General features: G+C 47.9%; 8 protein-coding genes, 2 long non-coding RNA genes and 1 other non-coding gene across 16 annotated transcripts; 5 read left to right on the top strand and 6 right to left on the bottom strand.

The window, feature by feature from the left end:
• Positions 1-11,683: 11,683 nt before the first annotated feature.
• Positions 11,684-12,176, top strand: LOC120704585. Its single transcript, XR_005687608.1, has 3 exons — positions 11,684-11,755; positions 11,920-11,968; positions 12,046-12,176. It is a non-coding gene; the product is annotated as an uncharacterized LOC120704585 (long non-coding RNA).
• A 2,790-nt stretch (positions 12,177-14,966) lies between these two features.
• On the top strand, positions 14,967-19,207 carry LOC120704584. The gene is made up of 3 exons (XM_039989034.1): positions 14,967-15,214; positions 15,485-15,543; positions 15,896-19,207. Exon 3 carries the CDS (start codon positions 15,996-15,998, stop codon positions 18,747-18,749), a length of 2,754 nt encoding a protein of 917 aa, XP_039844968.1. The 5' UTR covers positions 14,967-15,214; positions 15,485-15,543; positions 15,896-15,995; the 3' UTR covers positions 18,750-19,207.
• Positions 19,208-19,502: 295 nt separating this feature from the next.
• On the bottom strand, positions 19,503-20,959 carry LOC120704583. Of its 2 annotated transcripts, none has more exons than XR_005687607.1 (4): positions 20,770-20,959; positions 20,566-20,649; positions 20,307-20,484; positions 19,503-20,123 (listed from the first exon to the last, which is right to left on the bottom strand). XR_005687607.1 is itself a non-coding variant. In XM_039989033.1 (4 exons), the coding sequence occupies exons 1-4, from the start codon at positions 20,872-20,874 to the stop codon at positions 20,066-20,068; spliced, it is 447 nt and encodes a 148-aa protein (XP_039844967.1). In that variant the 5' UTR covers positions 20,875-20,959; the 3' UTR covers positions 19,503-20,065. The 2 variants fall into 2 exon arrangements, 1 of the variants encoding a protein (XP_039844967.1); XM_039989033.1 differs by having other exon boundaries at positions 20,544-20,649.
• A 10,714-nt stretch (positions 20,960-31,673) lies between these two features.
• LOC120704581 (transmembrane protein 53-like) lies at positions 31,674-34,935 on the bottom strand. 3 transcript variants are annotated; one of them, XM_039989031.1, is made up of 6 exons: positions 34,727-34,935; positions 34,173-34,283; positions 33,161-33,922; positions 32,961-33,066; positions 32,546-32,745; positions 31,674-32,179 (listed from the first exon to the last, which is right to left on the bottom strand). In XM_039989031.1, exons 3-6 carry the CDS (start codon positions 33,832-33,834, stop codon positions 31,900-31,902), a joined length of 1,260 nt encoding a protein of 419 aa, XP_039844965.1. In that variant the 5' UTR covers positions 33,835-33,922; positions 34,173-34,283; positions 34,727-34,935; the 3' UTR covers positions 31,674-31,899. The 3 variants fall into 3 exon arrangements, with proteins under 3 accessions (XP_039844965.1, XP_039844966.1, XP_039844964.1); XM_039989032.1 differs by having other exon boundaries at positions 31,678-32,179; positions 33,161-34,041; XM_039989030.1 differs by having other exon boundaries at positions 31,678-32,179; positions 33,161-33,925.
• An 821-nt stretch (positions 34,936-35,756) lies between these two features.
• Positions 35,757-39,223, bottom strand: LOC120704580 (DNA-binding protein RHL1-like). The gene is made up of 11 exons (XM_039989029.1): positions 38,734-39,223; positions 38,494-38,604; positions 38,102-38,188; positions 37,787-38,016; positions 37,530-37,608; positions 37,286-37,432; positions 36,943-36,982; positions 36,793-36,855; positions 36,559-36,590; positions 36,403-36,444; positions 35,757-36,198 (listed from the first exon to the last, which is right to left on the bottom strand). Exons 1-11 carry the CDS (start codon positions 39,040-39,042, stop codon positions 36,154-36,156), a joined length of 1,185 nt encoding a protein of 394 aa, XP_039844963.1. The 5' UTR covers positions 39,043-39,223; the 3' UTR covers positions 35,757-36,153.
• A 1,796-nt stretch (positions 39,224-41,019) lies between these two features.
• LOC120704579 lies at positions 41,020-43,982 on the bottom strand. Its single transcript, XM_039989028.1, has 3 exons — positions 43,508-43,982; positions 42,798-42,934; positions 41,020-42,273 (listed from the first exon to the last, which is right to left on the bottom strand). Exons 1-3 carry the CDS (start codon positions 43,679-43,681, stop codon positions 41,562-41,564), a joined length of 1,023 nt encoding a protein of 340 aa, XP_039844962.1. The 5' UTR covers positions 43,682-43,982; the 3' UTR covers positions 41,020-41,561.
• Positions 43,983-45,398: 1,416 nt separating this feature from the next.
• Positions 45,399-45,471, bottom strand: TRNAA-AGC. The gene has a single exon. It is a non-coding gene; the product is annotated as a tRNA-Ala (tRNA).
• Positions 45,472-45,562: 91 nt separating this feature from the next.
• Positions 45,563-48,288, top strand: LOC120704578 (photosystem II stability/assembly factor HCF136, chloroplastic-like). Its single transcript, XM_039989027.1, has 8 exons — positions 45,563-45,896; positions 46,121-46,356; positions 46,505-46,635; positions 46,945-47,077; positions 47,196-47,318; positions 47,469-47,543; positions 47,739-47,854; positions 47,973-48,288. Exons 1-8 carry the CDS (start codon positions 45,605-45,607, stop codon positions 48,037-48,039), a joined length of 1,173 nt encoding a protein of 390 aa, XP_039844961.1. The 5' UTR covers positions 45,563-45,604; the 3' UTR covers positions 48,040-48,288.
• A 2,176-nt stretch (positions 48,289-50,464) lies between these two features.
• Positions 50,465-57,728, top strand: LOC120704575. Of its 2 annotated transcripts, XM_039989022.1 has the most exons (7): positions 50,465-50,835; positions 52,203-52,307; positions 52,401-52,444; positions 53,120-56,056; positions 56,318-56,419; positions 56,511-56,670; positions 57,200-57,728. In XM_039989022.1, the coding sequence occupies exons 2-7, from the start codon at positions 52,215-52,217 to the stop codon at positions 57,413-57,415; spliced, it is 3,552 nt and encodes a 1,183-aa protein (XP_039844956.1). In that variant the 5' UTR covers positions 50,465-50,835; positions 52,203-52,214; the 3' UTR covers positions 57,416-57,728. The 2 variants fall into 2 exon arrangements, with proteins under 2 accessions (XP_039844956.1, XP_039844957.1); XM_039989023.1 differs by lacking the exon at positions 50,465-50,835 and having other exon boundaries at positions 52,401-52,510; positions 57,200-57,721.
• LOC120704576 (gibberellin-regulated protein 2-like) lies at positions 57,700-58,556 on the bottom strand. Of its 2 annotated transcripts, none has more exons than XM_039989026.1 (3): positions 58,245-58,556; positions 58,108-58,141; positions 57,700-58,001 (listed from the first exon to the last, which is right to left on the bottom strand). In XM_039989026.1, exons 1-3 carry the CDS (start codon positions 58,344-58,346, stop codon positions 57,814-57,816), a joined length of 324 nt encoding a protein of 107 aa, XP_039844960.1. In that variant the 5' UTR covers positions 58,347-58,556; the 3' UTR covers positions 57,700-57,813. The 2 variants fall into 2 exon arrangements, with proteins under 2 accessions (XP_039844960.1, XP_039844958.1); XM_039989024.1 differs by having other exon boundaries at positions 58,108-58,147; positions 58,245-58,545.
• A 17-nt stretch (positions 58,557-58,573) lies between these two features.
• LOC120704577 lies at positions 58,574-59,556 on the top strand. Its single transcript, XR_005687606.1, has 4 exons — positions 58,574-58,910; positions 58,992-59,144; positions 59,226-59,356; positions 59,447-59,556. It is a non-coding gene; the product is annotated as an uncharacterized LOC120704577 (long non-coding RNA).
• Positions 59,557-66,542: the final 6,986 nt, after the last annotated feature.

Below are 66,542 nucleotides of genomic sequence, written 5' to 3'. Positions count from 1 at the left end.
TTGCCGTTATTCATTGTCATTTTGAAGTGATAACAGTGCTTGAGCATTCGGTTATTCAAGTGTTTTCTTGCTGAATGATATGCTTCAATAATTTGATACTATAAAGATTAAAGATTCCTTGTCAGGACCGAGCAATGAATTACCAGCAAAATTTGATCAGAATTCTGGTCTCTCAATGATTCTAGGTTTCAGGAACAGAATGGTATTGGCTTAACCATGTCCTTATTTTCACACTTTGTTATGTGAGGGACCGAAGCCGGCGACCAGAGGGGGGGTGAATGGGAGCCGATCAAAATTTCTTCGAAATTCGAATCGTCAGTCTATATCCCGAAAATCACACAATCCCTCAAGCGTTCTGACCTGAGTTTGGAATAGCTATTGAAAGCTAAACCAACACAAAAGGTCTCGAACGAACGAGCGAAACCACGAAGCAAATAGGAAGCGAATCCGGAAAACTGCAGAACTGATCTGCCTGGTACGATCTGACCAGTGTACTGTACCGGTCTGACCGGTCTCGGCTGTTCAAAAACTAGCAGACCGGTCTGACCGGTCTTGCCTACCGGTCTGACCGGTGGCACCCAGAAAACCCCCGAAAATTTGGATTCAAACGATGAATCTCAACCAAACGACCACGAAAATCGATGAAACTTGGGGGATAGCTTCGCCCCTACCCCGTGAACATATCCCTAAGAGATCTCGTCCTAAAGATCAACAAATCTTGAGAATTCGAGGAGAGATCAAGAAGGATTGGGGTTTTCTCAAAAAAACCCAAGAACTCCTATTCTGAAGAGCTAGCGATTCCAGAAGGTTTGTCCGAGGCTAGAAGCAGAGGAACCACTACAAAGAGCTCATGGAACCGTCGTAATCGTGTGCACCAAAAACGAAACCAAAATCCATCACAAACGGGCACAAAAACGACGAGATTGGATCGATTCAAAAGCCCAGAGGGCACAAGGAGGATGGGGCCTCCTTTCCCAATCAAATCCAATACAAAGTCTCACAAATCCATAATCAAAACCAACTCTAAAGAGAAGAACAGAGGGAGGGAGATACAGGGGCGGCGGCCTGGAGAACAGAAGAGTTCACGAACTGATTACGAAAGCCGCGTTTAACCTAACACAAGTAAAGGGGTATTTATACCCGCGGGACCGGTCAGACCGGTACGCTGGACCGGCCAGACCGATTGATTAGACCGGTCAGACCGGTGCCAGGGACCGGTCAGACCGGTTGGCCTGCAGCACCCCCTGTACACGATCTCATCCGACGGCCGAGGTTCTTTCTTCGAAACGAAGTCTTCTCCGCGATGCCGCCATCTTGATGAAGATCAGGTCCGCGGTTTTGAAGGGTCCGCGAAACCCGGGTAGGTGGCCGGTTTTGAGAAAACCGCCAAAACCTCACGCGCGGGAAGATTCCCGCTTCCACGACGTGGCCCTAGACGCCGTTCCCGCCTCGGCCTTCTGACGGCCCTAGACGCCGCCCGACGCCCGTCACCTCCTCGCCCGCAGCGAGGCCCTAGACGCCGTCGACGCCCGTCGCCTCCGTCAGACCCTTCTTGGTTTTGTGGCGCAAACCAAGAAACCCGCCTTCCGTCGCCGCTTGCGCCCTCGATCCAGGAGTGGATGCCACAGCTGCCGCCCGGTCCGAGCTCCGGTCCCGGCTGCCCTTCACCGCCGTCCACCGCACGGTCCATCGGCCACAGCACCTCCACGGCAGCTCTCCGTCGACACTTGACGCCCGTGTACCTGCAATCCAAAGACCAAGCGCACGATCACACCGCACGGTTGACAATTCACTCATCACAGGCAGGATAGAGTACTCTCGTTCCTCAATCTCCCCCTTGATGAGTGCATTGTCAACACACCACCTGAAAGCAGAGAAGTGATAAAAAGAGAAGCAAGAAAGTGAAGAACTCAAGCAAGTGACACAAAGCTCAGAAAAGCAGAAATAGTCACTTACTCAAGCAAAGATCGATCCCCTGAGACAAGGGCAATGGCTTGACGCAATCGATCAAAAGCCAAAACATGACTCCTCAAAGACAGAGGTAACGCTCGCAGTCATGCAAGAAGCAGAGGGAAAACGAGGAAACCAGGAGCCAAAACCAAAGCAGAAACTCCCCAAGAAAAGTTTTTCCCTCTCACAAGTGCAACTCTCCCAAAATGATGCACTCTCAAAGCCCTGTGCACAACAAGTTTTTCAAAAATCAAACAAGTCTCCCCCTTGTTCGATCACTTCTCCCAAAATTCTCCCCCTTGTTGGCACATACACACATCAAGTCTAAAAAGACCTAAAGCTCCCCCTGAAGCTGAAACTCCCCCTAAACAGATGCTATGCAATAAATGCAAATGCAAGAGGTGTAAGTGGAAGCATTCAGGGATACAATGATATGAGCAACATCTAGTCACAAGCACGTGTGCATCCATAAACAAGACCTGTATCTAGCTCAACAGGGTATATCAAATCAGTCTATAGCTAGGCAAGTTCAGTTTAGGAGAAATAAAAGCATCACCCATGATCTAGCACTAACAAGTAGGAAATGGAAAGCAGTGCTACTCAAACTCATACAGGTGAGCCAAACCAGCCAAAACAAGTTGCCAACATTCATTTTTCAATCAAATTTATAGCAATCAATTCTTAATGCCAGGGGTTGAAAGCTTGTCATGCTTTACTTAGCAACAAGGCTAAGCCTATGCCAAAAGACAATCAGAAACTTAAAGCACTTGTTTCAGTCATGCACAGCCTTGCCCGGGTTCTCACAAGTGCAAAGTGAGCTGTCCTGAAAGCTCGATCAGTGAGACAAGCAATCCCACCTGGATCTTTTCAATCCATTTCAAGAACAGTTCAAGCAATTTTATCAGATTTAGATCATTTCAAATATGAATTGCTAAACGAAAAGCTACACTAGCATGAATAAGATAGCAAAGGATATCAACATGCCCTAACATGCTAGCAGCCAAGACAGGGTGATCATGTTTTCAGATTTTCAAAACAAAATAGCTTAACTCAGATGATATCATATACACAGTGGAGCAAGCTATACATGATCAAGTTTATCAACTCACACTAGCAGGCACTAGAAGATCATAGCAATGTATACAAGAATGCTAGTGCAAGTGAGACAATACAAAATGCAAACATGTACAATGCATATGCACAATGCAACTACCAAACCTAGAAAACAAAGAGAAGCAAATAAAATCTACAAAGCTAACCAAAGAAAAGTCAGCAATCAAAAGGGGTAACAAACCCCAAGCTCCCCTCGTAAGCGAGCAAAGGTGTCCTGCTTAAGCGGTTTGGTGAGAATATCTGCGGTTTGCCTCTCTGAAGGAACATGGACCAAGTCTATGTGGCCTCTCTCATGGTTATCTCGCAGGAAATGGAACCGGATATCTATGTGTTTGGTTCTGGAGTGTAGGACAGGTTTCTTAGCAATGCTAATGGCTGACATGTTGTCTACAAAGATGGGAACCTTACCAAAACTCAATCCATAATCCTGTAAAGTTTGCTTCATCCAAAGGATTTGGGAGCAGCAGCTAGCAGCGGCAACGTACTCAGCTTCTGTGGAAGAAAGCGCTACGCTAGTCTGCTTGCGAGAGGACCGAGACACCAAAGATGTACAGACAAATTGACAAGTGCCGGAAGTCGACTTGCGATCCAACCGACACCCACCGAAATCGGCATCAGAAAAACCCACCAAAACCAGAAAGGAATCTGCAGAATACCAAAGACCAAATTCAGGGGTGAATTTCAGATACCTGAAGATGCGTTTCACCACCTGCCAGTGGGAGGTGCGCGGTGAAGCCTGATACCGCGCGCAGAGGCAGACGCCGAACTGGATGTCCGATCGCGTCGCCGTCAGGTACAGGAGAGAGCCGATCATGCTACTGTACTCCTTCTGGTCCACCGCCTCGCCGTCCAAGTCCTCATCAAGTGCCGTCGAAGTGCTGATCGGAGTCGGCTGAGGAGACAAGTCGCTCATGTCGAACTTCCGCAGCAAGTCCCTGGTGTACTTGGCTTGATGGACGAACGTGCCCTGAGGAGTTTACTTGATCTGCAGCCCGAGGAAGAACTGCAGCTCACCCATCATGCTCATCTCGAACTCCCTGGACATCTGCTCAGAAAACTTGGAGACAAGAGCGTGAGAAGAGCCACCAAAGATAATATCATCCACGTATATCTGAACTAATAGAAAGTCATTGCTAGATCGTATGAGGAACAAAATTTTATCAACACATCCCATTTTAAAGCCCTGAGCCAGAAAAAAAGTTTTCAATCTATCATACCAAGCTCTAGGTGCCTGTTTCAAACCGTAAAGAGCTTTTTGAAGTTTATAAACACGGTTTGAAAACTTGGGATTTTCGAAACTAGGGGATTGCTTCACATAAACTTCTTCTTTGATAAAACCATTCAAGAAGGCAGATTTAACATCCATTTGGAAAACCTTGGAAGCAGCAAATGCAAGAAAAATTCGAATAGCTTCCAAACGAGCAACAGGGGCAAAATTCTCCTCAAAATCAATACCCTCTTTTTGGCAAAACCCCTAGGCAACAAGACGAGCCTTGTTTCGAACAACCAAATCATCCTCACCCTGCTTGTTTTTGAAAACCCACTTCGTTCCGATGGGATTACAAGCAGGTGGAGGCTCGACTAAGACCCAAACTTGGTTTCTTTTAAAATTTTCAAGTTCCTCATGCATGGCATTGACCCAATTAGAATCAGAATGAGCGTGTCCAATATCTTTGGGCTCAAAGGAGGCAACAAACGCTGAATGCGCAAAGCCAGCGATACTTGTTACCTTGGACCTGGTGACTCGCTCGTTGAGATCACCTAGCATCTGTTGAGGTGGATGGCGACGCTGAATGTGTCGCGGTGCTTCCCGTGTCGAAGTCACCTCCTCCTCAACCAAAGCTGGTGTCTCCTCAGGTGCAGCTGGTGAAGCCTGAGTCACCTCCTCGATCAGCCCCCGGGAAGTAGACGTAGTCGGGTCGGGGCCGTCGTCATCGTCCGAGCTCCTGGCAGAGATATCTGGGTCCACAGCACGCGTGGTAGCCTCAGCGTCGCCCTCTACAGCTTCTTCCTCCTCATCTTCAAAGATGGAGGTGCCGAGCTCATCATCTCCTACAACTTCAAAGACAGAAGAATTGCACGGTGCAGTCTCGTCGAAAGTGACTTCACAGGTCTCTCTGACGATGTTAATATCAATAATCAGCACACAGTACGCTCTAGAGTAAGAAGCATAACCGAGAAAAATACCGTCAGACGAGCGAGACTCAAACTTATCAAGATTTCCATCTTTCAGCACAAAGCACCGGCAATCGAAAACTCTGAGATGGTCAACACGGGGCTGGCGTCCAAACCGCAACTCATACGAAGTCCTGTGTATGAAAGCACGCAAGAAAATGCGGTTGGACATGTAACAAGCGGTGTTAACCGCCTCAGCCCAGTATTTGCGAGGAGTCCTGTGCTCATCGAGCATCGTCCTCGCCATCTCAACCAGCGTCCGATTCTTTCGCTCTACAACTCCATTCTGCTGTGGAGTGTAGGGAGAAAAATACTGGTGTTCAAGCCCTTGATCACTGCAAAAGGCGTCAAAACGAGCGTTTTTGAATTCTATGCCATTGTCACTGCGAATCGCTCTCATGGCCTGGGGTAGCTCGTTTTTCAACCTCAAGATCAAGTCTCGAACAAACTCGAAAACCTCATCCTTGGTTCTCATGAAAAAGACCCAAGAATAGCGAGAAAAGTTGTCCACGATCACAAGAACGTACCGCTTCCCACCAACAGACATCACTCGAGAAGGACCGACAGTGTCCATGTGTAGCAACTCTCCAGGGTGAGAGGTCATCACCTGATTAACAGGTGGATGTGAAGTGGCAATCATCTTCCCGTGGCGACACGGATGGCAAACAAGGTCCTTTTCAAACTTCAATTTGGGCAAGTCTCGGATCAGGCCAAGTGAGCTTAGTCTTGACAACAAATCGAAGCTCAAATGTCCAAGTCTCCTATGCCACTTCCACAAATTAGAAGAAGGACCAGCCAACAAGCAACGAGAAGGGCCAAGAGGAGTTCCAGAGAAGTCAACCTAGAAAACTCGATCGTGAGGTGTAATCCGACAAACCAAATCTCCTCTAGAATCAAGAACACGCGAACAACCCTCCTCGAAGCGAACCTCAAACCCCTCATCAAAAAGTTGCGAAACAGAGAGCAAATTAAAGCCAAGATTCGATACCAAAGCAACTTCTCTCAGGTAAAGCGATCAGAAACTCGAACAACGCCAAGTCCATGTACCTTTCCTTATCCATTATCCCCGAACACAATGTACTCCTTTGAGCGCATCGGGGTGAGGCTGGAGAACCATTTGTCATTTTCGGTCATGTGGCGCGAACAACCGGAGTCCATGATCCACCTGTTCTCCAAGCCTCCTACCTGCACATCAGTAGTGAGACAAAGGGTGAGCAAATGTCTCAACACTGGGGTTAGCAAAGTGAGAAGCAAACCAGTGTCGAGCCATTTGCTCTACAGAAGGGTTAGCAAAATCAGGCAAAGCGTATCCCCCGTCCAGTCTACCGCGTGACTGACGAACACCACCGCGAGGAAAGCGTGGAGCCTCAAAACCTCCTCCAAAGCCTCGATCTCGTGGTCCATAGCCGTACTGAAAACGACTAGGAGCACGGCCGGCAAAGCGACCACCCGCTGGAGCACGGTAACCACCACCGTCACCCTGACCTCCACCTACACGGCGCGCCCTAGCATCTTGCCTACCACCACGCCGAGAAGGACCATGCACCCGAGTAGAGTACATGTCCGCGTTCCGTCTCTCCTGCTCTCGCCTCACAGCCCGCTTCCTCCTGAAGCAAAACTCCTCCAGGTGACCTTCCCTGTCACAGAACTCGCAGTGGTACCGCATCTCACGCTTGGGAGGTGGAGGCCTAGCCTGCGGACGGGGAGGAGCAGCCCTCTTCTTCTGGGCAACCTGGGCTGCAGCAGCAAGGAGCGCATCGAGGGGATTCCTCAGCTCATTGGGCTTTGGAACCCAAACCTGCTTCTGTGGAGGTGCTTTTTGTGTTTCCAGCAACCTTGCCAATCTTACCATACAACCTGTCAAAATTTGACTTTGTGTATGTGTAATCGACCCCAAACCCATCACCACGCTTGAACTGCTTAATCATCATGTCCAACTGCGGCTCACTGCTAGAAACCCAATTCAGAATCGCCCTAAGGTATGTGTTCTCATTCTCCAAGTTGGTTTTCTCTACCGCAAGATTATCTAAATCAGAGATCAAACCAGGGCAAACAGAGCAGTCAATAGGTGGGCTAGACTCTACGACCTTAGTCTTTCCGAAAGACTTGATCAAAGCGTTCTTCTCCTCTAGCTCCGACCTAAGCGTGGGATAAAGCTTACAAGCGCCAAGCAAAGCAGGCCTAGATTTAAGCTCCTCTTGTTCACAAACAACAGTAGCAAACTTGGACTGCAAAGAAGCTAGATCAGACTTGAAGATAGGACACTCATCGCATTCAAGCACATCACTAATAATGGGAGCGTCCTTGACAAGTTCAAGCTCATGCTTGGCCTTGGCTAGCTCGTAAGACACGTCAGAAAGCGAAGTCTTAGCAACATCTAAGTTCGCGACGTTCTCATCATGCTTGGCACGGAGAGCAACAAGATCATTCATGTGAGATATGCAGCTAGCGCACTCATCCTCACTAGATTTCTCCCTAGCACAAGCCAGCTCAGCCCTAAGCTTTCTACGCTCTCTAGCTGCTTCCTTAAGCGGCCTCTTCTAGTTGTCGAGAGCGGCGTACAACTCCCTAACCTCTGTATCAAGCAGGTCGATCGTGGAGTTTACCTCTGAATCGCTCTCGGATCCAGGAGAAGAGTCGGAGTGCTTCGGTGTAGCATGTCCACCCGAAGATGCACGAGCATCATCGGCTTCGCCCGCCATGGTGCAGAAGCTCTTGCGCCGACCGGCCGCCAAGCAAAGGCCGATGAAGCCGGTGGCTTCCTTGTCCCGCTTCTTCTTCTTCTTCTTGTCGTCGTCATCGGAGGTCGGTGAAGAAGAGCGGTCGGCGTCGGAGCTCTTGTCGAGGTCGCTGAGTTGCGCCAGGAAGGCCTTCTCCCACTTCTTGGCCTTGTACTGGAAGCGCTTCTTGAGCGACTCCTTGTCGAAGCATCCTTCCCGGTCACGACTGCGGTTCTTGTGGCGCCGACGCTCCTTGTTGGAGCCTCCCTCGTCGTGGTCGCGGTGGCGGTAGTAGTCGAAGGAGTTGTTCTGGCCACCGCTGGACTTCTTGGGGCAATCGGCGATGAAGTGGTTCAGATCGCCGTAGTTGTAGCACCCGGGGTTCTTCTTTCTCTGCCTATTGTGGTAGACGCGCTGGAACTTGCTGATGAGGAGGCACAAGTCGTCGTCGCCCAGCGTCTCCAGCTGCTCATCTGAAACAGAAGGCAAAGAGGCAAGAGAAAAGCCAAGAGCAGAGTTAGCGTTAGAGCTCGATCCACCACCTGGGCCAGTCACAAGAGTGATGCTCTTGGAATGAGGGGCACCATTGAGCTTGGCTCGTGTCTGGTTATCCACCTCTGTGGCCTTGAGCTTGTTGAAAAACTCATTCACGGTCAGAGTCTCATAGCCTGCAGACTCAATGATCGTGTTCACCTTGAGATCCCACACAGAGCGGTCAAGTGCGTAGAGCAACTTGAGAGCCTTCTCGTGCTCTGTGTACTCAAGGGCACCAGCAGATCTGTTCGCATTGACTTTGTTCACAATCGACTGAAAACGACTGAACATCAAGTCAATGCTCTCACCTGGCTCCTGTGTGAAGTTCTTGTACTCACGCCGGTGAGTCTCGAACAGTCTGGCCTTCACCTGAGGTGTACTCTCGTGGTAGTTCTCAAGGCACGTCCAAATTTTGTGGGCTTCCTGAAAACCTTGGACGCATGAGAACTCCGCACGAGAAATGCCAACGAACAAGGCATTGACGGCCTTGGCGTTAGCCTCGTGCTGGGTCACCTGGAGAGGTGTGGTCCGAACAGCAAGCACCTCGTAAAGCTGGTTCGTGGTAATTTCCCAGACATCGGCTCCCATGCTCTGCAGGAAGGCTCTCATGCGAACCTTCCAGTAGGCATAATCCTCACCGGAAAACACGGGGATCTTACCAAGACTCGCCATGGTCACCGAGTGGTTTTCGAACCGGTTAAGGTACTGAAAACATCAACCGAGCTCTGATACCAATTGAGGGACCGAAGCCGGCGACCAGAGGGGGGTGAATGGGAGCCGATCAAAATTTCTTTGAAATTCGAATCGTCAGTCTATATCCCGAAAATCACCCAATCCCTCAAGCGTTCTGACCTGAGTTTGGAATAGCTATTGAAAAGCTAAACCAACACAAAAGGTCTCGAACGAACGAGCGAAAACACGAAGCAAATAGGAAGCGAATCGGGAAAACTGCAGAACTGATCTGCCTGGACCGGTCTGACCGGTGTACTGTACCGGTCTGACCAGTCTCGGCTGTTCAAAAACTAGCAGACCGGTCTGACCGGTGGCACCCAGAAAACCCCCGAAAACTTGGATTCAAACGATGAATCTCAACCAAACAACCACGAAAATCGATGAAACTTGGGGGATAGCTTCGCCCCTACCCCGTGAACATATCCCTAAGAGATCTCGTCCTAAAGATCAACAAATCTTGAGAATTCGAGGAGAGATCAAGAAGGATTGGGGTTTTCTCAAAAAACCCAAGAACTCCTATTCTGAAGAGCTAGCGATTCCAGAAGGTTTGTCCGAGGCTAGAAGCAGAGGAACCACTACAAAGAGCTCATGGAACCGTCGCAATCGTGTGCACTAAAAACGAAATCAAAATCCATCACAAACGGGCACAAAAACGACGAGATTGGATCGATTCAAAAGCCCAGAGGGCACAAGGAGGATGGGGCCTCCTTTCCCAATCAAATCCAATACAAAGTCTCACAAATCCATAATCAAAACCAACTCTAAAGAGAAGAACAGAGGGAGGGAGACACAGGGGCGGCGGCCTGGAGAACAGAAGAGTTCACGAACTGATTACGAAAGCCGCGTTTAACCTAACACAAGTAAAGGGGTATTTATACCCGCGGGACCGGTCAGACTGGTACGCTGGACCGGCCAGACCGGTTGATTAGACCGGTCAGACCGGTGCCAGGGACCGGTCAGACCGGTTGGCCTGCAGCACCCCCTGTACACGATCTCATCCGACGGCCGAGGTTCTTTCTTCGAAACGAAGTCTTCTCCGCGATGCCGCCATCTTGATGAAGATCAGGTCCGCGGTTTTGAAGGGTCCGCGAAACCCGGGTAGGTGGCCGGTTTTGAGAAAACCGCCAAAACCTCACGCGCGGGAAGATTCCCGCCTCCACGACGTGACCCTAGACGCCGTTCCCGCCTCGGGCTTCTGACGGCCCTAGACGCCGCCCAACGCCCGTCACCTCCTCGCCCGCAGCGAGGCCCTAGACGCCGTCGACGCCCGTCGCCTCCGTTAGTCCCGAAACCGACGCCCATGCCTCCACGACTTGGTGTCTTCAACCGCCGTCCGCCTCCTTGGTTTTGTGGCACAAACCAAGAAACCCGCCTTCCGTCGCCGCTTGCGCCCTCGATCCAGGAGTGGACGCCACAGCTGCCGTCCGGTCCGAGCTCCGGTCCCGGCTGCCCTTCACCGCCGTCCACCGCACGGTCCATCGGCCACAGCACCTCCACGGCAGCTCTCCGTCGACACTTGACGCCCGTGTACCTGCAATCCAAAGACCAAGCGCACGATCACACCGCACGGTTGACAATTCACTCATCACAGGCAGGATAGAGTACTCTCGTTCCTCATTATGGTTGCAGATTTGCATTGATCCGAGCTTCAGAGGATCAATATTCTCTCTAGTTGATAGGTGTTTCGTATATGTGATAGCTCATATTCGTGGTGGTGGGGAAATGGGCCGGAAATGGTATGAAGATGGGAAGCTTTTGAAGAAGAAGAACACTTTTACCGATTTCATTGATTGTGCTGAGCACTTGATACAAAATAAATACTGTTCCAAGGAAAAGCTTTGCGTCAATGGCAGAAGTGCAGGTGGCTTACTGATGGGTGCTGTCCTAAATATGAGGCCTGACTTATTCAAGGCTGCTGTCGCTGGAGTCCCTTTTGTTGATGTTGTGACAACTATGCTTGATCCAACTATCCCACTGACAACAGCAAAAATTATTTGTAGAGATACTTTCTGGAAATGTTCTTTGGTGCCGTTTTGTCCTTTCCCTAACACTTAATCACATTTGGGTACCAAATCATCAAATCAATACCAATTGATATATCCATCCAAATGTTTAAGCAATGCATCCTTTTGAATGTTTGTCCCACCACACCGCGGACTGGGGCTAGATACTTAGGCAAAGATTGGTACGTTAGACTTGAGCAAGTCTCAGGGGTAGGATACGATGATTCCTTGTTTATTATAGCTATTATATAGACTCCTTAATAATCTGAACAAATTTAGCTTTTGAATTGTTCTTTAATTTCCTTATGCTTTGTGCCTGAGAATAGGAACAGAATAGTTGGCACTTGCGTGACAATTGCAATTCTGTGATGTTTTTTGTTCGAGCTGTACACTCATCCATTCTGTTACGGCTATCTACTTGTTTCCATTCTCACGAATCTGTGTTTGTTACCCTTGGTTCAGGAGTGGGGTGATCCAAGAAAAGAAGAATACTACTACTATATGAAATCATACTCTCCCGTTGACAATGTAAGTGGTGATGTTTGTGTTCCCCTTGGCATATTATTTACTAATGATGAAGGTAGGATGATGTTTATTTCTGGTGAAAATATGTATGTTAGCCGTGGAGTGGGCCTGTGAATACATGCATGTAGTGTTATTGAGTTGCGGTGTTTTGTTTGTCCATGTGACAGGTGGCAGCACAAGAGTATCCCAACATTCTTGTCACCGCTGGCTTAAACGGTAGGTGTCCCTTGGATTTGCATTTGAAAAAAATACTGGTAGGTAGCTGAGTCGTTTGGTTTGTGATAACGAACCAGATCCTCGCGTGATGTACTCTGAACCGGTGAAATACGTGGCGAAACTGAGGGAGCTGAAGACGGATGGCAATCTTCTGTTGTTCAAGTGCGAGCTGGGTGCTAGACACTTCTCCAAGTCGGGAAGGTACAGAAGTAGTTTGTTTTGTAGATGAAGCAAAGTAAGGTAGGAGTAAGATGCTGATGATGGTTTTGCTGTGGTTGCGGGTTTGAGAAATTACAAGAAGATGCGTTTACTTACGCATTTATCCTCAAGGCCCTGGGCATGACTCCAAAGCTGGCTTCGTTGTGAATGTGATGGAGTGGATTCATTCAACACATATGATTGGAGCAGGGCAGTATGGCTTTTATTTTTGGCCGGGAGCCTGAGAGGTCAGAGGAGAGGAGAATTTGTTGATTGATCATCACCATATTCAAATTGGCATAAATTCAGGAAACAGCACTACTTTCCGGTGGTGTCCAGCAAACAGCACTCAAAATTCATGTATTCATCAAACAACACCGGTTTCATAAAGTAAATTCGTAAAATAGAACTTCATATACTTTTCCCTTTCTTTTACTTCCCGTTTATCATTTCTTCACGTGAAAACGGACCAAATTACCCCTGCTGTTACAAGGGCCTCCCTTTTTTTTCATTGAACAACATAACAATAGATTGCACCATGCTAAGAAACCACACTTGTAGATGTGTTGTAGCTAGGGGTGGTAAATGGTCTTAAAATTTGACTTAGATTATCTAAGGGTCGAGCCTTAAAAGAGACGGTGCTCTAAAAGAGCCGGTGGTCTAATCTAAGGGTCAACTTGGATTGTGGAGAGACCTTAAAGCCAACTTTTAGCATTCGTCATCTGACAGCTCGTTGTCATGTGAGTGGTTGGTTGCCATCTGTTGTTTTAGGGTGCGTTTGGTTGGGGTGCGTTTGGTTGGAGAGTGAGATGGGATGGAACGGTTCCATTCTGGATTAGAAGGATGGAACGGCTCTATCTTTATGTTTGGTTGAGAGGATGGAATGGTTGTAGTTTTGTGTTTGGTTGAAGGGATGTGCATCAATAGTCTGCGTTGTCCATGACCTTTCTAGGTTGGATATTTGATTAAATCAGTTATGAAGGTTTTGGTTCAGCAAAACGGCCATCAAATTTGTTAGAAAACCATAAGCAGATCAAAATTTATTACGTTAAATTGGTTTGGTTAATACGCTAATATCTCTAAATAAATACATCAACAAAAAGATAAACCGGTGCTGTTTCTTGAGCGCCGGGGATTTCATGTGGCATGTGTTGCTGGGCCCGGGTAGGCAGAAAGTAGGGAGGAGGATGCCCTTGCCGCAGCTGCTGTGCAGTGCGCAGTGGCTGCCAAAAGTGAGTATGACTGGGTTGGGTTCTTGGGTTGGAGGCAGCTGGGACGGGAGCAAGAGCATCGTCCGTCAGGGGAGCCGGCCCAGAAACCCATAGTCCGTCTGGATTGAGTCACTAAATTTTAGTCCCGTGATATTTGATACTAATTAAAAATATTAAATATAGATTAATTATAAAATAAAGGCTAATTTAAAGGATAAATATATTAAATCTAATTAATCTATCATTATCCTATGTTTACAGTAGAATAATGTGATAAAATTTTAGACTATTTAGGTTTAATGGATTCGTCTAGGGAATTAGTCTCCATCCGTGTAATTAGTTTTATAATTAGTCTATTTAGTATACATAATTAGTTTCCAAATATTGCATGTGATAGGGACTAAAATTTAGTAAAGATAATCAAACAATTTCAGGTTGTCGTGCTCTGCTGGTGCGTGGTGGCTGCCGACTGACATCCATTGCTGGTGCGTGGTGGCTGCCGGCCGACATCCATTGTACAGTCTGCCTGTCTTGACCAGAGGTTGCGTTGGTTTACTTGGCCAAAAACAACAAAAGAGAAGCAAGGAGGGAGCATTGACCTCGCCTGCCTACCTACTCTCTCCGCTCCAAATTATGGATCATTGGACTTTTCTAACCTGAAGTTTAAGTCATTTTTGATAAACTTGTATTGATAAAATATGCCACAATAAAAAAGTGATATTTTGTACAAATTTTTTAAATAAAACAAATGATCAAACTTGTTATCGAAAAAGTCAAACAACTTATAATTTGAAACGAAGGGAATACCTCTTATTCTAGTTTGGGTCATGCTTTGACACGATGAGAGAGAGAAAAGATCACACCCTCTTCCGTCCGTCCGTCTCTTGCTGCTTTGCTTGATTGCTATTGCTACTAGCGTTGTGTTGTGTTGTGTTGAGCAAGGCATGATACTCTCTTTGAAAGTCCATCATAGAGATCATATATAATTAATATAGGGGAAACACATACACTCGCCGTATTTGTTGTTGGAAAGTCTGTTTGGTTTGCTACCAAATTTTGCCATGCCAAAATCTAGGCATGCCAATAGAATTTGGCTATCAATTGGTTCATGCCTAGAAATTAGTCATTTTGACCAAAATCATGGCAAGTCACTAGAAACTTCTTAAACCTAACAAGAGAAAAGAGAGTATTGGTTGGCACTAATTCAAATAAATATCTAAATTTTTTGCCAACACTTTGACATGCCCTAATTTTGGGAAGCCAATATATTGGCTTGGCAAAAATTGGTATCCAACCAATCAGGCTCTATATTATATAAGAGACGACCAAATAACATAATAGGAAAAGTTCAATTCACTCTTTCCTTTCTAAATTACTTGTCGTTTTAATTTTTTTAGATATATAGTTTTTTCCCCAATACATCTACATATATTATATCCAGGTGCAGCTGAATCTGAAAAATCTAAACTGATTAATAATCTGAAACGAAGTGGGTAAAGTTCTTTCTAAGTTGAATGAAAGAAAATGATATGCTCCAGCAGTAGTAGTAAAATAAAAGAAAAAGCAGTCCAGTGGAGTGGAGCCCCCAAGGCCAGGAACGGAACCCCAGCAGGCGAGGCGAAGGCGAGCACCAACACCGCAGAGAACACGCCTCCTCCCCCCTCCAGATCCAGGAGGCCTCCCACCGCCCCCTCCTCCCCTGCTGCTGCTGCTGCCGCCGCCGTGGAGGTGGAGTCGGGGGCCGTCCGTCCTCCCAATCCCCCCAATCCCCAATTCGGTCGGGATTCCCCCCTGCCTTCGCCTTCGCCTTCGCCTTCGATTCCATTCCATTCGATTGGTAAGAAGAAGCCCTAACTAACCTCTGCCCCCCGTCAATTTCAATCCATCCTCCGTCCTTGCCCATGGATTTCTTTGTTTGCGCCGCCCAAAACCAAATCAAATGACTCTTCCTTCCTCTACTATGCCATACAAATACTACTTTATTTACTGCTAGCACACGTTCCCCATCTCATTTCATTTCTTCAATACCAATATGGGATGGGAGGGATTATCCATCCGCTTGCTTAAGATCCAACATTCCTCACTTGCTGCTATCCCTCTCTTGCAGACCTTCACCCCTGGGGACTTCCAAGCTCATACTCATATGACGCCGCCACAGCACCACAGGTAATCCAACCACCCACCATTGATTGCAAGAATTAGCCTCTATTTATGAATCGCTACTGATTTCATACCAACTATGTTTGCTAAGGCAATTCGTCACTTAAATGCTGCTGTGCTGTTCCAAATGAAACAGCATGCCTTGTTAACACGAATGGATTATTTACTCCACGCGTTGCCCATGCTTACAGCTTTGAACTACTTTACTCTCTCGTTGGTTATTACATGAGTAAAGCCTCTTTTCTTATTTACATCGCCGGCCGTTTAACAACAAACTCTTGTCCACGTGATCCATGCACACCGATAATTTTTCTTCCCTTGCTACTCGTTGTTCACTGAATTATTATGCCCCTTTCAGGATTTTTTTTTCAACTTAATGAATATTGGTGAACTTTGGACCCAAAAAAGATTCCGTCCAAGGGTAAAGAAAGTAGCAGACCAGCGATAAAAGAGGCAAGATGCTCGAGGATTTCTTCACTCTAACTGAGATGAAGGATGGAATTTCAACTCCTGCAAGAATGGCCGAGCTTATATCTGAGATCCAGAAGCTAAAAGACGCTGCCCAGATTAACACAGCCGACATGATAAGGCAGTGTTCTACTGCTGCAAACACGCTAGCATCCACCAAAAATGAAGAGTGCCTTCAACATTTCGTTCACCTCAACGGTGTTGGCTTTCTCAACCATTGGCTTCAGGATGCTCAAAATTGTGGTGGGGATGTGAGCACTTCAGCTGAGGATCTAATTGTTGCAATACTAACTGCGTTGGAGTGTCTTCCGATCAATAATGAGCAGTCAGCTTCGAGTGGCGTTATATCTACTGTTAACCACCTACTTGCTCACGGAAATGCCGTGATCAACCAAAAGGCAAGAGCACTCTGTCAGAAGTGGAGCACTGTACCAAAATATGGTACAGATGACAAACATTTTGATAAAGAGGAGGCATGTCGGACTGATCAGAAGACTCCAGAAGTTAGCCATAAGACAGAAATTGATAAACAGAGTGTAACGAACGAAGGTGGAAATACTGTTGATGAATCAAAAACTGAGGTGATGACTTGTTCAGATGCACCCTTGTCTGATCCTTCCCGGACCAATGATAATACAGATGCGAAAAAGCAACCACCAGCACTGACATCTCCAAGTTCGTCAAATGGAAACACAACTCTAGGGGGTGCAAAGAACTTGGTACCGTCCCCTACATCTGGATGTCGTGGGGGCTTAGAAGATGGACAGTCCATCACCAAGGAAACTTCTGCTTCAAATGATGTAGATTTGTCCGTGAGTGGCATACTCCGGTCAAACTCGATCAATGCAAAGAGCAGTTCTGGGCAAGATGCACCATTGGATGCGACTCCAGCAGCCATGTCTGTAGATCCTAATAAACATGGCAAGCTGTTTGTTAATAGCAAAATGGATTTGGAGGATAATATTGTTTCAACTAGCTCATGTATTAGGGAATCTGAGCCATTTGCAGCTGGTAGGTTTCATTTAGAGAAGGATACAGCAGCCACTTTGAACCATCTCGCTGCTGTAACCCGTGATTTGCAAGGTTTGTCTGAGGAAAGTACAGGCAAAGAAGAGGGACCTACATCATCATCTAGTACAGATGATACGGGCATGGGCAGTGAATATATATTGAAGAGATGCATGAAGAGCTTTGGGGATTCCTCAAAGGCAACAGACACAAAATCGACTGCATTGAAAGGGGAGAAATCAACACGACTAACAGAGTATGATGATACAGATGCACTAGAAGTAGCACGTCTGGTAGCAATTGAGGTGGAACGGGAGGTCATTGACTACAGAGGACCCTTTTGTGGTTCTCCTGATATTAATTCCAGGAATGCTGATAGTCCTGACTTGGAAGCACGGCGGCAGCCTGTACCTACTGTTGATGAACTGAATGACAATAAATCTTCCACTACAAGTGCTGATTCAGGAAGTTCCTCATCTCTTAAGGAGGATGGATCAGGCATTACAGATGGCAGTGGTCCATTGAGTAGAAAACATACACGGGGTGTGGAACTGGGGAACTTAGACCTCAATGAAAACCAGTGTCCAGAGGAAGCTGACTGTAATCCCAAGTCCATCCTTAGTAATTCTGTCAATCTGTCAATGCCTATAGCTGTGGCTGCTTCAAGAGGCTCATCTGTGTTTCCAGCTCGACTCCACTTTGAAGGTGGACTTGGGTGGAAAGGCTCTGCTGCAACCAGTGCCTTTCGCCCAGCTTCACCTCGGCGGACTCCTGATGCAGAGAAGTCGCTGTCAGCTTCTTCACATAAAACAAACAATGTGCTATTTGATTTAAATGTAGCTGACAGTGATAGTGCTACTTCTGGTGAGCCACTCTCAACAGCAATCCTGCCTGCTTCATCTGACCTAGCTTCCAAGGGTGCTTCTACAGCAGTTGGTGTGAGCGGAGGACTGAAACTTGACCTCAATTGCTCATGTGGCGATGAGGAAGATGCTATCACTGCAAGCAATGTAGTGCCTATGTGGAACCGCCAACAATTCAATGGCAACTGGAGTCAACCTTCTTCCTCCTCTTCTTCAAGGCAACCTGCAGTCAGAAACTTTGACTTGAATGACAACATGTCAATCACTGATGGTTCTGGACGCGGAATAGATGGGTCTTCTGTCAAGACTCCTGCAAGGGATTCGTCCGATCATTCTGCTGTGACAATTATGGGTAAGAGGATACTTGTTGGGCAGAAAGAACATGGGCAACAATACCAGCACAACTTTCTGGGACTGAGTGCGGAATCAAGAGCTCCTGCGAGATCTATTCAGTCTTTTGCACATACTTTTGATCATAGTGGTGTCAGTTATCCATCTCAACCTGCTATGCCTTTCCCGCCAGCTTTCTTTGCCCCAGGAGGCGTTCAATACAGGGTTGATGCAAAGGGTGCACCAGTCATACCACCGCTATCAGGCTTAAGCCTTGGCATTTCTCATCCATCTTTCAGCACCAGAGCAACCCCACCCTCATCTAATGAATTGAGTTACTATCATCCTAGCATGGATTTCAACTACGGAGTGCCATCTGATGGTGCACGTAGGGAAGCCGGAAGCTACTGGCCCGTGTCCTACCAGGGTCAGACCATCTTTATGGATGAACGTGCGAGGACTAGGTCACAAGGTGGCAGTTCTGGGTTGGTGCTGAAGCGAAAAGAACCTGAGTCAGGTTGGGATATGTACTCACGTCGTTGAGCATGAAGGTCTGTTGCAGCTGTAATCGATTTTGTCTTGTTTTCTGAATGGTTTGTTCGATGTTCCGTTTATGGCGGCACCTTGGACATTGTATTCTAGGGTATTTCTTTGACACCAGAAAATGGGTCAGCTTTATTAGGTCTGAAGACATACACGGAGAACTGAATAAGAGGTCAGCTACAGGTAGATTTAAGAGACGTCACCATGGCATGGACATTGTTAGCTGCTGGAAAGCCACCCTGTGTAGATCTGGTTCTTTGTGAATGTATTAGCTTGTTTTAGATGACATAATATAGCCAAATTGCTCTCTGCGGAAAGCTGAAATTATGTAAATCATCGTATAACTCAATAGATGAAATGCATCCTTTTCTTATCCATCTCCTTTTCCCTGGGTTAGAGCAAGTTATATGGTCAATTACTGTTGTACATATCATTTTTACGAGCTGCGCATTTAACCCTTGTATCCTTCTGGCAGTTTTTGAAACTTGGATGCATCAGTTGTTTGTATGAGTTGCGCCCTTTGTTGTTGATACCTGATTTTTGGCAAGTGTCTTGGTGGGTATTTCTGTTTGGCAATAAGTTAATCAAATATGTACATGATATTGTTATATGATCTAGACTAATACGAAATAGCATTTCAACAAATATGAGAGACATCAAACCAGCAAATAGAATAATTGATCTATTGTGACCTGTTATTGATTAATTACAACTGTATAATAATGGAAATTGAGTATGAGAAGAAGCTCAGGGTAAAAATGACTCTTCACATCTATCTCATGGTATTATGGAGCATCACATTAGCATAGGGACAAATTTGACCTAAAAACAAAAATTGAGGGACCAAATTGGTCTTTTTGAAAGTTGAGAGACCAACTTGGTCCTTAGAGCAAAGTTGAAGGAACCAAAGTGGCTATTTTGCCTTTCTGTTTTGTTCGGAGGCATGAGTAAGCCGGTGGTATTTGCGTTCCCAGGATATGGCCAAGCGACTGAGATCAGTGGCTCAGTCCTCATCTTTCAGCAAAAGTACACAAGGAGCGGGATCGAGATTCTTCCCTATCAAGTCCTAACTGTGTATCATTGCCATCATTAATCAACCGAACTAACAATGAGCTCTATAAACTGACAAGCATGTCTGGCTGCCAATTCGTCTAAAACTGCTACACTGAGAATGGAGGGCTGGTTTCCATGTCAGAATAACATCCATCAGGCAGGACACAGCCATTTCAATTCCAACAACGGCGGGCTCAGTTCGAGTTCGCTTCCACTTGGTCAGATTTAAGAAGCCCTTGTGGTTTGGCAGCTCCAGATATCAATCAGTCCTCTCCTATTGCTTTTCGTCTCTTTGGATTCTGGGCGTCCTCTCCATCGCACCTGCACAATAATAGCATTATACATTTCTTTTCTTTCGCTAAAATCTTTCAAAAAAAAATCTTTTGCTAACAGCAACTGATAGTTACAGTCTAGTGGTCGAAACAGAAATTATTACTGTATCATCCAGACATCTATTGCAGTAACAAAGGAAAACAAGCAGCAGCAGCAGCAAGAAGTAAGTACCCATCCTGCATCTGCTTCCGTTTCTTGTTGATACCATTTGGCAGTGGCATCACATCTTGGTGGGGCCTGACCACCTCCTCAGGATCATGGCCATTTAGCAAGGCAAGCATCTCCAACATACTCGTATCAACCGAGGCTTGTCTTAGTCGCTCTTTCAACTCTCCCAGCAAAACGAACGCTGCAAAATCCACAAGAAATTTTAATACTTGTGTGCGTGAGGTAAGTGAGGTGACATACCAAGAGCCCGCAGCGCGCGGACATGGAAGACTTTGTCGGCGAGGTCAGGATGGCCGGCGTTGGAGGCCCGGGTCATGGCAACCTCCTTGAGGCCGATCAACAAACCCTAGAAAGATTGATACGGAAAGTTGATTATCACTAAATTGGCCCTCGGAGAAGAGTAATCAATCGATGTTGCATTCGAGAGATTGGGTGGGAAGGAAGCAAGGAAGAAAGATCGCGTTACGAGCTCGGGCTCTGAGAGGGTTTGAAGCCACCGCTTGTCTTGTGCATCTTGCCGCGTCTTGCTCTCCGACTCCGGCGTGACGGCGGCGTTGGCGGCGGGAGCCATGAGGCCTAGTGGAGAGGAAAGGGAGGGACGTCGTTCCCTTTGGGCCGGGCGGCGGGGGAGATGGATGAGATCTGGACCGTATGATGCCCTCTTTCTTTTCTTTTTCCTTTTTTTTGTAAACAATAAATAATACCAGGCGTTCCACGATTCAAAGATTTCACCTTCTCGTAGTCTGTCTTTCACCCAGAATTGAAACATTGTATCATACAAATTTAATTATATTCCTATTTTAGAATTTTTAATATGATGCCAAGAGCACCATCCTACTTCATGCGAAGCAATCATCAAATGGAGAAGAAATTTCCTTCCCATCATCGTGCAGGCCAGTTTTAGTAATAACAGTATGAAGCACGGGGTGAAGCAGAATTGGCTGGCCATATGAAACCAACAGATACGGCTAAACATACAAGTCGAGTTGTGTCGGTACCGATACTTACTCTTACTGCGGCAAGGCAGGACCCGCGTAGTTATCCGTAACTGCGTGGAAAGGACGGAGTAGCCAGGCCCCACGGGCCAGGCTCTTCCCTCACCAGGCCAACGGCCCCGAACCCGTTCCCCGCCTGGGGATGGGTCCGGAGACGCCACGTGCCTCTAAGCAAGGGAAGATCCGAGCTGACAGCCGAGACCTCGAACCCCCTTAGGGGTCCGGGACCTCCTGCGCCCGCCCGGACCCCCCTTACCGTGTAGGGGTCCGGAGCCGCCACGTGGCCCGGAGGCATGGGCTCGAGCGCGAGCCTTCCGCTGGAAGACTCGCGCACCCACTACATTTAATGCAGATGGACAAGGCGTGCTCTGCCGCCGCGGTAGGCGAGACAGCCTTTGTCAGGCCTCGCTGTGCACCGCGTATTACCAAGGTGCACAGTGCAGCCGCCTGTGCCGCACCCGCGCAGGGCCCGTCTGCCGCATTAAATGGATACGACGGCACGGCACTTTTCCATCATGCCGCCTACGCCGCAGGCTACACAGCGCCAGGACATGATGGACGAAGGGCTCCGGGAGCAGGCAAGGGAATCCAGGAGAGAGATCTCCATTGCCTGCGACATCATAATGTATGAACAGTACGTTATTTTATACTACATCGTTGGACCCACCTGTCGGGGACCCAACAGCTGTGTACGCGCCCCCCTTGAGATATAAAAGGGAGGCGCTCGCTGTGCACAGCACGATCTCCAGACACACAAGCTCTCGCAACTCTCTCACTCTCGTGGGAAGGCAATACAACACACGGTGGACGTAGGGTATTACGCTCCGGCGGCCCGAACCACTCTAAATCTTGCTGTGTTCATCGTGTTCTTGAGTGAGACCGGACTAGGACTAGCTAACCCCCGAGTACACACCCTCTGGGCTAGGGCGGGTGCCTTCCGCCACCCGGCTGTGGTTTGCAGCACCACGACATTTGGCGCGCCAGGTAGGGACAGCTAGCTGGTCGCAATTCATCTCTTCCTCGTCTCGATGGTTCGCGTGGACGACGTGGAGATGACAGAGGGTGTGGCGTCCTCCACGCCACATGCCTCTCGCGTTCCTGCTCCAGGGGCAACTGTGCCTGTGGAGCAGCCACCGTTGGCGGCGGCGCGCGCCGCTCGCCGGCAATAGTCAGGGCGCCCATCAAGGGCCCCCTCACAGGCTGCGAGCGGCGGAGCGCTGGCAGCGGCTAGGGAGTTGCTTCGCAACCCCCCGGCTGAGGCAGCCTCGCCAGACGCCCTGAAGCAGTGGCGGGACGACATTGACCGTCTCCTCCACCTGGCTCAGGCCTCCCCCAGTTCTGCAAGGAATGGGCAACGACCTCCGCCCGGCAACGCGGTGGTACCTTACCACCAGCGTCAGGGCGGTGCATCGGCGTCCGTGCGCTCTCCTACCGTGAGGGGTGCACGAACAGAAGACCTGCGGGCGGAGCTCAACCGCCGGCGCGCGGGAGAGGATGCCCGCATCTCCGTCGAGAGGGCTTGAGAGCGCCGTCTCAACATTGAGGGTCGCAACCTCAATGCTGATCTGGACGCGGTGGCACCCAGGCCTCCGGTGAACGCTTGGATACAGTCAGGCGCACCAGTGGCTGGGGTGGGATGTGCTGCACTTGCGGAGCACCTCCGCGCCGTGGCATGGCCACCCAAGTTCCGCCCCCACCTGCCGGAAAAGTACGACGGTACTACTAACCCGTCGGAATTCCAGCAGGTGTACGTTACCGCCATCACAGCGGCTGGTGGTAACGGCGCCGTCATGTCAAGCTATTTTCATGTAGCCTTGTCTGGGCCAGCCCGGACCTGGCTCATGAACCTCACACCTGGGACGATCCAATCCTGGGAAGAGCTCTGTGCGAGGTTCACAGCAAACTTCGCCAGTGCATACCAGCAGCATGGTGTGGAGGCACACCTTCACGCCGTGAGGCAAAAACCCGGGGAAACGCTCTGGGCCTTCATCTCGCGCTTCACCAAGGTACGGGGTACCATTCCTCGTATCTCAGATGCATCTATTATCACTGCTTTCCGCCAGGGGGTACGTGATGAGAAGATGCTCGAGAAGCTGGCGACGCACGAGGTGGAAAGCGTCACTACGCTTTTCTCCCTGGCAGACAAGTGTGCCAGGGCTGCTGAGGGCCGTACATGGCACTCAGCCCCCCAAGACGGAGACGCCAAGGCTGGTGGCTCCAGTGCTACCGCTCAGGGCGGTGGCAAGAAGAAGAAGAACAAGAACCGGGGTCGCGGGGAACCGCATTCTGGCGGACCAGTCGTTGCAGCAGCAGCGACAGCGGCGGCGCCGGCAGCGGCGGCAGCGGCTGGGGGCCAGAATGCACATGGCAAACGCCCTCGCCCGCAAGGTGGAAGCAGAGGTTCATGCCCAGTGCATCCCACCGCTCGCCACAGCGCCGCTGACTGCTGCGAGATCCAGAAGCTCGCGAAGCGGGTCAGTGGGCGGCGTGAGCAGTCCTCCAAGGACGGTTCACCCCCTCCTCGCCAGCGGGCCGGCAAGGAGAAGGCCTCCGACAGCGGGGCCGCGGCCGGGGAGAAGGAGCTGGGGTACCAATCCCCCGCTCGAGAGCTGAAGGGCGTCTATCACGACGACGACTCCGATTCCGACAACGGCGACCGCCGCAAGAAGCTGTACGTAATGTATGGCGGAAGCTGGGAGCTTGTCTCCCGGCGGGACGTGAAGACCCTTCGCCGGGAGGTCCTTTCGGTGAAGCCGGGGGTCCCGAAGGCGGCGCCGCACCAGAGGTGGATGAACACCACCATCTCTTTCGGCATGGCTTCTACTGGCCAACAGCACTCCAGGATGCGGCTGAGCTGGTAAGGTCCTGCAAAGCATGCCAATTCCATGCAAAGCAAATACACACCCCGGCTCAAGCTCTGCAGATGATTCCGCCCTCATGGCCATTCGCTGTGTGGGGTGTGGATATCCTGGGGCCATTCCCCCGGGTTGTCGGCGGGTACCGGTTCCTCTATGTCGCCATCGACAAGTTCACCAAGTGGCCGGAGGTTACCCCTGTGGTGAATATCACTAAGAAATCAGCAGTCGCATTCCTCAGGTCCATTGTGTGCAGATTTGGCGTCCCAAACCGCATCATCGCGGACAACGGGACCCAATTCAAAAGCAGACTCTTCCAAGAGTACTGTGAGGACATCGGCATCCAGCTATGCTTTGCGTCCGTAGCACATCCCCGCAGCAATGGACAGGTTGAGAGAGCAAATGCAGAGATCCTCAGGGGACTCAAGACCCGCACCTACAACTGCTTGAAGAAGCATGGTGCCAAATGGGTTGACGAGCTTCCGTGCGTACTATGGGGCAACCGGACCACACCCAGCCGAGCCACCGGGGAGACTCCGTTCTTCCTGGTCTACGGGGCTGAAGCATGCCTTCCCCCAGAAATTCACCTGGGCTCACCACGGGTCCAGGCCTTTGACGAATCCATGCAGGAGCAGCTGCGGTGCGACGACGTGGACTTCGTTGACGAGCGAAGGTGGCGAGCAGCAATCCGAAATGCACGCTACAACCAGGCGCTCCGGCGCTATCATCAACGGTTCGTGCACAGTAGGGAGCTCCGGGCTGGCGACCTCGTCCTCAGATGGATCCTGAGCCGAGCAGGGCTCCACAAGCTTTCCCCCAGCTGGGAGGGACCCTTCAGGGTTACAGAGGTATGCCGGCCCGGATGCGTTCGCCTCGCCACAGAAGATGGAGTGCCGCTGCCCAACCCATGGAATATAGAGCATCTGCGTAAGTTTGACACCTAGGCAGAGCAGGGAAATAAACTTTTCCTTTGTAATAAGATAGAGTTAGCGTGCGGCTCAGAGCGGTTGGGGGCCACCCTCGTAAACCCGACCTCTGGCATCCATCGCACCGTCGGCTAACGCGCAGCTCAGAACGGTAGAGGTCCGACCTCGTAAACCCGGCCTCTGGCATCCATCGCGCAAGCCATGTGCATCAAGATTGCAAAGGAAAGATTTTCTCCTAGTTCTGTCTTTGTGTCAAGTTAATTTTCGCGTTTCGATTCTCCAAGTTTCTAACCCCCGCGGGGACCTCAACTCTTGTTGCTACAACTAAGATCTGCATTGAGCTGACTGGACTGCCGTACAGATCCGGACCCTCTTGCTGCTGGAGAAGGGTCCGGACCCCTAGGGACTTACTCTGGAGAGCGGGTGCTTGTTTCCTGGGGTGGTCCGGAGCCCTGTGTAGCCGCTTAGCTGGTTCCGTACCCAAAAGCCTACACACTCCACCACCCTGTAACGAGTACTCTAGTACCTGGAGCCGGGTAATTAGGGACCCGGACCTCGTTCCAGTTCAACAATTGGTTTCCTAAGTCCAACACGGCATGTCCAGTCTTATATCTCAAAGGATCGAGTACAACAAAGTGACCTTGCCCACTGCTGCGAAAGGCCTGGGGCGATGAAGCCAGGTCTGGAAAGATCGTGCTGTTTCCTGTAGTGGTCCGGAGCCCTGTGTAGCGCCTTAGCCTGGTCCCGTAGCCTAAGCCTACGCACTCCACCACTCTGTAACAAGCACAGAGCTACCTGGACCTGCGCATCTAGAGCCCCGGACCTGGTACCAACCTGGGACTGGTCAGGGATGAGTCCCGCGGGCCTACTACTAAGCTGTAAATTTGAAATGGTACACAGGTTAAGCCCTGACTGGTGGTAGCCAGCCTCAAACCATTGAGCCTACCTACCAGGGGGTCCTAGCATCCGCTTCAAAGCCTTCATGCAGATCAAGATCCAGTCTCGATGGTAGACAGACTCAAAACAACTGAGTCTATCTCCCAGGGGGCCCGGGGCATCCGCTTTGTCCCAGACATCATGAATGGATTCTGCATGCATCAAACAACTAAGTTGCAGTATCATTGCTACTGTATAAGCGAATCTGATTCTTCTCTCTGTAGTCCTGTATACTACACAGGGAATAAGGCACTTGCTCGTCTTGCAAGCTATGCAGCCCTATGCCCAAGGAGGTCCGGAGTATCTTCTACGGCTCACGTGGCAGACAGGTCCGATCAACTGAACCTATCCGCCAGGGGGCCAGGGCGCTGGGGTGCTGTATACCGCAAATCAACAACAGACAAACAACTAAGTTGAAGTTTCTTCTATTTTAAAAAATTTCAACTAATACAACGTTTGTTACATAATACAAAAGATACAATCCCCAGCTTAAGGGTCCGCAGGCTCTCGCTTGAAGTAGGCGGCGACGAAGTCAACGACCTCCCGCACGCTGTCCCGAGCGGCGGCCTCCGTCTCCGCTACAGGGCCATCGACCACGGGCGCCAGCGAGATGGTCGGGTCGTGGCTCCAGAGGCAGGTCAGGATGTGCTCCGCCACCATCCGGATCAGCTCGCGGCCCTCGGTTTCGAGCTGTCCAGCAAGGACCGGCCCTAGGCGCTGGAGCCTATCCGAAGCAGAATTCAGCACCGGGAGGGCGTCAGCTATCGAAGCTGGCGGCTCCGCCACCTGGATCGGGCTCAGTCCAAGTGGCACCAGCGCCAGGCTCGCTTCGGTCGCCCAGTCAGCGATCCGCTGGGCCTCCACGCGCTGGTCCTCCTGGTGCTTCCGGACCGCCTCCCGGACCGCCTCTTGCACCCAGGTGTCCAGAGCCGCCTTGGCCACCTCCACCTCGCGGGACCTCTCCTAGAGCTTGGCCTCCTTCTGCTCCGCCGACTCCTTCAGCTTCTTGAGCGAGTCTAGCTGGCGGCCAAGTTCCTTCTCTATGCCGGTGACGTGGGCCTCCCGTGCATAGAGGGACTTCCGGGCCTCCTCCAGCTCCGCCTCGGCATCAGTCAGCTTGCCTGCTCTCTCCTGCAGTTGCTCGCGCAATCCCTGCAGAGTAGCAGAGAAGACATCGAGCTCCTGCCTCCGGACCTCGAGGTCCTCGCTGCGAGTCTCCAGCTCGGACTGTTGAGCCGCGAGGTGAGCCTCGAGGTCGGACCGCTGAGCCGCGAAGCCAACAACCTCCAGGGTGAAATCCTTCTCCCGCTGCACCAGGGATTTCTCTCAGTTCGACACTGCGAACTCCCGGTCAAACACCTTCCTAAGGTTGGCTCGGTAGGCCTCTTGGTCCGCCTTGAGCTTCGACCGAGTTTCTGCAGTGCGGGAGGCTTCAGCTTTCGTGTGCGCTTCCAGGCGGGTGTGCCAGTCGGAGAGGCGCTGGCACTCGCTCTCCAGAGCAGACCACTCCCGCCGGAAGGCCGCCTCGGCGGAGGAGGTTGCCTCCTTGATCGACCGCCGAACCTGAAACAGCACTTGGGGGAGGGGAGTCGCATCCTCCTCTGGGAGTTGGAGCTGCAGGAGCCGCCTACCAAAGACCACCTCCAACTCCTCCTCTGCAACAGGACCGGAGCTGGAGGTGGGGGCTTCCGCTGCAGCACTTGTCTTCGGCGCCTCCGCTGCCGCCGCGTCGGGTGCAGCGGTGCCCAGCTCTGGCGCCTCCGCTGCCGCCGCGTCGGGTGCGGCTGTGCCCAGCTCCGGTGCCCCCGCTGCCGCCGAGTCCGGTGCGGCCGTGCCCAGCTCCGGCGCCTCCGCTGCCGCCGCGCCGGGTGCGGCCGTGCCCAGCTTCGGCGCCCCCGCGGCCGCTGCATCGGGTGCGGCCGTGCCCAGCTCCGGCGCCTCCGCCGCCGCCGCATCAGGTGCGGCCGCGCCCAGCACCGGCGCCTCTGCCGCCGCAGCATCGGGGGCCGCGGCGCCCAGAGCCGGCATCTCAGCCGCCGTGGCGTAGGGTGCGGCAGCACCCAGCACCGGCGCTTCCGCTGCCGCCGTGTCGGGTGCGGCTGCGTTCAGTACCAGCGCCTCCGCCGTCGTCGCGTCGGGCGCTGCTGCACCCAGCACCGGCGCCCCCGCCGCCGCAGCGTTGTGCGCTGTTGAGTCTGGAAATGACACGCCTATCAGCATCACGTCACGCACCACTGGGCTGGCATAGGTCGCCGTACTTGAGGGTCCCGCACCCGCTGTCGCCGTTGCTGTCGACGCCGAGGCCGCCTGGGTACCAGCCGACGAGCCGGTGATGGTAGAAGAACTGCTGGGGCGAGGAGACCTGGTAACAAAGCGGAAAAGCCTTCAGGAAAAAAGCAGAGCACCTGGTATGAGGGAAGAAAGCAGGATAACACTAACCCAGAAGTACCGGGTACCCAGCGTCCTCGGAGGCCCAGCCTCTTCTCCTGCGGCTGTTGCTGTTGCTGCTGCTGCCCCTGCAGCTGCGATGCAGGTGCAACCCGGGCTTGCTCCTGCTGCTGCTGTCCCCGTGGCTGCGGCACGGGCGCGACCCGAGGTTGTACCTGTTGCTGCTGTTGCCGCTCTCGAGCCTGCTGCAGCTGCTCCTGCGGCAGCCACTGCTGCTGCTGTTGCTATTGCTGCCGGCGGGAGGAATTCCTCGGCGGCGATGGTGGTGTTGCAGTCGCCCCAGAGGACCCGCGAGGGCCGGCAGCCCGGGAGCTACCCTAGCCCGCACCCTCAGAGGTCCTCTGGCGCTTCGCGGCGGGCTCCGAGACCAGGGTCCCGTCGCCCCTGAGTAGCCTGCGCCGGCCTGCGTCTCCCGACGATGCACCGGAGCTGCTCTGTGCCCGGCTGGAACTGGCTGCGGCCGCGCTGCTAGCCGTGGCCTGCTTCCCCTTCGTGGTGGCGCCGGACCCCGCAGCGCTCAGCGTAGCTTGATCCTCGGACGCGCCAGGGATCCGGAGCCCACGGTTCGGGTCGCCTCCGGTCTGGCGTGGGGCCAGTACCCCGTCGTCCAGAGTTGGCAGGGTAGCCAGCACCGCCACCCTCGTGGGGTCCTCGCAGAGGGGGACTATGCTCTGCGGGAGGATCAGGTTCTCCGGGATGAAGGCGTCCCCCGTCACGTTCCGCACCAGAACCTCCAAGGCCTCCTGGGTCAGGTCGCTCCCCTCTCCGCAGTGGGTCCTGCTGCAGTCGTTGAGGCCAGTGAAGCTCCAGGCAGGGCGCGTCCGCTGCTTCAGGGGGGCGATTCGGCGCTTCACGAAGTCTCCGAGCATGTGCCACGGGGTGAGGCCGCTCTCCGCCAGCGACCTGATCTTGTCTAGCACGGAGTCGAACTCCGGCTGCAGGGACGGCTTGGCCCTCCAGGTTGCGCGGTCGGAGGCGGGCCCCTCGGTCGGCAGGGCGAGGCGCTCGTTGGCTTCGGTGGTGGCGATCACCCAATCCCTGCGCCACTCCTCCCACTTTCCGCCAGCAAGGCCGAGAATGTAAGGAGTCGGCAGGTCACTCTTTATCTGGAAGTAGTACCCCCCACTTCGTCCTTGCTCCTTCCGGACCTCACCAAAATGAAGAAGTAGCGGAAGAGGATGACGCAGGGCCGCACTCCCACGAACATCTCGCATAAGTGCACGAAGATGGATGTTAGGAGGAGGGAGTGGGGCGTCAGATGCTGAAGTTGGAGGCCGAAGTCTTCCAGCAGCAACAGCAGGAACGAAGAAATCGGCAGTCCCACGCCGGTGGAGATGTGCGAGGTGAATAGCACAAACTCCCCGGCGCGGAGGTTGCCAAGGGGAACCGAGCCTGCTCGCACCCCCCAGCCGGTCTCCTGAGCACTCCACCCAAGCAGGCGGCGCACTGTGTTCAACTCTCCCTCGGTCTGGTAGCGGCGGGGATGAACAAGGGATGCCATCTCTTGGTGGAGTGAGGAGCAGCCTGCGTAGGGGAGAGAAGGGCAAGGAAAGCTCGAAGGCAAAGGGGAGCAAAGGCTGGGAGGAAGAAGACGAATGCGGGAAAGTAACCGCGGAATGCGGCACGCCCCATTATAAAGCCTGACTCAACCGGCGCGCTCCGAAACCGTCGCCGGAACTCAAGCGACGCCCGCGCCTGGCGTTAACCGCCCAGTCCATGACATGGGGGCCTAGGCCCACCTGGCGGGGTGAGCGGGTAACCAACAAGGGTGCGAAAAGACGGGATCTGAACCGTCGCCCCCGTGCGCGGGGAGCGAGGCGGAAGCTGAGCTGACGTGCGCGTATTAAGCGCTGGCGTGGCCGAGCTTTTCGGGAACTGCACCGGTGGTAAATGATCCGTTTACCCCGGCCGCAACAATGCCGAGCGTCGCGCGCGTGACTAGGGGAACCACTGTGCGTGGGGCCCACAGTCAGTAAGCCGTTGCGATGTGATGAGGCAGCAAACAACCCGATGGATGGTCAAAGCCGGTCAAGACCCCTGCAGTAAGAAGCTTCAAACTGTATGGAGCCAAATCGCAAAAGTGGCCCCACCTGTGGGTTCGTACCTCCCCCAAGGTGGGCCCGGGGGCCACTGTCGGTACCCTATAGCAGGGATACCCACTCTTACAGCGGCAAAGCAGGACCCGCGTAGTTATCCGTAACTGCGTGGAAAGGACGGAGTAGCCAGGCCCCACAGGCCAGGCTCTTCCCTCACCAGGCCAACGGCCCCGAACCCGTTCCCCGCTTGGGGATGGGTCCGGAGACGCCACGTGCCTCTAAGCAAGGGAAGATCCGAGCTGACAGCCGAGACCTCGAACCCCCTTAGGGGTCCGGGACCTCCTGCGCCTGCCCCCCTTTACCGCGTAGGGGTCCGGAGCCGCCATGTGGCCCGGAGGCATGGGCTCGAGCGCGAGCCTTCCGCTGGAAGACTCGCGCACCCACTGCATTTAATGCAGATGGACAAGGCGTACTCTGCCGCCGCGGTACGCGAGACAGCCTTTGTCAGGCCTCGCTGTGCACCGCGTATTACCAAGGTGCACAGTGCAGCCGCCTGTGCCGCACCCGCGCAGGGCCCGTCTGCCGCATTAAATGGATACGACGGCACGGCACTTTTCCATCATGCCGCCTACGCCGCAGGCTACACAGCATGCTTAAGCTACGTGGCAGGCGACGCCACTAGCCTCATCTGGCATCGCCCCGACAAGACAGCGCCAGGACATGATGGACGAAGGGCTCCGAGAGCAGGCAAGGGAATCCAGGAGAGAGATCTACTTTGCCTGCGACGCCATAATGTATGAACAGTACGTTATTTTATACTACATCGTTGGACCCACCTGTCGGGGACCCAACAGCTGTGTACACGCCCCCCTTGAGATATAAAAGGGAGGCGCTCGCTGTGCACAGCACGATCTCCAGACACACAAGCTCTCGCAACTCTCTCACTCTCGTGGGAAGGCAATACAACACACGGTGGACGTAGGGTATTACGCTCCGGCGGCCCGAACCACTCTAAATCTTGCTGTGTTCATCGTGTTCTTGAGTGAGACCGGACTAGGACTAGCTAACCCCCGAGTACACACCCTCTGGGCTAGGACGGGTGCCTTCCGCCACCCGGCTGTGGTTTGCAGCACCACGACAAGTTGTACATAATGCAAATCAGTGTGACAGTCAGTCCAAACAGAGAATTGAATCTCATTTTCCTTTTTGTTATCTCAACGTTTTTTACAACTGTGCGCCTAGAGGCTAGAGTCAGCCCCGCAAAGGGGAAGAACAAGAACATGTCAGAGTCTCCTGGTATAACCGACCGGCGTATATCCCTGATACATTTCAATTCAAGACCATGGAGCAAAAGAATAAAACAACCAACTGTTTTGTATTCTGCTGCAACAACGTGATTATCATGATGACCCTGCATTCTGGCGACGGTTTGTAAGGACACATTCCTCCAAGAAGTTGCTCAGCTGAGAGGTGTACAACCCAGGATTGCTCCGGTAGTGATCCACATGGGGCGACGACACAAAGTCGCAGGCTCTCACCTCGCGCCCCGCTCTCCGCTGCACCTCGATGAATGACTCCACTGATTTTGCTGGGATGACCCTGTCAGCGGAGCTGTATATGTACAGTTGGGGGCACTTTGGTTGCTTCGACGACAAAAGCTCCATGACATCAGATAACCTCCTGTTAAAAAGGATATTATGAGCTCAGCTGTGGTGGAGTTGCCACCATTTATAAATACTTAACCAATTTAAACAAATGTTATTATGGTGTATTTGCTAGACTATGATCATATAGGCATTCTGTTACTTGCAAACCACAGTCATCCACATTTTTTCTGATGCAAATGCAATATCAACTACCACAAAGATAACATCAAGGTATGGTGGACCATGATGTGACTGTACCGCCACAATCAGCAATTCAATTATTTAGTTTTTGTGAGGTGAGGAATTAGAGGTCACAGATGCCCCCGTCTTCAGTTGAAAAGGGCTTATAGATAAGACTGAAACCCAAATGATTTGTTTCATATGTGGACAACATGCATACCTGTTGATCCTTGGATAGTTCAAAACAACGTCAAAAAAGGTCTCCAAAGCTGATAGCAGAACTGCCTCTGTTGCTGCCGGCTTGGGCTCCATGTTAGACTCCACAACTAGGACATCAGACCTTGAATCAATTGATCCTAGTCCTTTTGTGGTGCTACTACGTTTTTTCATGAGGGCAGCTGAGAAGCCAGAGGCCCAAACCTAGAGTTCAGAAGAAAACAATACAAACAAGTTTGTTATTTACAATTTAGAACAAACAAGATGCCAGTAACAGATGGCTTGCTGTTTAATTCAGATATAAAGAATGCAGATGACAACTTTTCAATAGCAGCTCAAGAATCACCGAGTCAAATTAACTGAAAGCTCATGATGAGCTGTAGATCCAATAACTAACTGTGTCTAGCTAAAATTTGTACCTGAGGATCAGGTGCAGCAACAGGTGCAGAGTCTACTACACAAGCTTTAATTTTCTCCACTGCTGAAGCATCCTGCCGTTGTAGGTTCTCCAGAATTACGCCATAGCTGCAATATAGAAAAAAATCAAAGAAATTAAGCATCAAAATCAAGATGAGAGTTCATTCTCGATGAAGAAAAACAAGGAGGAATGGTATCATACCAAAGCCAACCAGTATTACTGAAGGTGTGAAAAATAATCTTCTTCCCACTCTCCTCCCTTACCCAGCCAGCAAGATGTTCAGATAGCATCTCTACATTCTTCTCAGCCTTCCCTCCAAGGTTATAACTGAGGATGTCAGACATTGGGAGAGTGAAAGTGACAGCATGGAAGCCCCTGGAGGTGTACCAATCAGCATATCTCTTGAGATGCTTCTGCCTTGAGCCCAGCCACCCAAGAAGAACCACCACCGTCTGAGACTTGTCAGGGAATTCGGCACAGACCCTGGGGTCCGGCAGATGCCAGCGGTACAGCACATCAGACGACGAGGAAGGAATTCCGGGCATCGCATCGTCTTGTTCCGAGGTCTTGGTAAACCTTGCATACTGGTAAACCGTCTGGATGACCGGCAAAGACGCGAACGGAGCCTTCAACGGTTGCAAACTCTGGAGATTGCGTGGCAATAGCTGCACAGACAGGGCAGAGGCTGAAGGCGCCGCTGGAACATTTGTCCTGGTGGCTCGAAGTGACACAAGCGCATCTGCTTTCGCGCTTGCATCAGAAAGCTTGTGGTGGGACAACTTGTCGGGCAGCTCGAGGGAGGAGACGGCGGCGAAGGCTGCGATGGCCATGGCGGAGAGGGGGCGGTGGAGGGGTCCTGAGAAGGAAGCCATCATGGGTTGTGGAGCCTCTCAGAAGCAACGAGATTCTTGTCACACGCCAAGGAGGAACTTGCGCACGTTATTTATCTGCCTCACCTTTGCCCTGCTTCACAGGAAGGAAAGAAGGAAGGTTAGCTGTCCGTCCGTCCGTCCTAACACGCGGTTTGCATAAATTGAATTGGCTTTTCTTTTATGTGCGGCGCAGTTGACCCGAGAAGAGGACTGGACACGGCGAATGGGGTAGAATGGCGTTGCGGGCACGTGTTTGTCACGGTCAATATGCCAGAATGCCAAAGACAAAAAAAAACACATAAAATTGGTGAAGTAGTAAGAGAAAGAAGGTGGGGATTTACCAGGTGGTGTAGGTAAAATTCGAAATAGGAGGATTGAGTTGGACACGGGCTGGCTGCCAAATAGAGAATTTGACAGCCGAGCCCGGTGCGCTGCTGTCTGCTTCCTTACTCCTGCAAAACGTAACAGCAATTTTTAGGAGGAAACGAGGTACATGGAGCAAGTCAGAGGAAAAATGAAATAAAATAAGCTTGTGCTGCATATGGGGGTTGGTAAATAATTTGGCGTTTTCAAGGAGAGGAGATAGCCGGAGAGGAAGAAAAGAAATTGGGCAGTCAAGGACGGTGGTTGTTGGAAGCGATTTGCGTGGCGTGCGTAATCAAACTAGGAAGGAAGCAAAGGTAGACATTGCTTTGCGTTTTGGTTTGGTCCCCAACATTGGCGGAAGGAGGGAGAGGTGACCTTGGAATTGAAAAGAAGCTAGCTTGTTCCAGGAAAGCAGGAAGGGGAATTGCAGGAACGAATGAATCAAATGTGGTGCATGAGGCAGGCAGGCAGATGGGTTCGATCCGATCCGATCCATTCATGGCGCAAGAGGAGGGGGAGGGATGCGTACCAGGGCAGGCAGGCAGGGAAGGAGGAAGAAGACGCGACGACCCCGAGGAGAGGAGGGCGATATCCTATACTTATACGGGTGAGAAGGGAAGGGGAGGGAAGGCAAGAGATGCCCGCCGAGCACGAGGGAGGAGGAGGAGGCGGCGGCGCGGCGAGGGAGCCCGACCAAACCACCCCAAGCAGCCTGGGGGGACGAAAGAGGATGAAGATGTGGGGCCCGCCAGCCCTTCCTTCCTTCCTTGCTATGCTGGGCTGGTCTGGGCCGGGCCGGCATGGACTCTCCCTCGAACCGAATATTCCATCTCCTCATCATTTGGAGAGAATATTCCATCTCCTCATCATTTGGAGAGTGAGAACTAAGTACTCCCTCCATTCCAAATTAAAAGTTATTTTAAGAATTTTGGAAAGTCAAACCATCTCAAAGTTTGACCAAAATTATAGAGAGAAATATAAAGACTTATGACATCAAATAGGTGCACTATGAAAATATAGGTAACAAAAAATCTAATAATACTTAATTGGTATCATAAATGTTATTATTTTGTCATATAAATTTAGTCAAATTTGAAAAACTTTGACTCTCCAAGATTTTTGAAATGACTTATAATTTTAATTTGGAAAGGAACGGAATAGAACGAAGATGGTGGGGTGGCCCGGATATTCCATTCCCTCCGTCACTTGTGAGTTGTGACTCATTGCAAGCAAAAGCAAGGAATGGAGGCCACTGAAAGAGGAGGAAGCATCCATCAGTGAACAATCCAATGCAATGCACTGCAATGAGTACAAGCAACAAAATGAATAGAATAGAATAGCATACTGTAGTAGGATCAATGCAATTCGTCTCATCTCTTCATCGCAGCATCGCATCATGCTAATTCCACTGAATCGCCTAAACGGATAGAAATATTGTATGCACCACCCACAACAGAGCCAAACTCGCTCTAGTACCAACCAAGGTCAGGTGCACACAGGAAAAAAAAATAAACGCGTTAAGGATGGGATGGAACCACAATTCAGATAAGCCAACTATATAACACAGCGGCTGCTCATTCATCAACCATCAACCGAGACCTCAAAGCATCAACTGAAAAGAAGTTTCGTGCCTGAGCGGCAATCTGCAATGACCATCAATACATACACCAATCCCATAAACGGCTAAGACAATGTTATGGTGGCCGTGTTCCAACACAGTCTACTTGTGACTATATATAATCAATTTCCGACTCAAACTTCTGTCATACAAATTACAAACGAAACAGCACAGTATCAACATTATATATCAGTCAGTCAGATAAGGTCAATGGATGCAGATACAGCCTTGTGTGCCTCCCAATCACATCCCTCCTTTCAACCATGCATACATTCTGCATTCTTTACTGATCACAAACCAACCCATGCATGTGTATATGCGATCCACATACAAGAGCATCACACAGCCCAGTCCTCATCACTATCATCGTCCACAGCATTATCCTGTACCAATTATGATTACCTAGGTAAGTACGTATGCAAAACCTTTGTGCTCAAAACATCAGAAATGCATTCCAAACTCAAGACTGGTGGGTTTATTTCAAACTACCACATGAACCTTCTACACTTGAGAGGCATTCTAAACTGATACAGGTAAAAAATAACGAAATGCATATTTCTGCTTATGTAAGCTAACAATATTTTCACCTGGGACGAACTTGAAAGCTCTTCGATTCCATCATCTTCCACCTGCAACAGAAAATGAAAAAGGCCAAAGGTCCTCAATCTCGCAGATAGGCATTTACATGACCTTTTATCTCATCTACCAAGGGCAACCAACATTGAAATTCCAGAAAACAGTACCTTTGGTGTTTGCTTTCTCCTAGTTCCGCTGGCTACATTAAGCAAAAACAAGGGTCAACGTCCTCAAATAAATGAAGCTGAAAACTTATCTCACAACACCCTTAGAGTTTTTGACTTATACTAGGACATATCTTCCCCACTAACAATAAGAAAAGCTTTTGAATGCTCACACCAGATGCTAGCAAACTAAAGCCAATGGTAGATGGCTGATGAATGTCACAGCAGTGCATATACCTTTCTTGATCCCTGCTGGCTGTTTTGCCATTGGACTTGCTCGCTGCTTCTTAGCAGCAGGACCTAAACAAAAATGGCAAATCAATAAAAAAATATTCTTTTCACAATACATCATTTAGCAAGGAACATAGAAAGGTGATAATATGAAACCTTTTGTCGCAGGGGATCCTTTAGGACTTCTTGTGGCCCTCTGAAATAGGAACCCATTTGTTGTGATGAGTTAAATTTGATGATACCAAATGTAAACAGATAATGTTTAACACATCCTTGTCGAATGTTTCCGCGTTGCTTCAATGCAATCAGGAATTAGGCTAAAGCTAAAGGGCATAGCAGTCTGCTGGTGATAGTGAGGAATAAATAATTTATCTAATGTGCATCTTCTTAACTTTTGTGTCTACTTATGTCTAATGCATATCAATTCCCATGAACGTACAGTCAGAATGAAAGGAAAATCACATGGCACGTTACTATGTAGGTGGTTTTGCATTCTCACCTTTTTCTCTTCGGCTTTTTTAAACATACTAGACAGAGTAGCCTGAACAAGAGGCTCTTTCTTGCTAGAGATAGGCAATGCTGAAGAATCTGCAGGTTTGATGTCTTCGCTTTGGTGTTCGTTCTTAACAGATAGACTCTCCATCTCCTTCATACATAAAGTAAAATAAACCGCAACATCACACTATTTAGTTATTGTCATTCATAAATTTGGACCAATAGGAAAAGCAACTTTCAAGTGCTACCTTCTCATCCAAGTCCTCAGGTACCTCAGCTTCATTGTCACTGTTAGATGAATCACCACCAGAAGATAAATCTGTGTACCTATACAAACAGCAAGGAACCAAGGAGGAATTTGTTAATTACTTCATGGGAGCGATGGGTGTATTCAGGTTCGAAGAAATTAGCAGCAGGTAAAAATAATCAGGCAATTAAACTAGAGTTAGCAAAGTATTTAGGGCAGGCATCCAAGAAACCATCCAAACAGAGTGCAAGGGCTTACTTTTTCAAGGCTTTCCCTGCATTTCTAGAAGACTGTCTTACTGAAGGTGCTCCACTTGTAGATTGTGTGCCATTCCCATCCTTTTGATCTGAATCATCAGAAGCATCGCCATCAGATTCAAAATTGGGGGAACGGGGTTCTGCGATTTCCTTTCCAGCTTTAATTGCAGTTGCTTCATCAATGGCAGCACCTGCTCCACCTCTGAAATCACAATCTGCTGCTACGCCATCCTATCAGTAGAAAACGAAGAAGCATATGATACGCAGACAGAGAACATGAAATAGAAGAAACAGATGGGGTGCAGAAGGCACTGACATTTTGGAATTCTTCCGGAAACTCAAGTTTCAGTTCTTCTGGGTTATGGTCTTTTGTCCCAACCCACCAGGCTTCAGAAAATACAATCTGGCAAGAGATAACATCAGAATGGATCAGCTGCTCTGCCCACCATGCTATTTCTGAACATGAACGGTAAGTTCCTGAGAGAATGAAAATCTTTCTGTTGCAGGTAGAACATGAAACATCCTAATTTGAAAAGTAAACCAAACATCTGCATACCAGATGGAATTTTTCAGTTTCCTAACACCGTATATAGCAGTATTTGACAATGACCCATGTAAATCCAATCAGTAAAATTTGCACAGGTGCACAGCGATCTTACCTAATCAGCGCACATGATTGGAAGGAAAGATAAAGGTGACAATACTCACCAGGCTCTCGAAGACGTCCTCACAGACTACGCCCTTAGCCGATCTTGTCATCTGCAGCGTGAGGTACTTGTTCTTGGGGTAGACGTGCGTCCCGAAAAGCTTCATTCTTCCCTGCAAGCAGCCGCAAGAATCGGCAGGAAATCAAAAAATCCCATCTTTATGACATTTGGTGGTGGCAAATCGCGGGCAGTGAAGTGAGAGAACTGGAAAGCAGAATCTTTGGGAAGTTCCGACCCGTACCTGGGGGAACTCTAGGTAGAGCACGGGGTTCTTGGTCCCGAGGTCAGCGAGCTCGCCGACGCGGCCGCCCGAGGCAGCAGGCGCGAGGAGGCCAGGGAAAGAGAAGAGGAAGCGGCCCTTCCGCTGGCCGCCGCGGCGCACGATGTCGCGGCCCTGCAGGCAAGCGACGGCAGCCGAAGGCGCGAGCGGGGCCCGTGGCGCCGGCGGGTCGCCGCGCTGGAGGAGGCCATTGGAGAAGGCGAGCGTGCGGAGGCGGCGGCGCTCGTCGGACTCGGCGTCGGCGGGTGCCGCGGAGGCCTTCTTTACCATCCCTCCAGTTTAAGCTAGGGTTGATTTTTTTTTTCAAATCAAACAGACAAAAAGAAGAAGTTTATGGATGCTAGGGTTTTGGGCGGGGTAGACATTAGGTAAATTCATTTGGCTAGATAAATTTAGATTAGAGGTGGTAAAAATTCCATCCAACAGTCTCTCCATCTTGCTTGCTCTCTACCCCACTCGCCATCACTCCCCCTCCACTAGGCAGATGCCCCTTGCCATCTTCATCATCCCGCCCTTTTCTCGTGCGCGTCCGCCCTTCTGCCGCCGCGTCTTGTCGTCGCACCGGTCGCACCAGTGACGCCCCCACCATCGCTCCCTTCCGCCCCCGCCCCCGCGTCATGCTGGTGCCACCCCCGCGCCCTTCCGCCCCGCCGTCGTGCCCCGTTGCCGCGCCCTTCTACCCCGCCGCCGATGTCCCGCCAGACCTCGCCGAGCGCCCCACCGCAGCACGCCGCTCGCCCCCTCCGCGGAGGTCCACGCCGCTTGCTTCTCGAGCTCCCGTGCGGCACCCGGGCCGAGCAGAGCTTCCCCGCGCCTTCAGTGAGTGGCCAAGGCGCGCGCTCTCACGGTCGGAGAGGACCTCCCTTCCCGATGCTCCGGGACGGCCGTCTTGGACGCGCAGCCGCTGTTGCCGGTCTTGGTCTTCTTGGGGAAGATGGCCAGTGGGTGGTGGTGCTGCCGCCGCGCACCTCCGGCGTCGAGCTTCTCGGAGAGGTCGATGATGGGCGCGGCCGTCGGCTTGAGGTTGCCAGAGAAGAGCTGCGAGCCGTTGTGGTGGGGAATGGACGGAATCAAGAGTGAAATTGACTAGGCTGTTGGAGTGAAATGAAATATGGAGAAGGAATATTAGCTGAATGAATAGCTAAATGTGATTATAGAGTGAAGTTTGACTAGGCTTTGGAGATGAGCAAGTTTGAGGGGAGGATTTGGAAGGTCGGTAGTGAACGAGGAGATCAGAGGCCGAAGAGTGCGGCAGGAATGGAAAGCGCCAAAGTGTCTTGAACAATGGGAAAACGGAACTTGACCATTTCTAAAGTCAATTATATTGAATAATTTTATAGCACTAAATTTTAGTAGCAGTTTCATGAATAATTTTAAAAAGAATGTCGCCGCCCTCCACCACCCCGGCCGCCGGCGACCTCGCCGGCAGCTGCTCCGCCCATCAACCACCCCTCCCTTTCCCCTAACTCGCAACCCCCGCCGGTGGCCGCTCCCCCCCTCCCCTGCTCGAGGAAGACGATGAGCAGTAGCGGCCGGCGCTTCTGTGATGGGTTGAAAAAATATCGCATATGCGATGAATAGAAAAGCCGGTACTCCCTCCGTTCCAAAAAGAATGTAAATCTTGTTTCTCGAGAAGTCAAATAATTTTAAATTTGACCAAATTTATACAAAATAGTATTAATATTTGTGTTACAACATAAGTATCTTTAGATTAATCATGTAATATACTTCTATACTACATCTATTCGGAAACACAAATGTTAGTAATTTTTTGAATAAATTTAATCAAAATTAAAATAGTTTGACTCCTCGAGAAACGAGATTTATATTTTTTTTTTGGGGGACAGAGGGAGTAGGAAGGAAGCAAGGCAACCGAGTTGGGAGAAGCAACGAGGAACTGCCATGGAAACTCCTCCTATAGACAATAAAGATGACAAAGGCAACTGACTGATTTCTTTGGGGGAAAAGGCAGTTGAAAGTGGTGAGGATTGGATTGGAGCTCAATAAACTTCAGTAGGTCAGCAATTGTTTGGTTGACGTGGCACCGACTGCATCGTCCAGACGCCACGCGTGTGTGCTTTGTTGGTACTAGTTTCCATCTCCACCACTCTACCGTGTGGAGGATGGATGAAAGTAGTTCTAGAAGCTTCATCGAATCATCTGCCGTGGCTAGCAACTGCTGTACAGCTCCGTGCCATGGCATGCATAATACTAACTAACTGCAACAACATCCACTGGACATCAAGATACTAACTGAAACAACACACATATTACTGAAAACAGAATCACCAATCTACTCCGTATCTATCTATCTATTGATTCCACCAACACAGCATCAGCATCATACACGCTGCGCAGGTTTCCGCACTCTTTCGTACAATCAATCTGTATGTGCTACCAAAGCTTCAGACCAAGGTACATACAAGAACATGATGGATGGATCAAATACATACTAGAGCCATCCCTTCCATGGCACTGATAGATGATCCGGTAATGCCCTGGACACTTGTACCCAACAGAGAGGCAAAGATATACCACAGCTAAACAGCAGCAAGGAACACAGGGCAACTCCGATCCCTTAATACAAGATACACCATATCGTAATCTGCGCTGACCATCCTTCGAAAACGAGCACAGACCACTGGCACGGAAGACACGCATGCTCTACCAACTCACCTACTCTTCCAATTGCCACTATCCACTAGTCTCTGCACGGTTCATAAAAGTTGTTGTTCCACTCTAGTATAGTAACCATGCCAGAAAAATCCGCAATGCTGACCTTAAGTCGTTCAGTCCAAGGCAGTTTTCATCCTCCGACCAGACACCGGTTTTGGCAGGCCATCGAGTAACGGCCGGGTGAAGGACTCATGGTTGAAGGTCCATTTCGAGCTAGACCACATAGACACCCCATTTTCTGCATCTGCAAAGCTGGGTGCGCTTGGCGACTTCCTCACAGATTTGAACCCATTAAGATTAAGAAACGAAATGCTGCTCTTCTGGCTTGAATCTGGGCTGCCTGTATCCATGTTTAGACGGATACTAGAAATTGGCCGTGGCAACAAACTCTTGATTGCCTTAATTGGGTCCGCTAGAAAATCATCCTGGATATCGGTTCTGTTAGATTCTGCTTCCGCTTTCTGCCGACGACGCATAGAAGCATCTTGCTTGGGTTTGGGTACTCCGTTGCTCTTGTTCCCATTGGCACCGTTCGCTGATGAAAGCCTGTTAACTGGCTCTTCATACTCCCAGCTTCCATCTGTACCCTTTGTGCCTGGAGCTGCAGAAGAACTCAGCAATGTTTCACTTAGATTACTCTGGAAGCCACCCTTGTGGTACACAGACATTTCAGTGCTGCAATCCATGGCGCTTCCTTTCTGAGATGATAGGCCATAGTATCTCTGCAAGGTACTCATTGCAGGTGACGCCCCCTTCTGACCACAATTCGATGAATCTAGTGAATCAATGGTGTCTCTGTTTTGCTGATAGTTTGGAGCCCATGCTCTGCGGAACCACAGAAAATTAATTTCAAAATGCACAAATGCATGATGTATCACTTCAACTAAAAATAATATGCAGATGCCATGATAAAGTTTTTTCTCATTTGTATGCTTCTTTCCACGGGGATATCGTGTGGTTGGTGGCTGGTGCTGATTTGCTATGTGAAAAAAATACTGCTGGCTGGCTGGTGTTGATTTGGTGTGAGAAAAAACACTGTTGCTGATTGCCAGCAGAACAGAGTTTGGTGTGAGAGAAAAACACTCACAAGAAATGGTGCAAATGCACTTGCAGTTTCATGATAGGTCAGCCATTAAGCAAGGGAGGCTAAGCCGTGAGTAGTTTAGGTAAATGACTCGATCTTATATTGTGACAGTTTGGCAGTTCAATGCCAGATAGCCAGCAGCGAGGTCTGGTGAAAACTGAAAACATAGATTGTCCTTTTTCCACAACAAATTCAAAACCCAAATAAGACTGGATGACACAAAGCGAATAGGAAACACAAGCAGCATGAAAGATGGGATATCTACCTTTTCATTCTTTGACCAGAACCGCTCAATCTTACAACAGCTGGCATGGGCCTTCCTGGTAGAGGTATGAGCAGTGTTTTGTGTGCAAACATCTGGCTGTCAGTGACCAGACCATTTGCCCTCTTAATGTCCGATATCTGCACATGGAGAAAAAAACATAAATATCAATTCAGCAACTCAAAGGGTCATGATGTTCGATAAATCGATATATACAAGGAAATAAGAGTTACACTGATAAACATAAAGACATATCACTCTAATTATGCATGCAGCCAGAAATCTGGGAAAGCAAATACTCGATGCCACTGTCGTCACCAACTCTGTAGAAGTCTCAGAGTTGCGCATCACATTGCCCGTGACATTATCACCCGAAAACAAAGTGTAGAAAGTACAGGAAAAGAAGTTTGGATCTTGTAAGTTCAGTAGTTGTCACAGAGACACATTTGCCAAGGGTGGAGGCACAGAGTCAGAAAGCACATTCAATTTGCTTTTCAAGTTTGCGACGCACCCCAGCGATAGAGATAGAATCATTCCTTGTGTTGAGCAAGAAGAAAAGATGAAGTTTTGGCCAACAACATCACATCTACCATATTCCTCTTCCATTTAGCAGGGAGGGGCATCCCAAGATAGAAGCTTTCCCCACAACCACCAAGACTGAAGTTACCAACCAAAGCTGCAGAGCCATGAGAGGGGAGGCGACCGATTACTACCTCGACGCCGTACTTGATGGCGATGCCGGCGAGCGTGTCCATCCTGGAAACCTCGTGCTCCAGGCAGTGGTGATGGGGTGGCGGCGGCGGGGACGAGGGGGGCGTCTTCTCCGGCGAGAGGACGGCGGCGCGGAGGGCGTCGTACTCGTCGGAGAGAGGGTGAGAGATGCCCATGGCAGGCAGAGGCTCCCAAATCGCGGGTGGGGAGAGGGGTGGATTCGATGGGCAGATCTCGAACGAGTTCGGCAGGAATCCGGGGAAATGATCGCCGGTGGGGAAGGGAAGGGAAGGTTGCTTTGCTTTGCTTTGCTGCGGGGCGGTCGGTGGAGGGAGGGAGGAGGAAAGGCGAGTCTAGTCTGCCTTTTCTTTTCTTGTGAGCCTCTGCCGACTGCCTGCCTGCCAAAATGGAAGGAAGCAAGCAAGAAAAAGTCAGAGGAACTCTTCTCTTGAGAAGACGAGCACGAGCCACGAGCTCATTGCCTCATTCACGATCATGGGGGAAAAAAAGAAAAAATATTCATTTGACTGTACTTTACGCGGTACAGCCACGTGGTTATGGTGATACACGCAGTACAGTCTCCTCTACCTTTCACACTCTTGCTCAAGTATCTATTACTGTATTTTTCTATAATAGTTGCATACTCTCTTCATTTTTATTTACACATTTGTATCAGGTTTGTTCTAAATTAAAGTTAGTCAGCATCGACTAAATAAATAGAAAAATATAGCAACAACTATACTACCCAACGTATTTTATGGTGGATTCAATAAAAACAAATTCAGCATTGTAAATATTATTAGTTTTCTATATAGATTCGGTTAAAGTTGGCTAAATTTAATTTAATTTAAAATAAATATAATATGATATGTAAATAAAAATAGAGATGGTCACTTTCTTCCATTGGCATGTCGACATAAAACAGATGATAAACTGGTGGTGCACATTTTCCGGTTCTGGCAGACCTCTTTCCTTCTTTTTTTTTTGAAGAAATTCCTTCTTTTTATATATAGACATAGAATACTAGACACAAAAAGGAAAAGAGAACACAGACTGTGCGGTGGGTGCAACTGAAGCGCTGCCTAACCACAACTAAGGCAGTAGGCAGAGGAGGGCATCATCCATCTTTGACCAACTGGAATGCTACCTTCCTTGACCAAGGCTGCCTTTTGATTCCTTCTCAGAACTGCCTCGTGCAGCGGTCAAACATCACTGACCTCGTTCATGCATGGCCACTTCCCTTGGCAACAACACAGCTGCTAGCCTACTAAACAAAAACATGTGGTTAAGTTAGTCATGGCATATGGGCTTCTGGGAATGTTCATCGCTTTAATTTGTACCTAACAGCATGCTTCTTTCTAAACTGAAACACCTCACTCAGCAATTCGTTCAGTTCAATGATACAGCAGTGTCCTCGTTCACTTGAGCCAAAGAATAGATCCCTTTTTCTGACCCAAAAGAAAGCAAGATACTTTTGTTTATGGAAGTCTCACCAATTTTACAGTGAAATATAATCCCGTGCACACGATTTCAGCCCAAAAAATCTCCTCAAATGAGCATTATTCGTAGGTTCAATTTTGGTACTCGTTCTACCACTATCTCCACCAAAACTGAAGATGACACATTTTTGTTCAGTAGTTAGGTGCAGACTCCGTCACAGGCACGCCATTGTCAAACTTGTTATGCTGTTCCAGATCTACCAAACCATTCTTCAACAGTTTCCAGCTGCCTAATCATCATCAGCCATAGCAATAGTATTGGATTCTTTTTCTTAAAAAAAAAGAGGCACGATGTCGCTAGTTATGCCGAGGTACCTGAAGATAGGAGGGTCTGTGAAGCTTCAAGTTCAAGCCCAATTTTTGTTTCGAAAAAGAAAAAAAAAGAGAGAAATACTGGAGATGCGGGGTATCGATCCCCGTACCTCTCGCATGCTAAGCGAGCGCTCTACCATCTGAGCTACATCCCCGATACGCGATTTCTTTGGGATAAGATTGTACTTAAAAAATTAGAAACTGAGGCACTCAAACACTGGGATAAGACACCGGAAAGCGCAGCCACAAGCAGCAGCAGCAGCCCGCCTCGCCTCGCCGTCGCCTCCCATGGCCACCAGCTCCACCGCCACCGCCTCCCTGCACCTCCTCCTCCCCACCTCCCGCCGCCGACGCCTCCTTGTCCCTCGGGCCGACTGCACCGTCGACCGCCGCCGTTTCATTGCCCACACTGCCGCCGCCGTCGCCCCTCTCGTCTCGCTCTCGCCCCCCGTGTGGACTCCTCCTGCGGCTCGGGCGGACGAGACGCCGGCGCTGTCCCAGTGGGAGCGCGTCTACCTGCCCATCGACCCCGGCGTCGTACTCCTCGACATCGCCTTCGTCCCCGACGACCCCTCCCACGGTACTACATTTTTTTTTTTTGAAGAAGCACGGTACCACATATATCTATCAAATCACCTCACCATATAATGCAGATGCGTATTAGTACTACTAGTCTCCTTCTCTAGTACTCCTAAGTAGTAATCCAACGCAAGACAACATTGGGATTAGATTCGAGACACACAAATACAAAATCTCATCATATATAAGCAGGCAACGCAAATAAGGCTCCTTCGTTTCGTTCAGGCTTTCTCCTTGGGACAAGGCAGACGATACTGGAGACTAAAGATGGCGGAAACACCTGGTTCCCTCGCTCCATCCCTTCCGCTGAGGACGAAGATTTCAACTACAGGTTCAACTCAGTCAGCTTCAAGGGCAAAGAAGGCTGGATCATCGGCAAGCCCGCTATTCTGCTCCACACTTCAGATGCTGGAGAGAGCTGGGAAAGAATACCTTTGAGTGCCCAACTTCCTGGGAACATGGTATGTATTTAATCCCCACTTCCTCCTATATATATATATATATATATATATATATATATATATATATATATATATATATATATATATATATATATATATATATATATATATAGCATGCTATGCTACTATATATATAATTGCACGGCAGGTTTACATAAAAGCTACGGGGGAGCAGAGCGCGGAGATGGTTACTGACGAGGGGGCAATCTATGTTACTTCCAATCGCGGCTACAACTGGAAGGCTGCCGTGCAAGAGACTGTTTCGGCTACTCTCAACAGGTACAGACATGTAAAACAATCCAATTCATGCCTAACCACTGAAGTATAATCCTCTTAGTTAGAGATGCTTATCGAATTTCATGAAGCATATCCTTGGCAATAGGTTGTGCCTTGTTTAAAATTATTCATACAAGAGCTTGAAATGAAATAACTGAAACCATCTTGATTATCCGTTTGAAGAAGCAGTTATGATTATGAAACACATCATACTAATTGGAGAAGATATTGTGTTGCCTTTTGGGATCTTTTCCCCCAATGATGCATGACATTGTTCCCTCCATTTTTTTCTTCCTTGTGTTTGTGATGCAGAACAGTTTCAAGTGGCATTAGCGGTGCAAGTTACTACACTGGGACTTTCAACACGGTGAACCGGTCACCTGATGGACGCTATGTTGCTGTATCCAGCAGAGGGAACTTCTATTTGACATGGGAGCCTGGGCAGGTCTCGCCCAACTAGTTGATATATATTACTTTGTTCTGTCATAGGTGGCTTCTGAAGTTTACATTTACATATCTGCATTTTTTTATTTCAAAAAAAACATATCTGCATTTGTATGCAGCCATTTTGGCAACCACACAACAGGGCGGTGGCACGGCGGATTCAGAACATGGGGTGGAGAGCAGACGGCGGGCTTTGGCTCCTGGTGCGCGGTGGTGGACTCTTCCTCAGCAAAGGAACCGGGGTAAGAATCGCCTGTGTATCTTGCCATCTTGCAAAATGGGTGAGCAAGTACCCTTTGATTTTTAGCATATCTTGGGGGCTGCTGTTTTCTCTTCTTTGGACATTGATGGTCTTGCTGCCCAATGTAACTGTAATCTGTTTCCATGCGTAGATAACTGAAGACTTCGAGGAGGTGCAAGTGCAGAGCCGGGGGTTTGGGATTCTTGATGTCGGCTATCGCTCACAGGTACTTCTTCGGTAGTAGTAAAAGGCAACTAGGTAATTCAGTAGTAGTACGAGGCAACTAGAATTGCAATCAGCAGTCAGCAGCCGGATACACGTACTCCCAATCAATGAGACTATGTGTAAGTGTAATGCCATAATGGGATGGTGATGTGATCCATTTCCAATTCCAATTCCAATGCATGCAATGCCACTGCAGGACGAGGCGTGGGCTGCTGGTGGAAGTGGCGTCCTGCTCAAGACCACAAACGGAGGGAAGAGCTGGGTGCGCGACAAGGCTGCCGACAACATTGCCGCCAACCTCTACTCCGTCAAGTAAGCAGCAAAGCAAAAATATTCATGGATGATCGATAGGCATGCAAGTGCCGCATTCGATCATATTCCTCTGAAACATTGTGATTCTGATGTTTTGTATTTTTGCCTGTTGGCACAGGTTCCTTGATGACAGCAAAGGCTTCGTGCTTGGCAACGACGGCGTGTTGCTTCGATATCTTGGCTGAAATCAGCTGCCAAAATGCTGCGAGATCGGCTTCGCTCGTATTAGCCTTTTTGTATACGATGAAGATACAGTACTTGATCGGTGTATACGACATGTAACGGCATTTACTACTACAGTAAAAGGAGGTTGCTGATGATTGTGTTTGCATTCTCGCTTGCGCAAAAGAGTGTAAAGATGTGCCCGTGACTATTGTACTACAAATTATGAATGAAACAGTATCATTCCCACCAAAAGCATAGCTTTGTTTCCATCTGACTCTCAGTCTCCTCTTGTCACCACCCTTCCTGTCATTCTCCTCGTGTGTGGACTCACTGCACACAGCACCCATGTTCATCACTGGAGTAGACGAGTAATACTTGCCATTCTATTCTTTCTTTTCAAAAAGAATTGCTCTTATTTCTATTCTTCCGGGGCCTAGGACATATGTAAGATTCTAGTACCATTTCTATTCTTTCTTTTCAACAAGATTTACTTCGCCTGCAACCATTTTTATATGCTACGTGCACCTACAGCTTCTTATCCACTTTCTTAGCGCCCTATAAGAAGTTCATTTTACTTCCCTCAACAATTTACTTAGTCCACTAAACCATATAAAATTAAGGCTCAATTTACTTCCTCAAGCTATTTCAATTGTTCCAATCTACTACCTACCGAGATTTCTCTTTTTTATTTCTCCATGCGCAAGTGAAATTTTAACTTTAAATTTTGCAATGTAACTTATAATATGATGCTCTATGCTAGGAAAATACATTTTGATTTTTCCATGAATATTTTTCATTTAGAATTGCATCTCTGTGATAAATTTTGTATGCGGAGAAAAAAAGGAGAAATAATATTAGAGGGTAGATTGGACTAATTGAAATTTTCAGGGGAGTAAATTGAGCCTAAATTTTACTCGGGAGGTTAAGCGGATAAAGTGAATTGGTGAGGAGTAAAATAAATTTTTTACTAAATTTAATTCATGGTTTTTCTTTCCGACTATCCATTTATCCTTTAGTGGCAACCACGTATGACTGAGCTTGTAACAATTACTCCTGCCATTCAGTAGATTTGAGCGATACGTAGCCATGTAGTAGGTTCGTCCTGTCATGCTCATCGGGATGGTTAGGGCATGGGTTAAATGGGCTAAGCCCGACATCATGCTCATTTAAAGATGGTTTTGGCACATGTTGATGGCAAAGAAAAAATAGCCTAGACTGAAATAATAAATCCATTTCATTTGAACTCGAGTCCTCTCAGCTTAGGCTGGTGGAGTTAATGGATAGGCGTGAGCATCGATTATAGACATGGCCTAAGCTATTTAGGCGTAAATTACACATATCTATTAAGTATTAAGAAACTATTTGAGAGAGCTCTTTCAAAAGGGCTTCACTGGTGAAGCCAAAAAAAAGTAATTTAATATGGTTCCTAGTTCATTTTTACCCTATCTTACACGATATATTGCCTCATTTTGCTCAAAACATGTGAAGCCGAAGCCGCAATAAGTCCTCCCAAACACAACCTACATTGGACCCTTTATGGAACAACAATTTTATAGTTTTCTAAAAGAAAATATACTATCAAAATACATTATGTTACAATTCTCTAAAAGTTTGGAGTTATAGATTTGTATGAATTAATGCTTTTTACTAGGAAGCTAATATATTTTTGGCATAACTATCTTACATATGTATCAATATAAGCATTTTTGGGGGCGGTTCAAATGTACCAGAACACCTCTCACTCTCACCATAGCAAGGTAGCCGCGTAATGCAGTAAAAAGAAGTTGTAATGCATTGTAGCACCAACAAAAGAAAATATTTTTCGAAGATACAGGAACTCATGGTTTGAGGGTAGAGGATAAAAAAAATCAGTTATTGGAACATAGGTTCCGCCAAAAAATCGGAGGAAAGAGTTGGCAGATTTTATAGACTACTCCATCCGTTCCCAATTATAAGACATTCCAATAATTTTGGAGAGTCAAATTTTTTTATGTTTGATCAAATTTATATAATAGAATAATGATATTTAGTATATAAACTAAGTACTATTAGATTCTTTATTAGTTATATTTTCATAGTACATCAATTTGATGTCATAAATTTTTATATTTCTCTCTATAATCTTGGTCAAATTTGAGATTACTTTGACTCTCCAAGATTCTTGGGATGTCTTATAATTTGGAACAGAGGGAGTACTATCTTTGCTTTTAGAATAAAATAGATGTTCAAGACAAATTCATTTTGGAAGCAAGGGTTTTCATTTGTCCTGTTGAAGAAATTAAAAAAATGCGATCAAGATATACACAAATGATGTTAATTTATTTGAAAATTCGTAAATTCAAAACAAGGGACCCGCAAAACCTTTTAATTTTTTTTGGAAATGGAATAAAAAAGTGCATGGAGGATTAGAAAAGGATATGACAGGAGAACGGAATATTGCTAGGCGTCCCCTCGGTAGAGATAGAGGAGAGTAACCAACCAAGACACACGCACAGGGGGGGGGGGGGGGGGGGGGGGGAGAGAGAGGAGCTATCCCAAATCGAAACGAACGGCTTTGCATTTGCTTTCTCGCCTTGGGAATCGAAAAGTCCCATCGATCGATCGCATCGCATCGCATCGCATCCCACTCCGTTCCGCCTCCTCCTCCCCCTCCCCCTCCTGCTGCTCTCTGGAATCCCTCTACTTCGAGTTCGAGTGGTGGCTTCCAGTCCCAGACAGACGGAGGGGGTTTCGATTCGATCGAGCGGGACGGGAGGATCGGCGCCGGAGCCGGAGGAGGGAGAGAGGAAGATAGGGAGCGCACCATCTTATCTCGAGTAAGCAAGCATGCCGACGAATTCATTCATTCATCATCAGTCTAAACTCTAAAGCCAAAGCGTGCTCCTTTGTTGTGTTTTTGCGCCCGTGCGCGCTGTTTTTAGCGCCGGCAGGCTTTTTTCGGCCCTCCCATTTTCGTCCCGCGTTTCGCTGTCCGCTTTCCAGCAGATTCATCATCCTCATTCGGTCATTCCTCCTCCTTCCTGTCGTTGCCAATATTTATTTTTTAGAAAAAAATATAATCTTCAATATTCCGTTGTTAGATTGCTCCTAATCCTCTCTAGGGATTTCCGCGCTCTTCTAGCCTCCACATTTTGTCCCCTTCCGCTTCGATCCCGCAATCGCTCGCAGCTCGCTTACGGTGATCGTCATGCATCCTATCCTATCCTTGAGGTCCCCCCTTTACCAACCCTCCTCAGATTCTTTTCATTGTTTTTCTTTCTTTTCTTTTCCTTTCCTTTCCTTCCTACGCGTGAGCTGTTTCAGATTATCTGCAATCTTGGCCGGTGATACGCCAGCCACTGTTAAAATTTCTCTAGCTTTACTTTCCGGATTGCCTGCTTATTTCCTGCTTAGTACTTAAACTCGGCTCAGAAGCCACACCAAATTTCTGCCGAGTTTGATTTCTTTGTGGTTAGTTAGACTAGACCTACCAGATTAGTGGAAAATTTCTTCGCTTGTATTTAGTGCTGTTAATCACTATGGGCAAAACTCCATAGGCGTCCATTTTTGTTATGGACGGCTGCGACTTCTTATTGGACCCTAGTTTGTAGCTTCATGCTTAGCTTATGGCGATACCATTTGCTTTATTGCGGATTAAGTAACGGACTAGGTGTTGCATGAAGGCCTTGTTTGCTTCCACTTGTGTTGCTATGTTGTCATAGCCTTATAGGGCAATTTGATTCCACATTTCAAATTGGTTAGTTCCTGTACATGTATTCAACTATGGGAATGTTATCTGCTATCATCACCTGTCATATGTGACACAATTTTCATCGAAACTTTCAAAATGGAAAGATCATTCGAAAGGTACACAAAACTGCTAATTTCATGCTGTCCATGTGCTCTAGTTTTATAACTTGCAATGTCTCCACTTCACGAATTATGTATTTGCCAGTCTCATCCACCAACTTAATAACATATCTTAAAGTGTCTCAGTTTTTATTTAAAAAATATTTACTTCCTGATTGCTGTGTTGCTTATCGACAATTGTGTGGCGATTCTACCTGCTGAAGAGACCGTCAGCTTGCTTCTTTACCTCCGTAAATCTTGTTGATCAGAACAAAGAAAGATCTTTATGCTGCTGCTGATATGCTTGCATCATCTAAATAGAAATGTATGTTATTAAACTCTCATGTGATCACAGGTTTTCCGAGAAATGCCGTGTGCACTTGAAGTAATTGACACAAGGGTACAGAGCACACCACATATTCAGTGCAACAGATCTTTCGACCAAAGACACTTTTCGAAGGTATACATTATGATGCATTGTTCTCTTGTTCTTTCATGGTCTAGATTACCTGGCTTCATCAACACTGACATGGCATTTTTATCTCCTTTTCAGGGTCCTCTGATACGAAAACCTGTTTCTGTTCATCCAGGGAACAGGTAATTGACTGTTTCTGCGTGCTTCCATTAGCAACTATCACTGATGAACTTGACAGAGTGTATCTGGTATTCTGGTCTACTGATGCTGTTGATACTGTTTTACAAGAAAATTATAAATCAACTGAACAACTTAATCGGTCCAGAACAATGAAGAGAGTAGGGACCGTCAACTAGAAATATTTACCAGTTCTTACTATTCTAACATCAATAAAGCTGACGCTACCCATCAACACAATAAAATCTATCTAGGAGTTTCGCAACCGGATCCTCTGATGTAACTGCAAGCTGTGACTTTGTCACTGACATGTGGGTTCCAGGGCGCTCGGACCCAGTTGTCAGTGACCAAGTCACCGTGCATTTAAGTCAGAGTGTCTGCCTGTTTGACAGCTGTGGAAGTTAAATATTGGTTAGTTACAAAGTTTCTTTGCTTGGTTGAAAGTGAAGGAAGAACCAAAAAAACAGCTGTTCTGAATTTTTGCCTCTTAAAAATCAAATCTATTGTCACCTAGTCTTCTCGGATTCCTTGTTGGTTTGTTAGCCTTGTATAACTATGTAATCATATTCATATACAATGTCACCATGGATTCAGCCAGCATAACCAAACACCTTGCAACCCATCTGTTCTTGCAATTTTCTGCAAAGCTACTTGTTTACTGTGTTTTTGTGGTGTGGCAGGGACACTGCATCAACAATACTTCCACTTGGGCATGATTCAGATTGGAAACCGGCACCATTTTTTTCTGGCATTCAAGAGGCCAACAAAGTAATCTCTTTGACACCAGGAGATCTAGGTACAGAGGGCCTTGAGTTATTATCTGCACAGCCAATACTACCATGTTGCTTGGGCCAGCTGAATGAAAGAAACATGCATGATCAGGCAGATTCTTCTAAACCAATTTCCAATGGAAACCCACACAGAGGAGGCACCTTAAGTCAATCTCGACAAAGGAAAACCATCTGCAATTCATCGGTAGCAGTCCCCCCCTGCCATGTGGTTGAAAAGAAGTTCTCACAGCCTGTCACTACTATTCTGAGGTCTGATTCTGATATTTTGCATGATGATGACAAACCTTCAAAAAGGAGTACTAGAAAGAAAGGAAACAAGAAAGGGAAGCAGCACGGGCGAACGACCCGTAAAAAGCTGAATTTGGCATCAGAAAGCACTTTTGAAGAGAATACTTACGGTGTTTCTCCTACGGAGGTACTTCCGTCCAATTTACTTGTTGATAAATTGTCAGAGATTACATCCTCTGGTAGCCTTTTGGTTAAAAAAGCCCATTTGGGTGGTGAGAACAACAATGACTCTGTGAAATGTGGTACTATGTTGAATTTATCTTCACTAGGAACTGATGAGATGGATGGTTCTGAATGTGCTGGTTCATCTAATGATGCTACAGGAGGGAGATTAAGCTGCACTTGTGTTCCTTACTTGAACGATGAATCAAATACTACTGATTCTTCAGACTTCGACGGATCCACTTTCGCTGAACATGGCTTGGGGGAAGAAAGCAAAAGCTGCCAGAAGTTTCCATGTGCCTATGTTTATAACCCCGATTATGGCACTACAGATTCCTTCTTTAGCAAGTGGAGCAATGACAATAGTGGGAACTACAGTGTCAATGTTGACGCCAGGTTAACTAAGAATGGTGAAAATAGTCATGATCATTCTCAACCGGTGGCTTCCACAGGGCTGAATGATGTGAGTAAGTGCCAGTTGATAAGGCCACATCTTACTGCTGCTCATGCTGAAGGTACCAACTATCATTTAGAGAGCAGATCTTGTTCGTCTAAGGATGTTACTGATAGTTGGAGTCATACTGAAAGAGTTCAGTGCAGCAGTGAGGCCTGCAGCAGTAAGGACTCTCTTAAAATTTGTTCAGTGAGCAGCAACAGAAGATCAAGAAAAACAACGAGTTACAGTGATCTAACTGTGTCTAACAGAGTAATGAGTGCTAATAGGAACAAGAATAATGGAAAAGATAGTTTGGCTGTGTGGCAGAGAGTGGAAAGAAATGACAAGGTCATATCTAAAGCAGGACATTCAAGTAATTCATCTATTCAGGAAAAGAGTGCACACGAGGACAGTAACAAGGGTGTACAGGAAGATCCAACAAGAAATCGGGCGAAACATAATCAGAATAGGAAAGCATGCAAACATGAGTCCCCAAATGGGACAGTTGAACTGGAGTCTACTAAAGAAGAAGATGCATTGGGCTCATGCCAAACATTTTTCCCCATCTACAAGAAGCAAGCGCCCTTCCCACACCAGCAAAGCTCTTCTTCGAAACAAGGTTCTCAGTCATTGAAAAACTACTATGCTCCTAGGAACAATATCCCCAAGGTGCCAAAGGATTCCTTGCAGCAAGAAGAATTGTCTACGCTGCAGCTAGTTCATGCCAATGACATTGGTGGTAGATCAACCTCAAATTCTTGGTCAACTGACAAAGTTGTTCAAACTGGAGATAGCAGCAACTATCCAACTGAGGGAAATGAGAGTTCACAATCTAGTATTGATGTAGCTGCATCAGTATCTTCGAACTTGTTTCCAGATTTGACGCTACGAGCTGCTTCTGATGGTGCCCACATATCAGATCCTTACTCTTTATGTCCTCAAGACAAGGGCACATACACTAGTTGGAGCTCCAAGAACTCGTGTACAGATAATTGCACTGCAGAAACTGAGGAAGCTCGATGTGTGAAGCTAACAACAGAGAATAATTCTCAAGAATCCTGTAAGTGTTATTCTGCTGGTGGACACCTGTCACAGAAATGGGTTCCTGTTGGAAAGAAAGAAGCGTCTAATGTGATCCATTTAGATATCTCAGAGGCTTCTGTTGTCAAAGGTATAGTTCCAGCTAATTATATTTCCGATTCAGTTGGTCCTGTATCAACGGATGGTGAAGATAGCAAATTAGCTAGTGAAATGACATCTAAACTGAGCTCATCTGAATGCACCGATTTGAAAAGTCAAGCACATGATGGAATCGAGACTGGTTACAACAAGATAAAAGAAGCCATCAGTTATGTTTTCACAGCACAGCGACGATCAGAAGACATCCAACTTCGCATTGGTAGGCCTCTTGCAGATTTTGAACTTTTTGTTAGCTCTGCTTCTCCAGTTGTGCACTGTAACCCTTGCCCTGCTGGCTGTAAATCTTACTTGCAAGAATGTGTGGGGGATGGTTTATGTTTCCATCAGACTGCAGAAATCACTCTAAGAACTGTGTGGAGGTGGTACGAAGAACCTGGCTGCTATGGTTTGGAAGTAAAGGCACAGGACTTCCGTAGATCAAAAGGCTTGGGGAATAGCCATTGCCAGGTTACTACCTATTTCGTGCCATATCTATCTGCCATTCAACTTTTCAAAAAGACTAAAGGAACCAGTGGTGGAAGCATTGTTAAGAAAACAATGGATGGGGATATGACATGTGAAACATCTCCGCATCAGAACCTGCCACCTATCTTTGCAAAGCTTCTGCCACAACAATCTAATCCAAGGAACAGATCATCTACCTTTCACACTGAAGATGATCAACAGTTAGTCAATGGCGAGCTCATGTTTGAATTTTTTGAATCCGAACAACCATACTCGCGGCGACAGTTGTTTGAAAAGTGAGTTAAATTAGTAATTATATATAAACAGGGTGCCTTCATGCTTATTGTTAGCCTTTTAGTTACGATGATGGCGATAATCTTGTTTATTATAAAAATTCCCATTTTTACTATCTTCCTTGTTATTGCACTTGAGCCATTCCTTGTTACTAATGGTTTATGATTTTCGACTTGTGGTTCATTCTTGTACACTGAAAACTAGGAAATGTGTTTCTTTGGTAATAAAACGTTCTAATAGAAGACTCACTGCACTCCTACTAGGGTAAATGAGCTGATTGCTGGTGCGAAACCTGTGAATTGCCAAATTTTTGGAGACCCGAAGAGTTTGGAGCTGAGCCTGCGTGATCTCCATCCAGCCTCTTGGTCTGTTATATGCTTTCTACTTATATCTGTGCATGCCATTATCATGTTGCTTTGCTTGTATGTAGATGTGTAAAACTTGTCTTAATTTCAGGTATTGTGTTGCATGGTATCCCATATACCGTATACCAGATGGTAAATTGCAGGCTGCATTCTTGACATATCATTCTCTTGGGCACTGGATTGGTCGGAGTAGCTCAGCAGATGGGGCTGTTATTTTGCCTGTCATAGGCCTGCAGTCTTACAATGACAAGGTAAAGGACCAACTTATCTTGCGGTACATGGTTATTAACTGAAAATGGTTTGCATGGTTTGAGGCTTCCAAGCTTGATGTTTCTGCGTCCTGAGATGGTTACAGTTTGATTTGCATCTTAAACATATTTCTTACTGGATGGTCATCTTGAAAATGGTTTGAACTAGCTAAACCGTAGCTACCTGGTGGTATTTCCCAGCAGACCAAGATCCTGTCTTTTGCAGAAAATCAACTGAACACATTGAACCTTTACAAAGACTATTTTCCCCAATCTAGTGCCCTTATTAAAGGTTCATCTAGAACATGCATTAGAGTCAAAAGGACTCTGGAGGCTTTAGTGGAGCTGCTGCTCATTTGTGACTTGGTAAATGTTGGATTAGTGGTGGGCCCTGGCCATGTGGAGTGTTGGTTTTTTTTGGGGCCCTGCTCAATGCTGCTGGGAAAGCAGTCCTGGCCATGTGCAGTGGTAGGGTGCTTTTATCGTGCTCTGTCGGTCGGTTCTCACCTTTATATTTATTTTGCGAATGCAGGCGGAGCAGTGGTTTGAGATGAGCAAACCCGATCCAGAAGCTAGTGTGCCAGCAGAGGATGGACAGTGTAGTGAAGCGCCCCAGGTTCTGAAGCAGAGGGTGCGAGCTCTGAATGATGCTGCAGCGGCGATGTCCAGGGCCAACGTGGCCAAGAGTGGGCAGATGACTAGAAACAGGCACCCAGATTACGAGTTCTTCATCTCACGCTACCGATAGCTTCTTCCTGAAGCAGCGGCTGGAGCTGTGCACGTTGCAGATCTAGCTCTGGGAACTAGGCGAACTACAGTACTCTTTATCTGTATGTATATTAGCAGGGATCTGTGGAAGATAGCAGAGGGAGTGAGTTTTGTCGGATTTAGGGTGATGTGTACATATGAAAACAACCACCACTGCAGTTAGTGTTGACTGTTAGTATATGCCACCTCGTGACTTTGTTAAGTATATGCTACAACTGCAAGTGATGATGGACGATCAGGAAGCACAATGCAGATGATCATGAATGAGGAGAAAGTCTGGTGTTTATTTATCATCAGTTGATATAGTTAACATGAAGATGATAGCATACATAGATAACACGAACGGCAGAAATTGCCAGATTGGCCTGAGGCACCAGGCTACGGGCACTTGGGCTTGCCGGTTTTTGGGTTGACCATGGTGTCATAGCAGGGGCAGAGGTGGCGTGTCTCCTGGCCGGTGCCTGGCGGGACGCAGCTGCAGCGGTTGCAGCAGACGTTGCACATCTTGTTGCACATCTTGTTCTTCCAGTTTCTGCCGCAGCGCACCATGCAGCTTGACGGGCAGTCTGCAGCATCGATCGGCAGACAACAATTATATTGATATGATTGTCTATCTATCTTGTCCAATGTTCAGGAGGAAGCATGAGAGGAGTTAGCTGCACATGTCGTTACCTATCTTTGGGGGAGCCTGGAGCAGGGATCGATGCTGCTCCTGCATCATCATCATACATAAGCCAGATCTGATGCTTTTTGCGTGTGTGTTCTTGTGATCCAAGGATGCAAAGGTAAGGTCAGATCAACTAACTTACCTGCAGCTCCTGTGGATCATCAGCATCAACAGCAAGGGCAGCCATGAGGATGAAGAGGAAGACGAAGAAGAGAACATGGAGCAGGATCCGCTGCTTCTTCATGTTGCTTTTATTCTACAGTGGCCTGGCTAGGAAGGAATGAGTGCAGAACGGCAGGATGCCTCATCTTTATTGATATCACCAAGCCTTAATATAGGCACAGTACAAGTACAGGGGTTATTTACATGAGCGGTGATAAGGATCACACACTAGTCAAATGGAGCTACATCTGAGGAGAGCCTCTGCTTGTGTAATTGAAGAACGGATCTCCTGTAGCCCCCCCCCCCCCCCCCCCCCCCCCCCCCAGCCTGGACGTGGTGAAATGTGCAGGCTGTTTCTGAACTCATCAAATGGTACTCGTGGCAGGCCTTTAGTGAATATGTCTGTAAATTGTGACACAGATGGAACATGCAATACTTCCACCTAGAGATACTTTGTCCCTGACACTGACAAAGTGAAGATCAATTTGCGCGTGTTTTATTCTTTGATGCCGCACAGGGTTGGAGGACAAGTATCCGTGTCCTCCGCCAAAGCCGTTAGTCTTTTTGAAAAAGGATGATAAGTTGCCTCCGATTGCGGTGACAGTACCCAAGATGGGTTTTAGACCGGATTCTGGATGCATTGCTAGTAAGTATCATCCTTTGTTTTTTCCGAAATTAGGTGTTTTAAATATGTGTAAGCAGCCTCATGCTTCCTGTTCTATTGTAGATCCTAGGCTGTCCGAAAAGGAGGCTGCAGGGACAGCGAAGCCGCCGCAAGTGGCGGGCAACACGGCATTACAGAGTTGCTGCGAGGAGGTGGTGCTTGGGCCTGGGTGTTGCACACATCCTGCACATTCTGCTACCTCTCCTATCACCGAGAGTGAGCTTCACCCTTTTTCACAAACGACAAATATTTGTTTTGATGTTATAAACATGACATCACTTGAAATATTTGCGGCAGCCTCGCAGGGCCAGACAGGGAGTGAGACAAATATTCTATTCCTGTTATAGAAGAAGCTACCTCACCTTCGCAGATGGAGTCAGGACAGTCGGCATCGACTTGTTTCATGACACCAAATAAAATAATTGAAGGTATTACTTCCAATTCTTTTACCCAAGAGGGGTCAGTTTTGGTAGATGGCAAACGTCGAAGCGCTCGTTCTAATTACTCGTATACTGCAGATGGGATACCTGCAGTTGACGAGCATGTATTGGAAAGGGCCAAGCGACGCACTGCAAGATGGAATCTGGATAGCCCGGCAGGGACGTCCTCACCAGGTAACATCTCTTCTGCTTTAAAGTTTCCTGTGGACAATTGTGTTGCAAATTTAAAGTCTATCGGGATATCTATGGGTAGCAATTCCAAAGAGATTAATGTTTCCTTGAATGCACTAAAACGAATCAAGTGGACAAAGTTACGGTTCAACCAAAAAATAAAAGAATGGATACCGTTTTAAATCCTTTTGATTTAAGTGACGAGGAGGATCCTGAAAATGAAAATAGGCTCCTTTCCCACTAAATCTGGACCTAGGCATGAGAATTTGTGACCTTAAGGTGGCCGGACGTAAGTCTAAATCAACATCTAAAAAAGCCAAGGCGCAGAAGAAAACCCAAAAACTAAACAAAAGTGTTACCCCATGAAAGGATTCTACTGGAATAGCAGATGTCTTTCAGACTTGGCTAAATATAGATACATCTCAGATGCAATCAGGGATCACAAACTAGACTTTGTTGCCGTCATGGAGACCGTGAAACAGGACATGTCTAGATCAAATCTTAAGCGTCTTTCTGGCGACGCGGATTTTATCTGGCATTGCCTCCCACCCAGGGGATGGTCGGGCGGCATTCTACTAGGAATTAACTCAACAGTCCTTGATCTATCCATTATTGTGGAAGGGGAATTTTTTTATTAAGTTCCATCTCCGAAACAGAAACGATGACTTCAAATGGATTTTGATGGCATTATATGGTCCGGCACAGGAGGAATTCAAATAAGCTTTTTTGTCAGAACTCGTTCGTACGTGTCAACAGAATCTGTTGCCCACCTTAATTGGTGGTGATTTTAACATCATGAGGCATAGTAAGGAAAAGAATAAAGATAATTTTAACCATCGCTGGCCGTTCCTGTTCAACGTCGTAATTGATAGCTTTGATCTTCGGGAGGTAGATTTGACAGGGAGACAGTACACCTTTGCAAACTCTCTACCGGATCCGACCTATGAGAAACTCGATAGAGTTCTAATGACAACTGAATGGGAATTCAAATACCCGATGGTAACAGTGCATGCGCTTGACAGAGGCGTCTCAGATCATACCCCGTTACTTTTGGAAACGGGTGACCCATCCTATACGGGACATGCAAAGCAGTTCAAAATGGAACTTAGTTGGCTATCCCATGAGGATTTTAAAGAGCGGGTCGCAGAAATATGGAATAAACCGGTTAGCGGTCAAAATTCAGTGCATCGCTGGAATAGAAAATTGGGGGCACTCAAAAAGCACTTGCGGGGGTGGGCTCGCCACCACCATGGGTTGTATAAAGCACAAAAGGAAAACTTCCAATCGGTAGTAACGAACCTAGACACCCAAGCTGAAATTAGAACACTCATGGACGTGGAGAGGAATCAACTGGAATCCGCCCGGGATGACTTGATAAAACTCCTGCGAGAGGAGGAACTCAAGTATTATCAACGAGCCAAAGTGACTGACATTCTTTTGGGGGATAATAACACTCGATACTTTCAGATGGTTGCAAATGGCAAACATCGTAAGAAACGTATCTTTTCCCTAGAACATGAGGGTGGAAAAATTGAGGGACAACATAACCTCAAAGGTTATATCACCCAATTTTACAAAGAATTATTCGGTCCTCCTGAAGAGAATAATTTTACTCTAAGCGATAGGACGGATGATATCCCTCAAGTCAGTCCACTAGAGAATGCATTCCTCGTAGCTCCTTTCACTGAAAAGGAGATTCGGGATGCAATCTTTGATATGGTGTAACGAATATGGCACCATTTATGCCATTTCGAGTGATTTTGGTGATCAAATGACAACACAACACTTGGACTAACATGATTGTTAAGATGACCATTCTCAGGCCTTTAGGTTCAAGTGATGACAAAGAGAAAGAGAATATAGGCATAGCGGGTCTCAGGGCAGCGCCCTGAAAGCTCTTCGGTCTGAAGCACCGGAAGAACCGACGCATGAAGCATCGGTGCATCCGATGGTTGTCGGAAGAACCGACGCCATAGCAGAAGGGAATCAAAGCCAAGTCAGCTTATGGGCACCGGATGAACCGACGGGTCAAAAAGGGGCATCGGTGCATTGGGCGTCCTATGTTCCAGAGACGATGTCAAGAGCCCAGGAGAAGTTTCTTTAGCATCGGATCAACCGACGGAGCATCGGAGTATACCATCGATGCAATGATGTCAGCGCCCAGGAAAAGATCCTTAAGCACCGGATGAACCAGTGATGCATCGGAACAAAGCATCGGTTCAACCGGTGGTCACTGCGTCAGCTGTCAGGACTTCAACGGCTACTTCGGTTTATGAGTGACCGGAAGAACCGACGCTACCCCTGCCAGAGGCATCGGTTCTTCCGGTGATACACAGATTTTCAGCTGACCGTTGGAGCAATGGCTACAAGACTTGGTGGCCTATATATACACCTCACCCCGGCCATTTGAAGATTGCTGGAGTTGCTGGACATCCCACACACACCCAAGAACATCTCCAACCACCATAGAGCTTCATTGTACATCATATAGGCTTAAGCACACTTGTGAGAGTGCTTAGTGCTTGTAATTGGGATTAGTTCTTGCGAGAGCTCCCTTGAGAGAAGTCTTGCTGCGGCAAGCAATCCTTGTGATCCGTCGTGTGACCCTCCGGCTTGGTGTGGAGTGGCAATGACACTTTGTGCGGGGGAAGAGGAGGCCCCCTCCTTGGTGGAGAAGCTCCGTAGTGGATTTTGGCCGGGTGACCGAGAGAGACGGTGGCGGTGCACGAGACTCAGTGTCTTGTGGGCACTTGCCTTTGCTTGCCGGCATCGCCTTGGTAGCGTAGTGCAAGACGGTGATCGGAAGAGCCTCGGTGTCCCGTGGACGTAGATGTTTGTGCCGAACTACGTTACATGACCGTGTCTACTCGGGAGTTTGCACCCCTCTTGCACTTACCTCTTTACTTACCATATTACATTTTCGCATTTACTCTTTCTTGTGTGCCTTTACTTTCCTAGTTGGTTTGATTAGGATTGGCTATAGGTTGCAAGTTTTTAGGGGTAAGTAGAGAGTTGCATAGATAAACCTTAGTCATAACTAGCATGTGTAGGACGTGTTAGGCTTATCTTATGCAAGTAGTTTGAGCCCTAGGTTAAAAAGCGATTAGCGACCCTATTCACCCCCTCCCCATCTAGGGTCGGACACCCCGGTGATCCTTACATATGGATCATAACAAAGCGCCATGACCAGACGGCTTCCCAGCTGAATTCTATCAGCAGTTTTGGGACGTCATCAATGGGGACCTCATGCAAATGTTTCATGATCTGCATAACGGTGATCTTCCTCTCTTCAGTCGAAATTTTGGTGTCATAACGTTATTGCCGAAAACACAAGAAGCCAGCAAAATCCAGCAATACAGGCCGATCTACCTCCTGAATGTGAGTTTCAAAATCTTCACTAAAGTGGCGACAATCCTTGTCAACTCAGTCGCAAATAACATAATTAGTCCTTCACAAATGGCTTTTATGCGTGGCCGAAACATTTTATAAGGAGTTGTGATCTTGCATGAAACAGTTCACGAATTACATCGCAAGAACCAGAGTGGGGTAATTTTCAAAATAGATTTCGAAAAAGCCTATGATAAAGTGAGGTGGAACTTCCTGATTCAGACGCTTCGGCTGAAAGGCTTTTCACACAAGTGGATTGAGTGGATTAAGTCTTTCATCTCAGGCGGAAGTGTAGCAATAAATGTCAACGACGAGGTGGGTCCATATTTCCAAACAAAGAAAGGACTTAGGCAAGGAGATCCACTCTCACACATCCTTTTTACTTTAGTAGCCGATATGCTCACACTTTTTTTCTCGAACACGCAGGAGAGTTGCACATCAATATATTAAGAAGAAAAGGGGAAAAGATCCCCAAAATGTTACAGAAATGATGGGCCTGCAACTCACCCAAAAACCAGTTTTAAGAGACTCTTACAAAAAAGATAGTCATGACCCGAAACACTAGACCAGAAGCCTCTAAGTGGCTGGAGCTGCTAGGGCGAGGAGATGAGATACTCCTCGAGCCCTGGCAAAAGACCATTGCTGCATTTCTTCTTTGATAATCCTGATGACACTGGACGAATTAGGGCTGATTCCATCAAAGACACAGCGATTACGGTGATTCCATAAGGACCAGGAGCCAAGAATGATGATGGAGTTCACCCCTTTTTGCACTTGACCTGAAACTCTGTTACTTGTAGACGCCCACCAATCCTCGAAAATTCTTTCCCCAGCTTGTGGTGCGAGTGACTGCAAGCCAAGGTCATGCAGCATCGCAAACCAAACTTGCCGACTGAAAACATATGAGATCAGCAGGTGGTCAATTGTTTCATCTGCTTGATCACAAAGTGGGCAAGCTGCTGGATGACGAAGTCCTTTCCTTGCAAGTCTGTCAGCTGTCCAGCATTTCTTATGTGCCACTGTCCACATGAAGAATTTGCACTTACCCAGGGCCCAGCTTTGCCAAATTCTCTCCCAGGGACTAAAATGGATGGCCCCAGTAAAAAGTGTCTCATAAGCTGACTTTGTAGAGTAGGAACCCGAGGTGGAGAATTGCCAAATGTGTGTGTCTTCTACAGCTGGCTGCAACTCAAAATTCTCAAGAAGATCCCAGAGTTGCAGATACTCAATTATGACATCCACGGTGAGAGCACCTTTTAGGTCTGAAATCCACCTCCTGTTGTTAAGGGCATCAGCAACTTTTAAGGATATGCTCATACTTTTCATTAAGAGAGCAAAAGCAGAGGGTCTGCTGAGTGGTGTGGTGCCCCATTTGGTAGATGAGGGGCTATCAATACTACAATATGCTGATGATACAATTCTCTTTATGGACCATAACCTAGAGCAAGCTCATAACATGAAGAATATTCTTTTTGCTTTTGAGCAGCTATTAGGCCTCAAAATTAATTTCCATAAGAGTGAAATATTTTGCTTTGGAGAAGCGAAGAATTACGAAAGTCAGTACATGAAACTGTTTAGCTGTAACACAGGATCTTTCCCAATCCGATACTTAGGTATTCCGATTCATTATAGGAAATTGTCTAATAGTGATTGGCTGAAGATCCAAGAACGGTTTAAAAAACTCCTCAGTAGTTGAAAAGGTAAACACCTTTCAACTGGAGGTCGTTTAACACTCATTAATTCTGTTCTGAGCAGCTTGCCCATGTACATGATGTCCTTCTTTCAAATCCCAAAAGGGGTTTGTAAAAAGTTGGATTATTTTCGACCTAGATTTTTTTGGCAAAGTGACGAGCATAAAAGAAAGTATCGACTAGCAAAGTGGGACATCCTGTGTCAACCTAAGGATCAAGGGGGACTAGGGATTCACAATTTAGAACTTAAAAACATAGCTTTGCTCAGTAAGTGGCTATATCACCTATTAACAACAGATGGTACATGGTAGCAGATCTTATGCAATAAATATCTAGGGTCTAAACCTTTGGTACAGGTCCAGTGGAAGAGTGGAGATTCACATTTCTGGGCGAGCCTGATGAAGGTAAAACGAGATTTTTTAAGATTCGGAATTTTCATGATAAAGGATGGGTCTCAATTAAGATTCTGGGAAGACACTTGAAGCGTCCCTTCATAAGAGAAGACTTAAAAGTAATATAATATCAGTCCCAGGAGGCTGATAACACTTTTATTACATCAGATGGTATATCACCGTACAACTCTATGCGAAAGTGGGCAGTGAAGCGCCACCATCGCGAGGATAACAACTAACACCCACACAACGATATTAACTACAAAGAGGGGGTCATCAGAGTCTTGCGCCATACGAAACTTCCTGCGGGTGACCCTATCCACAGGCAAGGTTGGGTGCAGGACGGAAACCCTACTCAACGTCTTCGGGAATGAAGTCCGGATCCTCCTCTGTAAAAATTAAGAATGGTGAGAGTACAAATGTACTCAGCAAGTCCAACCACACCCACGGAGGGGGTATAAACAGAATATAATGCACAGGGTAAATCAAGGATAAGACTAGGGTTTAATTTGCGGAAAGCTAATTGTTATGCATGGGTTTATTTGAAAAAAAGGGTTTTCAAAAGCCATTATCTTGCACTAAGTAACACATAGGGTTGATCCACACAGGATCCAAGTTTTAAATTGCTACCGGACTCCTCGTCCGCCATAGCACACGGCACAACTACCGGACACTTTTTCAAAACAACTCACGCCAACCCATCCATTCCCAGAAGAAACACTTGTTGTGTGACCAAACCGTAACTCGCCCAGTACCGTGGGCTAGGCTATTCGAATAGGTTTTATACTCTGCAGAGGTGTGCAACTTTACCCACAAGCGGGGCACCACAGCACGATCACCTTAGTGTCGGTGCAGATCCCAACAAAGCCATTACCCATCTTAGCTAGACCTGACTAGCCACCACAGGATCCACCAAGGGGTCATCGACCTATCACTGAGTTTTAACCAGGGCATAAGTCACCAAAAGCTTATCCCTTCTCCTTAGTCACCCGTTGCTCTCAGCTCTCCTGATGGCTATCAGACTAACTAGTGGGGTTTATGCTAAGCCGTTGCCCATACAATGGTCGAGTGGTTTGCACGATAGTGGAGTTAGGCAAGATGACACACCAACGCGGTCCTTAATTGTGACAAGATGGATATCTCCCTTCCTTGCTCAACCACACAGGTTCGAGCACACCATTCGGCAAATCACACAGAAGTGACATCCATCCTATCTAAACTCATCTTTCGAAAATTCCACATTTTTTCCTTCCCACACACTCACACATTTTCTCTTTATAAAACAAGTTGTATCGTATTTAAGGTCCTAAGCGTTCTAGCAGCGATTAACGTCCAAACAAATCACATTCAGACATTAATCTAGGTAGTCAAGGAATGATTATAACAATTCAAGGGGTGGCTATCCAACCATGTTTTCAACAGGCAAAACATATGTAGTTTTGTAAAATAGGTCAATAGGTTGTGTTTATAAAAACTAGGACAAAACATGCATCAAAGGATGGGATTGAACTTGCCGTCTTCAAAGCCTTCCGG

The sequence above is a fragment of the Panicum virgatum genome, chromosome 4K, assembly GCF_016808335.1.
Source record: "Panicum virgatum strain AP13 chromosome 4K, P.virgatum_v5, whole genome shotgun sequence".
NCBI classification, from domain to species: domain Eukaryota; kingdom Viridiplantae; phylum Streptophyta; class Magnoliopsida; order Poales; family Poaceae; genus Panicum; species Panicum virgatum.
The sequence above is the reverse complement of the archived record's forward strand: the minus strand, read 5'-3'. Positions and strand labels throughout refer to the sequence as shown.

What these genes read in the sequence shown, in the direction of transcription:
- LOC120704581 (XM_039989031.1), bottom strand. Translation starts at nt 33,834, where the DNA reads ATGATGGCTTCCTTCTCAGGACCCCTCCACCGCCCCCTCTCCGCCATG. An exon ending in AGTAATACTGGTTGGCTTTG is followed by an intron (nt 33,067 to 33,160) that starts GTATGATACCAT and finishes TCTATATTGCAG; the next exon opens with CTATGGCGTAATTCTGGAGA. An exon ending in AACTATCCAAGGATCAACAG is followed by an intron (nt 32,180 to 32,545) that starts GTATGCATGTTG and finishes CCTTTTTAACAG; the next exon opens with GAGGTTATCTGATGTCATGG.
- LOC120704578 (XM_039989027.1), top strand. Translation starts at nt 45,605, where the DNA reads ATGGCCACCAGCTCCACCGCCACCGCCTCCCTGCACCTCCTCCTCCCC. An exon ending in GTTTCGGCTACTCTCAACAG is followed by an intron (nt 46,636 to 46,944) that starts GTACAGACATGT and finishes TTTGTGATGCAG; the next exon opens with AACAGTTTCAAGTGGCATTA. An exon ending in TCCTCAGCAAAGGAACCGGG is followed by an intron (nt 47,319 to 47,468) that starts GTAAGAATCGCC and finishes TTCCATGCGTAG; the next exon opens with ATAACTGAAGACTTCGAGGA.
- LOC120704580 (XM_039989029.1), bottom strand. Translation starts at nt 39,042, where the DNA reads ATGGTAAAGAAGGCCTCCGCGGCACCCGCCGACGCCGAGTCCGACGAG. An exon ending in AGGACGTCTTCGAGAGCCTG is followed by an intron (nt 38,189 to 38,493) that starts GTGAGTATTGTC and finishes ATCTCTTGCCAG; the next exon opens with ATTGTATTTTCTGAAGCCTG. An exon ending in AGCTTTCAAGTTCGTCCCAG is followed by an intron (nt 36,199 to 36,402) that starts GTGAAAATATTG and finishes TAATTGGTACAG; the next exon opens with GATAATGCTGTGGACGATGA.
- LOC120704576 (XM_039989024.1), bottom strand. Translation starts at nt 58,346, where the DNA reads ATGAAGAAGCAGCGGATCCTGCTCCATGTTCTCTTCTTCGTCTTCCTC. An exon ending in ATGATCCACAGGAGCTGCAG is followed by an intron (nt 58,148 to 58,244) that starts GTAAGTTAGTTG and finishes ATGATGATGCAG; the next exon opens with GAGCAGCATCGATCCCTGCT. An exon ending in CCAGGCTCCCCCAAAGATAG is followed by an intron (nt 58,002 to 58,107) that starts GTAACGACATGT and finishes TCGATGCTGCAG; the next exon opens with ACTGCCCGTCAAGCTGCATG.
- LOC120704579 (XM_039989028.1), bottom strand. Translation starts at nt 43,681, where the DNA reads ATGGGCATCTCTCACCCTCTCTCCGACGAGTACGACGCCCTCCGCGCC. An exon ending in CCATCAAGTACGGCGTCGAG is followed by an intron (nt 42,935 to 43,507) that starts GTAGTAATCGGT and finishes CTCCATGTGCAG; the next exon opens with ATATCGGACATTAAGAGGGC. An exon ending in TCTGGTCAAAGAATGAAAAG is followed by an intron (nt 42,274 to 42,797) that starts GTAGATATCCCA and finishes GTGGTTCCGCAG; the next exon opens with AGCATGGGCTCCAAACTATC.
- LOC120704584 (XM_039989034.1), top strand. Translation starts at nt 15,996, where the DNA reads ATGCTCGAGGATTTCTTCACTCTAACTGAGATGAAGGATGGAATTTCA.
- LOC120704583 (XM_039989033.1), bottom strand. Translation starts at nt 20,874, where the DNA reads ATGGCTCCCGCCGCCAACGCCGCCGTCACGCCGGAGTCGGAGAGCAAG. An exon ending in CCCTCTCAGAGCCCGAGCTC is followed by an intron (nt 20,650 to 20,769) that starts GTAACGCGATCT and finishes CAATCTTTCTAG; the next exon opens with GGTTTGTTGATCGGCCTCAA. An exon ending in CGGAAGCAGATGCAGGATGG is followed by an intron (nt 20,124 to 20,306) that starts GTACTTACTTCT and finishes ATTATTGTGCAG; the next exon opens with GTGCGATGGAGAGGACGCCC.
- LOC120704575 (XM_039989022.1), top strand. Translation starts at nt 52,215, where the DNA reads ATGCCGTGTGCACTTGAAGTAATTGACACAAGGGTACAGAGCACACCA. An exon ending in CGGCGACAGTTGTTTGAAAA is followed by an intron (nt 56,057 to 56,317) that starts GTGAGTTAAATT and finishes CACTCCTACTAG; the next exon opens with GGTAAATGAGCTGATTGCTG. An exon ending in TGCAGTCTTACAATGACAAG is followed by an intron (nt 56,671 to 57,199) that starts GTAAAGGACCAA and finishes TTGCGAATGCAG; the next exon opens with GCGGAGCAGTGGTTTGAGAT.